Raw genomic sequence first — 72089 nt, 5'->3', positions numbered from 1 at the left:
CGGGTAATGCGGAGACAATTGAAAGTCTCGGCTACATCTTCAAGCAGGGTGGCGCGATCTCGAGATTTGACCACGAGATCGTTGATGTAGGCCTCGACGTTGCGGCCAACCTGCGAGTCAAGGGTAATACGCACAGCGCACTAGAAAGACGACCCAGGAATACGCAAACCGAACGGCATTAATACATAGCAATAAGTCCCCACCGGAGTGGTAAAAGAAGTTTTTTCTTCATCCTTTATGGCCATACGAATTTGGTGATAACCAGAGTTTGCATCTAGAAAACATAAAAGATCGCACCCCGCGGTTGCATCTACAATCTGATCTATGCGGGGTAAAGGAAAAGGATCTTTGGGCAAACCTTGTTTAGGTCGGTGTAGTCGACGCACATGCAGAGCTTACCGTTGGCCTTTGGGACGATGATTGGATTCGCCAGCCACTCGGGGTGGAGGACTTCTCGGATGAAGCCGACGTCAAGGAGCTTTCTTACTTACTCCCAGATGAACTCCTGGCGCTCGGGCGCCTGCCGCCGGACTTTCTGCTTCACCGGGCGTGCGTCCGGGCGCACAGCCAGGTGGTGCTCGATCACCTCCCTAGGGATCTCGGGCATATCGGACGGTTGCCATGCAAACAAGTCGACGTTAGCCCAGAGGAATGCGACGAGCGCGCTTTCCTATCTACTGCCCAGGTCACCACCGATTCGGACGACCTGGGAAGCGTCTTCGCCCACCACGACCTCCTTCGTAGGAACGGAGGCGTCGGCAGCGAGTTGGGGTTTGGATGAAGAGGGTCCCGGGCCCCCTGGACGACCTTCGACCTCGGCTCGAGCTGAGACCAAGGCCGAGTATTACTGCTCGGCACAGGAGATGGCGCTACTGGTCTCGATAGACACGGAGATAGGGCCTGCTGGGCCCGGCATCTTGACCATGAGGTACGCGTAGTGGGTGACCACCATTAACCGAGCGAGCGCCGGGCGGCCGAGGATGGCGTTGTAGGGGAGGGGGAGCTCCACGACGTCAAAGGTGACGTTCTCTGTTCGGAAGTTGTCCCGGCTCTTCGAATGTTACGGGCAGCTCGACCTGCCCGAGGGGCAGGGAGTGCCCGGGTGTCACCCCATTAAAGGGGAGCGACGGCTTTAGGCGCCTGGAGGGCACCTGCAGCTTCTCGGAGGCCTCCCGGGAAAGGAGGTTCAGGCTTGCGCCCACGTCGATCAGCACCCTGCTGACCTTCACATTGTAGATGGTGGGGGATACTACCAGGGGTAGTCGCCCCATGCGTGCAGTACTGGCGGGGTGGTCGGCCAGGCTGAACGTGATTGGGACGTCCGACCACTTCAGGGGCCTTGCGGCCTCTTCGCTCGGGGTCGTCGAGCACATATCACGCCGCATTGTCTTGACGCCGCGGCGGGAGGAGGGCGTGTATGTGCCTCCGTCGATGAAGGCGACGGTGTGCTCGGGCTCCTGGAAGCTGAGCTCTTGGTTGTCGGGGGTGGCTCTGTCATCGCCGCCTCTGCGGGGCTCCTCGCGGTCCCTCTGGCGCTGCTCGATGAGGCCTTTGACCGTGCGGCACTCCGTGAGGTCATGCCACTTGGTCTGGTGGATCTGGCACCACTTCCCCGGCTCGGGCCTCGCGGGAGCGGGGGCCCTTGCAAGAGCGGGAGCCGGAGCCCTAGGAGGGGCTCGGGCTAGAGCCCTCGCGGGCGCGGGCCGCCTGTCGGCGGCCGCCCGACGTGCTTGCCGGCGGTAGGGTTCCTGGACTGGCCCATGGGCGGGGCCCTGGGCTGGCTCGACAGGGACAGCCTCGCGCCTCCTTCTCTTTTTCTTTTCCCGCATGTCGGAGCAGGAAGGACCTGGCTGATCAGCGACGGGATGCTCAGGGCGCGGAACGTGCCATGCCCGAGCCTCCACCGCCTTGGCGCACTTGTCGGCCAGCACAAAAAGTTTCGCGGTGGTTTCGACCTTGTGCGTGCCCAACTTCTCGAGCATCCGCTCGTCGCGGACACCCTGCCGGAACGCGACAATGATAGCGTCGGGGGTTATCCGTAGGATGGTATTGTGGACCTAACTGAAGCGCTGTATGAAGCGCCGCAGCGTCTCCCCCTCCTGTTGTTTGATGGCATGGAGGTCGCACTCCAGGCCGAGGTGCGTGAATGTGCCCTGAAAGTTCGCCACAAACTGGTGGCAGAGATGATCCCAAGAGCCAATGGATCCTGGGGGTAAGTTCATAAGCCAAGAGCGGGCAGAGCCCCTCAAGGCAACATGGAAATAGTTGGCCATCACCTTTTCACTGCCGCCGACCGCTTGGACAGCGGTGGTGTAGATTTGGAGGAACTCGACGGGGTCGATGGACCCGTCGTACTTCTCCGGTAGTTCTGGCCAGAACTTGGTGGGCCATTTGACCCGGCGGAGCTCCCTGGTGAAGGCACGGCAGCCTGTGCCGTACCTTGCTGTGCAGGCGGCGCCCTTGGGCAGTGAACGCCGGCAAGCCGGGGAGCCCCGGCGATCATGGGCAGGCAAGGAGGAGGCTTGGTCCTCGGCCTCGGCCTCATGCCGGGTCTCCCGCCGGCGCTCGAGGGTAACGCGCGCGTCTTCGATGGCCCTCCGCTCGTTGAGGTGCAAGCGGAGGTCTTGAGCTCCGGTAGTGGCCAGGGGGTGCTACTCCGCTTGGAGGCCCCCCGACCAGTGCGACCGCCACCTGACGATGGGCTGGTCTTAGCTGCGCCGCGGTGGGAGGTAGCGCGAGAGCTCTCGGCCAGCACTTGGCGGTGAGCCGAGCTGACCAAGGTGGCCACCTCCTGGAGCCAGCGGCCTTCTGGGGTTTCCCCCGCCGCCTGGACTGGTGGGTGCCTGAGGAGAGCTTGCGCCGCAAGCAGTGCGCTCCCAGGACAGGGCTCGCCGAAGGCGAGCCTACGCCGCAACGGCGCCCTGCGCTGTCCAGACGTGGATCTGGCGGCAGGAGTTTCTGCCACCTGTTGAGGGTTAGACGGTGCGCCAGCGGTGGCGGCGGCAGCCCTGCTAGGCCCAGCGCCATGGTCCCCCTGAGAGGGGAACGCCGTGCGCGCGGATCATGGCTGCTGCTGGGAAGCAACAGCGACTGGGGCCTCCTGTGCGAGGGGCTCCATTTCCTCACTGGAGCTGGAGCCGGCGCTTTGGAGACGATGGCCACCAGCCATTTTTTCTGCAGGAAAAAACAAACAAACAAATTTAGGGATGCAACCCCCCTACCTGGCGCGCCAGCTTTCGGAGGGTTAACTCCTATCGCAAGGATCCTGAGGGACCCCTTTTTGAGATTCGGCCGGGGGGATGATTCTGAATATGTTTGCTGGAGAAATAAATGAGTATGAATGCAATGGCCGGTGGTGGTGGAATGATCTAATGCAGAATGCAGTAAATGCACTGGAGGGATTTTTAGACAGGTTCGGGCCGCACTGAGCGTAATACCCTACTCCTGTGTGGATGCTATAAATGCCCTGAGAATGTCTCTCAGGAATGTGCTGGTTACAAGAATGTCTGTCTATCCTAGAGCCTCGGGCTTCTTGTTCTTCAGCTTCTGTGCTCGTACGAAGATGTTTTTCGATCTCTGAGCAAGAGTCTGAGAGTTCTTCTGTTAGCTTCAACTTGTCTTGGATTTCACTTGGATATGCTTTGTCCGTGCCTGCTGGCTGCTTAAAATACCCGCTGGCGGTAGCGTGCCTGAAAGGGAGGGCACGAGTTCCAAGGCACCATAAATGGAAAGGGAGTCATCATGGCCTCTGCGCGAAGTGACGAGGGGTTGAAAACGCACCCCCTGCCCTTTCTTCGGTCGCCATAATGGCGCTGGCAATGGGCGCCGTGGAGAGGGCCCACCGGGCAGCCGCAGAGCGGCCCGGCGTGCCCGTTCTGTCTTGTACGCCTGCCACAGCAGGGCGGCAGACGGGGCACCTCGGGCCTTGCGATGCTATCCCGAGGCGAGCCGGATGATGCGGGATGGGTCCCGTGCATTAAATGTCCCCACACCCTTCTGCCAGAATGTGGCAGGGACTGACACCGAGCGTGGTGGGAGCAGGTGGAGATGACAGGCCATGCGCGCTCTTAAATGCGGCATCGGGCCTTTCACAGGCTGACACCTCATCGCTGGACCTCTGTGGGGGCCACCGACGAAGGACTTCTTGGGCTGTCGGGGAACCGAGTGCTCGGGGGTCATTGTTCACCTCCCCGAGCACTCTCTCCCGGAAACGCCCTCTCTTGGTCCTCGGGGAACGGAGTGCTTGGGGGCCACTGTTCACGGCCCCGAGCACTCTCTCCCGGACTTGACTGTATGGGTCCTCGGGGAACCGAGTGCTCGGGGGCCGCTGCTCGCAGCCCCGAGTACTCTCTCCCGGAACTACCTTCCTTGGGTCCTTGGGGTACTTGGGTTCCCGGGGGGCCACTGTTCGCAGCCCCGGGCACACCCTTCCCGGTACTCGGCTCTCCTGGTCATCAGGGGACTTGGGTGCTCGGGGGTCACTGTTCACCTCCCCGAGCACTCTCTTCTCGGTCACTTAGTCTTCGCAGATCATCGGGGAACCTGGGTACTCGGGGACCACTATTTGTGGCCCCGAGCGCCCTCTCCCGGGACTTAGTCTTTTCGCACCTCGCGGAGATGAACCCCGCGGGAAGGTGCCACATGGCAGATTGCTGGCCTGGCCTCGGGATTCGGGGATCCCTGGTTCCTGATTCACCTATAGAGCCCGATCTCGGCAAGAGTCCAGTCACCCGTCGCCGCAACCGAGCTGTCGTCGCCCTTTGGTCCATGGTGAGAGGATGAACTGAGTTCACGTTTCCCCAAGCTCAGATCTACACAAACCATTAGATCGAGATCCAACATCTAGATTGGATCTAACCTACTCCTATGCCCAGTCAACGCATGTGCCATGTCATCCTACCACCTCAGCAATCCCACTAACATGTTAACCCGTGTGTCAAGCCACATCAGTCAATCTGCCTAGTCAGTAATTCCTCTTTTCCAGTACAAAAATAATTTTGAAAATTCCAAAACATAGCTCTTTTGCAAATAATCCCCTGAACTCCCCTATTTTCACAAAAGAGCCCCCATCTTTTCACACTTTAGTCCCTGAACTTCTGCATAATTACAATTAGGTCCATCTATTTTTACAAAAAAGGTCCCTAAACTTTATGTTTTATTCAAAATAAGTCTTTTCCTTTTTTAGATGTAAATTCTAAACTTGTTTTTAGCGTATCTTTTCCGTCGTAGCTCTTTTTTCAGCGATTCTTGTACCATTAGATTCGTTTCTCTGAGCTTTATCTTTCTAGATAGGTTTTATCTTGTTTTTCTCTTGTTCTGTGTACTGTTCTTAGTATGTTTTGTCTGTGTGCTTTAACGGTAATTATGCGATTAGACGTCAACGCTCCGGATCAGTTTGAGGGACATCAAGATCAAGAGCTAGAGTACACTGAGTAGTAGTAAGGAGAAGGAAAGTGTCCTTGATCATATTGAACCTATGTTTTTAAATTGTTATGTTTACATACTTGCATGCAGTATCAATTTGATGGGTAGTTACCTATGTAGGGTTTACCTAGATATTTCCTTATCATTCCTTGAAGCCTAAGTGGTCTATGGTTAGATGTCTTTCATAGGTAGAAATGCTTAGCCATGCTGCTGAGGATATTGTGAAGTATCTTATACCTAACTAAAGAACTTACGCAACAAGGAAGGTTAAATTAGCTAATGGTATAGAAACATGGAACCTTAGGCCTTGAGCAAAGATTGTTGGTGATGATCATGGTTGTGTTGGTAGGTTAGTCTTTGCTCAAGTAACCTAAGTAAGGACCAGTTCATGGCGTGACAACCCAAGAAGTTATGTACAAACCCAGTGATGTGTGGGCCATATGGAGGTGTGGATGAGGGAAGATAATTCTCAGAAACCACAAGGCACAAGAGGGGGCTTCTGGGTAGGAGTTAGACTCACGTAAACCCTGACGGTGAAACCTGGAGTGATGGTGACACATACTAGGAGGATTCTTTGTAAAGGGTTCATAGTGATCTCCTGGAAACACACATCGGAAGTGTGTAAAAGTGCTTGGTCGGCACCGCAACATAGAGAATTTAGTCACCTACTTGTAGGTGATGAAATCATGACTCGTGGGAAAGTTGTACAACCTCTGCAGAGTATAAAATTTGATATATTAGCCATGCTCACAATCATGAGAGACTTGGATCCTCACTTGATTAGGTGATTTTGGTTATGGTTTGGTGATACTGGTGGTACTAAATAGTTATGGGTTACAAGGTGGTTAGCTTTTTATGGTGGTTATTGGGTCTTTTGGGTTACATTCATTTAATAACTGATTAATGTTTTTCAATCACAAATTGTTTCTTTACTCACATTTACGCAAATATACCATGTGTTGGTCTATTCCCATTGAAAGCCTATATTTCATTATTTTCTCACACTTGCTGAGTACTCCATGTGTTCACTCCTGCTATCTCCCACAATACATATGCTGCTCAGTTGAGGACTTTGAAGATTTTCAAGACGGTGACCTAGTGATCTAGGATTGTGTCTTCTAGGAGGTGCCTGTGGAGTTGCTTGGTCATCGAGGCTTTTGTTCCACTGCCATTGATTAGTTTGTTGTCGTTTAGATAACAAAGTTGTTTAGTTTAAGTCTTTAATCTAAAAGTTTAATGGTTGTAAGTTAAAGTATTGTTTTTGTTACTTCACATGTGATGTCCTTATGTGTGTTAAACTTTCTATGCACACATAAGTCGCACTTGGTTTTGTCCATTAAAACCTGGTGTGACAGGTTACACATCACTAAATGTAGCCTACTTATTAGTGACGGGTTGTTATTAGACCCGTTACTAATATTAAAGTAATTAGTGGCGGGTCGTGGTTCTTACCCATCACTAATTACTAACTCATTAGTGACGGGTGTCCTTTTCACCCGTCACTAATTTCTGCGCCAACCATCTGCTGCTCGACCACTCTTACCCACTCATTTCTCTCTCGACCACTCTCATCTCCGCTCATGTCCGCTCACCTCCTCCTCCCGATGCTGCCGCCGTTAGCAGCGCATCGTATATCTATGTTCTTGAATGTGAAGACAGTTGCCAAATCTTGACATTGCTTCAGGATGTCATCCATCGAAGTTATGTTCTATTTTGTTAAATAGGATCTGTTGAAGTACTCTCTGTTTGCATACATGCCTCTATTTTGAAAGTTGTAGAAGTCAATAGTGATGAGTCTTAGTTTTCACCCGTCACTAATGTGTCATGAAAGTCAATAGTGAAAGGTTTCCTTACAACCCGTCACTAATGTGAAGTCATTACTGACGGATATCCTTCTAACCCATCACTAATTATTGATGTTTACTATTATTTTCTGCGCGGAGCAGCACGACCGGACAGTGTCTACTTGCTGGCTGCTCAACAAAGGGGCTATTTTTTTGGCGATTCTGTTAAGGCCAAATCAAATCTCAGTGATTTGAAGTTGGGATTGTCCTTGGCCTTTGAAGGTTTTCCACCACCCTTTCCTCCTCCTCTTTCTCAAATATGCAAGGTGGATTCTAGGGTTTGAGTACTTGGAATCATCAATTTTTCTCCTTCTCCCCGATCTTGATATATGTGGATTGTCCCCCTTAGTATACATGCGTAACCTATGTCTCCCATTTGGAGAGTGTTTGATTATAAATATGACTTGACAACTTATCATATTTATAAAAAGATGCTCCCGAATTGTCCATGTACTTTGGACAATTCGATGATATGTGGCCCAAGTAGTAAGTTTTTGTGCTCTTATATGGTTATAGAGAGAATTTCAGTGGCATCTTTCTATTGTTTTCTAGATACACACCCTCTCGGCTCGTTGTCAAGACGTGTATTTGGAGAACAGCAGGTACGTGCTACCAAAATTTTCTCTAGAACCATACAAAAGCATGGAAACCTACTCATGCCACATATCCTCTAATGGGATTAGGACCTATCTTTGCCTGTTAGAAATTAGTCAAGATCCTTCGCCATAGATAACATGTATCATATTTGGATGTTAATTGTTAAGTTGAATATAACTAGAACAGTACACACACACTTAATTTAGTTAAATTGAGTTAGAATTTTTATACTTATTCTAGCTACTCTGTCATTTCTATTAAGAATGAATATACCTTGATTTGTAGATGGTGGACCGAAGTTGGATATACCTTGATTTCCGTACTAACAAGTACATGAGCGGGGTGAAGTCTTTCATGAGTGCTGCGGTGGCGGATATGGAAGGTCGGGGTAAAACGGCAATGTGGCGTCCATGCTGTGATTGAAAGAATGAGAAGTTTCCAAAACCTGACAATGTATATGATCACTTGTTAAGGCATGGATTCAAAGAGATATATCACATTTGGAACAAACATGACAAAGAAGGCCTTAACGAAGGGGAAATGGAACAGGTCCTCCTGGACAGCAGTACGGATCAAGGGCTCCCACCAATCTGTGATATGGATGATTATCTTAGGGACGCAGACATATTAGGATTCAATGATGACTATGTGGATTTTGTGGAGAATATGGACCAAATGGTGAGCGATGCTAAGGAGCACGATGAGTATAGTGATGGTGAGTTTGCCAAATTTTAGGAACTAGTGCGAGACTCGAGGACACTATTTTATCCTGGTTGTAAGGAGAAATACATGATGTTGTTTATGGGCTTACGCTTCTGCAATTGAAGGCAACCCCTCGTTAGTCTGATAGAAGTTTCAAAACATTGTTGCATCTGCTAAGGGACATGCTACCAGAGGGGATCAAGGTGCCTAAGACCATCTACGATGCGAAGACGATAATTTATCCTTTGGGATTGGAGGTAGAAAAAATACATACATGTAAGGAGGATTGTGTCCTGTTTCATGGAGAGTATGCAGGCCTGGATCAATGTCCTTTTTGTGAAACCCATTGATACAAGCGTAGAAATGATGGTGGTGACGTGGTGGAAGGTAGCAAGAGAAAAGTGCCTCCTAGGAATGTGATGTGGTATTTTCTTGTAATTCCCCATTTGAAGCGTTTGTTCTAGAACAAAAAGGAGTTCCAATTGCTATGGTGGCACAATGAGGGTCATCAGAACAACGTAATGATACGACACCCTGCAGATTCAGCTCAGTGGCGAATCATTGATTCCACATTTTGTTGGTTCACTGAAGAATTAAAAAATATTAGGTTAGTTATGAGCACATATGGCATGAATTCATTTGGTAACATGAGTACCTCACATAGAATTTGGCCTGTTGTACTGTCTATCTAGAACCTTCAACCTTGGCTTTGTAAAAAGCAAAAATACATTATGTTGTAGACCTCAATTCCTAGTCCGTGGCAACCCAGCAACAACATAAATGTGTACCTCAGACCTTTGGTGGATGATCTTAAAGCACTCTGGTCTGAAGGTACGTACCATGTTGTTCATCACCATCAATGATCTGCCAGCACTTTCTAACTTATCCAGGCAGAGTAAAAGAAAAGGTGAAGCTTGGCCCCAATGCTTAGATGACACTGAGAGTGTGGTTGAACGAGTCAAAGAAAACATTATACGTGTGGCATCGACGTTTCCTTCCAAGGAACCAAACGTACCGGAAAATGAAGTCTCAGTTTGACATCACAAGGGAGAAAGCGTCAACTCCAAGGCATTTTAGCGGCAAGATGTCTATGATAAGGTTAAGAATATCAATGTTGTCCTTGGCAAGTGAAAATGATCCTCCACGAGTGATAAAAATGGAATGTGGAACAAGAAATCAATTCTCTGGGAGCTTGATTATTGGAAATACTTAGACGTTCGTCGCTCTATTGACCTCATGCATGTAGAGAAAAATATATGCAATAGTCTCCTCGGTACAATTCTCAACATGAAGCGAAAAACAAAGGATCATGAAAATGCACGAGCTGACCTTAAAGAAATGGGCTTAAGGTCAGAGCTTCATGTCAAGGATACGATGAAGGGAAATTCCTACCCCCATCTTGCATCACCATATCCAAGAAGGAGAAAAAAGTATTTGTGAGTTCTTGCATGGTGTGGAAATTCCCTCTAGTCACTCATCCAACATTAGAAGACTTGTTTCCGTGAAAGAGCTGAAAATTGTTGGCGGCATGAAAACTCATGATTGTCATGTGATGTTATCGGAGGGTTAACTCCTGTCGCAAGGATCCTGAGGGACTCCTTTTTAGAGATTCGGCCGGGGGGATGATCTTGAATATGTTCGCCGGAGAAATAAATGGGTATGAATGCGATGGCCGGCGGGGTGGAATGATCTAGTGCGGAACGGAGTAAATGCACTGGTGTTTAGACAAGTTCGGGCCGCACGGAGGCGTAACACCCTACTCCTGTATGGATACGATAAATGCCCTGAGAATGTCCCTCAAGGATGTTGCTGGTTACAAGGATGTTTTTCTATCCTAGAGCCTGAGGCTCCTTGTTCTTCAGTCTGCGTGTATCTGTTAGCTTTCGGTGCTCTCGATCTTCTCTTCTCTTCGCTACTTACTTCCTCTAGGATGGCCCAGAGATTGTTTCGCGTCTGTTCCGATATTGAACCTTTCTAAGGTTGTCTACTTGTGAGCGATTGATTCACCTCAAAAGCTTTTCTTTGTCCGTGCTGCCGGCTGCTTTAAATACCCGCCGGCAGTAGCGTGCCCCGAACGGGAGGGCACGAGTTCCAAGGCACCATAAATGGAAAGGGCATCATCATAGCCTCTGTGCGAAGTGACCGGGGGTGAAAAATGCGCCCCACGCCCAGTCATCTGTCACCATAAATGCACTAGCAACGGGCGCCATAGAGAGGGCCCACCGGGTAGCCGCAGAGCGGCCCGGCATGCTTGCCCTATCTTGTTCTCCTGCCACAGCAGTGCGGCAGACGGAACGCCTCGGCCCTCATGACGTTATCCCGAGACGGGCCAGATGGCACGGGATGGGACCCATGCATTTAATGACCCCACGCCCTTCTGCCAGAATGTGGCAGGAACTGACACCGAGCGTGGCGGGAGCAGTTGGAGGTGACAGGCCATGCACGCTCTTAAATGCGGCTTTGGGCCTTTGACTGGCTGACACCTCATCAGTGGGCCCCTGCGGGGGCCACTGTCAGGGGGCTCTTTGAGTTGTCGGGGAACCGAGTGCTCGGGGGTCACTGTTCACCTTCCCCGAGCACTCTCTCCCGAGAATGCCCTTCCTTGGTCCTCGGGGAACCAAGTGCTCGGGGGCTACTGTTCACCTCCCCGAGCACTCTCTCCCGGGCACGCTTGTACGGACCTTCGGGGGACCGAGTGCTCGAGGGCCGCTGCACGCAGCATCGAGCACTCTCTCCCAGAACTTCCTTCAGTGGGTCCTCGGGGTACTTGGGTGCCCAGGGGGCCACCGCTCGCGGCCCCGGGCACACTTCTCCCGGTACTTAGCTTTCGTGGTCGTCGGGGGACTCGGGTGCTCGGGGGCCACCGTATACTTCCTCGAGCACTTTCTTCCTAGCACTTAGACTTCGCAGATCATCGGGGAACTTGGGTACTCGGGGACCACTGACTGTGGCCCCGAGCGCCCTCTCCCGGGACTTAATCTTTTTTACCTTGTGGAGGAGACACCGCGGGATGGCGCCACATGGCGGATTGCTGGCCTGGCCTCGGGGTTCAGGGACCCCCGGTTCCTGATTCACCGACAGATGTTGACACAGATAATTGCAGTTGCAATTAGAAACATGTTGCCAACTGGTGTTCGAGAGGCTATCATGAGCCTGTGCTTTTTTCAATGCAATTGGTCAGAAGGTACTCAAACCGGAAGTGCTAGCTGAGATAGAAAAAAGACACTTCGAGACTATATGTCTTCTTGAGATGTATTTCGTACCATCCTTTTTTGATATCATGGTCCATCTCACAGCTACCTTGTGAAGGAGATTAATTTTCTTGGTCATGCGTTCCTGCATCAGATATATCCATATGAACGATTTATTATTGTTCTCAAGTCGTACGTGAGGAATTGAGCTTTGCATGAGGGTTGCATCATGCAGGATTACTCTACAGAGGAGGTAGTGGAGTGGTGTGTTAATTACACGGATCCAGATAACCCAATTGGTGTGCCTCATTCTTACCACAACGGCAGGCTCGCAAGGCAAGGCATTCTAGAGAAACATGCAAATACTCCTGAGCCGAAGGCATATGACCAAGCTCATTTTCTCGTGTTGCAACAAATGAGCAAAGTGTCCCCATATATCGAAGAGCACAAGTAGTTGCTTCTTCAAGAGAATCCAGGGCGGACCGAAGCTTAGCTTGCGAAGCAACATATGTAAAGATTCAACACTTGGTTTCGAGATCGAACCAATGAATCAACTACTCCTATAAGTGATTTGATCAAGAAACTAGCGGCAAGCCCTATATACATAGGTACAATATAACAAGGGTACGATATGAACGGTTACACATTTTACATGGTTGCTGAAGATCAGAAAAGCACATACCAGAACAACGGTGTCCATATAGATGCTTATAATAACAACATGCACAGGAGCACATACTACGGTCAGATAGAGGAGATCTGGGAAATAGATTACTTGGGATTGAAGGTACCCCTGCTTCGGTGCTATTGGGTACACGAGACAAAGGGCATTACGAAAGACAAGTACGAAATCACTAGTGTTAATCTCAAACTTGTTGGATATAAGGACAACCCTTCTGTACTCGCTAAACAAGTTGCCCATGTGTTTTATGTGACTGACACGGCAAATAAGAAATTTCATGTTATTTTCGTCGGGAAAAGACAGATCGTCGGAGTTGAAAATGTGGTAGATGAGGACGAGTACAATCAATTGATGAAATCCCCCCTTTTGCTACTGCAATCATGTCACAGGTTGCACAGAACGAGAAGACTCTATACCTACATTCTGACCATAAGGAAGGGATCCATGTCAAGAAAGCACGGAAACGGAAAATACAGGCCAAATGATACATGAATCAATGTAACCTCAAATTTGTAATATTTGTAATATTCGGTTAAGTCTGAATTTCAATGTAACCTCAAATTTGTAATATTTGTAATATTTAGTTAAGATTTCATACCTACTTTCCGACCATAAGGAAGGGATACATGAATCAATGTAACCTCAAATGGTGCATATATATATGTTTCTTGGTGTGATATGTTTGCAGGAGAAGACGGCTGCAAATCCTGACTTTGCTTCAGGATGCAGCCAGTATACAGGTAAATCCCTTATAGGGATTAGCACATTAGTTATGGGTGATAACATCACGCGTCACTAAACAGGTCATTAGTGACAGGTGAATTTACCACCCGTTATTAATGATTGAGTCCAATGATGGAATCGTACATGCACCCATCACTGTGACCCATCACTAATTATCTCTTTATAAATAACAGGACCGGGAACCCTAAAGTCACACATCACTAAATATATCATTAGTGACGGGTGAATATACCACTCATCACTAATGACCAAATCCTAGTGACGGGGTGGTAAATCCACCCGTCATTGTGACCTAGTCATTAATGATGGGTGGTAAATTAACCCATCACTGATGACCTAATGATTAGTGACAGGTCATATATATGACATGTCACTAATCATGTGTGTATATAAAATGGGCCCAAGAACCCTAGCCTCCGATTTTTCCTAAGTCCCCACGCCTAAGCTCCCTCCTCAACGCCCGCAGTCCTCCTCCTCACCGCTGCACCCGCTGCCCACTCCTCCTCACCTCCTTTTCCCAGCCATCCCTAAGGCCACCGTCGTCTCCCTGCTGTCCTAATCCTCCTCCTTGACGCTGTCTTCACCTACGCCCTTGTCCTCGACTTCCCCGACACCGAGGAGCCCACGCCACCATTGCCAAGGACCACCACCCCGACGCTGAGCATCCCATCACCTCCTCCCTGACGAGCTCCCTAATGATGAGGAGTCCGTGTCACCGTGCTCTGCACCGCCACCGTCCACATCTGTCGAAATAGGCCTCCCACCGTCCCCTCCTCACTAACGCATGCCGCTGTCATCCTCATCCATCGAGGTAGGCCACCCGGCTCACTTACTGTGACCAATTATTTGTGTGAGGCCACACATATGTGCTCTTGATCACTCTAACTTCATTGATTTTTAGTGTTTAGTGTTATATTGAAGTATAGGAAGTTAACACCGTTTAGCAATCTGAGAGTGAAATCTTGTATACTGGGTCGAGGTGAATATGGTTCATGCTTAAGCGTATTATGTTCTTAACTTCTTACGCTGCTAGTTTATACATGATCTTGTGGACCATACTGTCTACTGATATTTATAAATTGTATTGGATCATTTTTCTCCTATGACATCTTGTTTTTATTAGCCGAAGATTAAGAGTACATCATGATGTCTTCCTATAGTTTATTTCTCCTTGTGATTTCTATTATACAAAGCTTACAGTTTTTGTTCCTTCCTTGTGACTGTCAGGATGGATTCTTTGTGACTGTTATTTCAAATTCTCTTATGCTGCTCTTTACTAGTTACTTTCAGTCATGCAAGATCATGTTATCAGAATGCTTTTGCTTTAATACACATGTTGTTACCCATTTTTGCTTTCATGATGATATTTATTAAAATTAAATTTGTAACAAAATCCCAAAAATGAATTTAGGTTGTGTAACCTATTATGTCGTCTCCCATTCGAGAGTGTTTGATTATAAATATGACTTGGCAACTCATCATATTTATAAGAAGATGTTCCTGAATTGTCCGCGTACTTTGGATAGTTCGAGGATATATAACCCGAGTAGTAGGTTTATGTGCTTTTGTATGGTTCTAGAGAGAATTTTGGTGGCGTCTCCCTGTTGTTCTCCAGATACACACCCTCTCGGCTTATTGTCGAGATGTGTATTTGGAGAATAGCGGGGAGGTGTTGCTAAAATTTTCTCTAGAACCGTACAAGAGCATGGAAACCTACTCAGGCCACATATCCTCAAATGGGTTAGGACCTATCTTTGCCTACTAGAAATTACCTAGGATCCTTTACTTTAGGTAAGAAATACATCCTATTTCATAAATTCATATAAAACTGAATATAGTTACTAATCCTGAATCAATTGTATTTGCATATTCGTATCTATTAGATGTATGCCAACCAGTCTTCATCAGGATGCTCTTACGAAGCACAAGCTCCAGCCATACGTCTGCACAACCAGGTCCCAGTGGAGCAATAGTACGAAGGCAAGGGCACAAGCAAAGTGACCAACAGACAAGATTACCGTCATAGAAATTGATGATAATAGCATACCTACGGAGAAGAAGGCCTTGCAGATGTTGCAGAAGCTCGCATGCCTTAATGCTCGGGAGAGGGTGCCATTGACCTTTTTGAAGTTCGATGACCTCACTCTGGATCAAAAGAATGCCTTGTTGAATGATGGTGTCAACACACTTCTAGAGTTCTTGAAGAACATGAAGGCGAAGGCTTGCAGGGCTGCTATGAAAATTATCGTCAAACTTTGGAGAAGCCACAAGAGCAAGCTTGTGAATGAGTATATGGCAAAAGCGTTGGAGCCTTTCAGCAAGTACTCATATATTAAAAGAGAGGATTGTGTATCTTTTGTGAGGGTGAAGAGCTCAGAAGCGTTCCAAATGGAGAGTTTAGCAAAGAAGCAGCTTCGGGCAAAGAACAAACAGAATCACAACCCGAGCACAATTGGGTAGGTGGGGAAAAAGGATAAATAGCAGGTAGAGCATGCAAAGTTAGCCAAAGATAACCTGGGCACGAAACCTTGGTTGCAATTACTAGGATGATCGCAATCATATTTGCGAGTGAGGGGTTCATTGTCAAATAGTGGAGAAATCACCTTCAAATCCAGCGAAACCGAGTTAGTCGCTGAAAAGGTGAAAGAAATAGTAGCCCACTCTAATGAAAGTTCATTCACCGGGGTCAGGGAATATGACATGCTCTCCACTACGCTGGGAAACCCTGAGCACCTAGATCACATTCGAGGCGTGTTCAATTCCCAAGGCTGGAAGTTAGGCTTCCCCAAACATGTCAAGATGTACAAGAAGAGGAAGAGATCAATCCCAATCAATGTGCAAGAATTGACCATATCAATTATGGAGAGCATTTATCAAGACGTCCTGCAAAGGTTTGCGGCATAGGGAGTTGTAATTCCTAGTGCACCAGCAAGTGAGAGCCCATTGCTGGAAACAAGAGTAGTCAAGCCTCCACGGAGGTTGAACAACATGTCTCTCCATCCATGGGGCTCAATACTATAGACCTTCTTGATGGGCCCACGCCATGCTCACTGGTCATAAGACCTGGTGGCTACTATATTGAGGTTGCAAAGGGCCAAGTGCATCCAGAGGTCCAGGTGTTACATACGGTCAGGATACGTCCTAGCTATGTCATGGTCTTCGTGGATTTTGTACATACCAATGCCATGGACACAGATTTGCTTGTCCTCCCCCCAATGATGACATCCAAAAACTGTGTCAAACTCATCTTGAAATGATCCAATAGAAGAGGGAGGACATTGTGGTGCACACGGAACCATCTAGGAGTGATCCGCCTGGACGTTCATGTGCACTGAGTTCCCTACCCCAACCTCAGCCTCGAGATGCGCTAGTTGTGTCGCATTTGCCCACTCCGCCATCTCCAGTTAAGCAACCTAAGGACAGGCTAGAGAAGAAGAAGAAGTCCAAGCCAGGGTCTAAGAAGCAGCTGCCGAAGAAATCCAATTCCTCTAGTAAGGACTCAATCGTCAAGAAGCACCAGACAGCGGCAGCTTGGACTGAGGGCAACCCAAAATTCAACCTTGGGAAGCCCTTGCTACCAGCAGATCCACTTCGGAGGGTGGGACAACCTTGTGTCCAGTTGCATAATTACTACTTGCAAGGTTGTAGAGAGAAGAAGATTTCCATTGTTGTCTATTACCAAAATCGTCACTTCTTGCAAGGGAACGACTACTTCCTCGTGGTCTTCAACGACTTATATGACCTCTTCAACCTCAATGGTCTGGACATGGGTTATTGTGACGCTTTATATTGTAAGCTCTTTCAAACTAGATGTTCATTAATTATTATCATTGATTCTCCAATCTAACTAATTCCTTATCTGTAGACACTTGATGCAAGAAACAAGGAAGAAGGAGCCCTTCGCATTCCTTGACGTCCAAATTATGATGATTTCTGTGATGGAACAACAAAGGGAATTCATTACAGCAAATGTGGATAATGCAATGAGCCAGTTTTCGAAGAGGGACTACATGATGGTTGCCCACAACACGGGTGGCCATTGGATCTTACTGTTCATTGCCCCTAAGTGGAACTTGGTCTGGTACCTCGATTCATCAAGACTAGTAGTAGGACCTAACGGTGAACTGGGAGTACGTTACTATACATTGGTTAAACAAATCCTCGACGAGTAAGTTCTTCATGACTTAGGTTACATATTGAACATTTCAAAGTTACACCAAATGTTGACTATTGGATCTCTCTTCGCATGTAGGGCTTTTGACATGTATATGCATTGTGATCCAAAGAAGCCTCGCACACTGACACATAAGACCGCCTTCACTGTAAGTGCCAACATACTTATTTGCAAACACTCTACTACACCTTTTTTTAAACTGACGATTTTTTCCCTCTCCAGTGCCACCAACAACCACTGAGCAACTCCTGCGGCTTCTTTATTGTGCGTCACATGTTGCTAACCTTGGCAGCCAAGGATATGAAATCCCCAGATGTAAGATAATTGTATAGTTTTTCATAACAGCTTTTATTCATTACTAATATCCGATGATAAAATGATTTTACTCACTCTAATTATATACTTTTTTCATAACTACTTTCATTCAGCAGAAATTTAGCTTACCGGACAGCAACATCGAGGAGTCTGCACTCACCAACATTCGAGAATGGATTGCCACTTTTATAATGACCAAAGTCATCTCTTCAGAAGGCGAGTTCTACTGTATGGACACGGTGTCCTGACTTATGTAATTTGTGGTTGCACTTTTGACTTATGTAATTTGTAGTTATCTTGATGTGGACTTGCATTGTTGTATGTTTTGATTATGTATAGTAAGCAAAAGTGAAAAAGTTGCATGCTTATATGACAAGTTATATGTATCAAGATGAATTTACGTGTTGATGAATCATTAATGGTGCTAGACAGATCTGAGATATATCTAATAACAGATTTCATTAATGCTTAATAACTTGATAAAAATATAATTAGAATTCTAATCGCACAAGATGCACATAATAATTTGTAGCAAGTATGATCCAGCATAGTGATAAAGTTAGGCTCATTAATTGGAAGTTTGTATTCCTGTTCATTTAGAAAGTTAAACACCTGGGAATATTCTTGTCGCAACGGTTACTTTGTAATAACACTTTGATGCCAATTCGAGCTGAGAACATTGGGCCATGTATAAGGGCGATTTATGATCCTACTAATGGAGCCTATTCTATAGATTTTGGTTACCTTCTGCTGTTCGTTGTTAGATGAGCAAATGATGAAAGAAGATAATTATCTCCATAATCTGATGCAAATGCTGCTAGGTTTCTAGATTTTACATTAATATTGAGTTGTTATACACCGTATTTAGGTAAATGCTCTCTACGAAGAAGCAAACATTTCTTTTGAAATACAATAAAATAGTGGCGATGATGATATGGTTCGAGATCGTATTTTTTTCTTACTTTTAGGACTTTACTACTGATTACCTACTCGGAGAGAAAGGGCATCCATCTCATCTTTAGAGAAGCTGCTCTCTGAACAAGTAGGACTGGCACATAAATGCTAACTTGAGAAGAATGCTTTCTCTCTAAATAGGTAATCAGTACTGAAATCCTAAAAAGGCCATTTGCTAGAGTCACTGTGCCTAATAGTTTTTTGCAAGAACATTCTTTGGTGTTAGTGTGGTTTGTAGTATATCATTTTTGCATATTTTCTGAAATTTAGGACTGCTATAACATGGTATGTTGTTCATCGTGGTCGGTGAAGTGGGTGTTCTCTAGTTGGGAAGAATGCCATGCACAAGTTAATGGATTCAAAGGAGCATGTTACAAAGGATACGAGTCTAAACATGAAGCTGTTGAGGCACACAACAGTCAAGTTATCCAAGCTGAGCTAAAATTGGTTAACTTCGAAAATAAGAAGAAGTGTAATTCCACGTGTAAAGATGTCATAATCCTAGTTCTGGTTGGAATCATCATTATTTTGCTATGTAAGATTATGTGACTTGTAGGATCAATGTGTCAACTGTTAGTACCTTTATGCCTATTTTGCTATGTAAGATGTGACTTTTTTTTGTTAAATGTGGTCGTAACGTACTCATTTACAATATTATATGTGTATGCATTCTACCTATCGACTCCTTCATGGTTATCTCACTCTTTCGACAACCTCCATCCCTCCCTCATTGGCTGTATCTCTATCTCCCTCCTTCCTCTGCTCTTTATATGTAGAATGTTCGATCGCTCATTGTCATCGTATATAGAACTCCCAGGAAGGGATGGCATCACCAACCGCCGATCCAGCCTAGGTGCTAGAAGGAGATGTAGTGTCACCGTCTAACATTGAAGAAGGTAACTCGAGCCACTACCTCAACCTGGACCAAACAGATGCCCATGGAGGCGATGAGGTAATTCATAAGTAGATGAATGCATCTATTCTACATATTATCATATATATTCCTAATAGTTTTTTCACTTATGCGTAGATGCTTAATGCTCCAGAGGGTCACGACAATGAGCAATCCCAAGAGTAGCATCGTGTCCGAGGTCCCTCGAAGATGCCTACGGGACATTTTGTGATCACGGATTTCTCACGAGTAGGGGAGCCAACTGCACCAGAGAGAGTTCTGGGACCATACAAGTCAATCTATGGCATTGCTGTTAAGGATCATGTGCCCATCAGCTACAGATTGTGGACTGACGAATGAGGTGATCTGCACGTGGTTCCTGATTCAATCAAGAATGACATCTTGTGGTCCAAGATATTAGAGAAGTTCAACTTCCCTAAAGAGACAAATATGGAAGTAGTTAAGCGTAAGATGCTAATGATCATGGGTCTTTCATTTAAGAACTAGAAGGGGACACTGAATAGAACGTATATGCAAAAAGGTACAACACCAGATTTCTGCAAATGGCCGCAACTGGAAGATCATTGGTAAGCCTTTGTAGAGTACAAGTTGTCACAAGAAGCACAGAGGTTAAGTGAGGTGAACAAAGCAAACTCAAAGAAGAACCTATACCCTCACAAAGTTGACAGTCGTGGGTGCGTGAGGAAAGAAAGGCAGTGGCAACAACAGCTAGATGAACTATGAGAGAGAGGTGTCACGCCAGAGACAGGGGGCTAGAGCGAACAATCGACACACTTACTTCTTGGGAGGGATGCTTCTTACTCGTCTGATAGAAACTTGTCCTTTACGACCTCTAAAGACCCAGAAGCGATGCAGATCTTGCAAAAAAGCTTGCGGAAGCCCACGAGCAGTCTGCATAAGGCTCTTCCAAGCCAGACAGGGATTGGGATGAGTTCACCTTGGCCCTGGGAAACAAGGAGCACGGTGGTCGCACACGAGGTGTTGGGGTGATGGGTTAAAAATATGGATTCTTAGGCGACATCGACGGTTACAAGAGTCAAAAGAGATCCCAAGAGGAGCGAAATGCGAAACGAGAGGCATAACAAGCTAGGATGATGAAAATGCTTGAACAAGCGCTAAAAAAGGAGAGGGAACATACAAAAGAAAAAATAGCACAAGTAGTACGACAAGCCCTCATGTGTGAGCGGGGTGCCATTATGAGCAAACAGGAATGGTCAGCAACGTCTCCTAATGTTACGCACTTCAACTCTGGTGGTCGTCGAAGTAACTGTGCGTTCATAGGAGTTATGGGAGCTAACTCCATCACTTATGCCATGGACCTCATCACAACATGGACACCATGTAAACTACACATTGGTGCTAGGAACATTACCATCAAGGTGGCTTCTGGCATACCTTATCCCTGAGGCTCCCATGAGTATTTGCACGGATGTCCAATACTGGAGGGCTACGTCGTGGTCAAAGTAGATGAGGCAGTTAGCCAGTACCACTATGTTGAGGTGGACTACCCAACAGAGAAGGGGGCGAACACTATAGGAGAAAACGAGCACACATTCATCGTATGGGAGAAGGTCTACATAGTGTTTCTACCAGGGACACCTCTTGAGAATCTCTACTCTCCACTACACCCTGGGTCACCGTCTCCTCGAAGATCTTCTTCTCCTCATCCATCTCACAAAAGAAGTCTACCTCCTCAGCCATCACCTCAAACAAGTCCATTGCTTAAGAAGCTAAGACCATCAAGAAGCCAGCCATCAGCTCGGAAAACAAGATCAGGTTCTGCAACATCCAAGCAGACGACATCATCTAAGAAGTCAGTGGCATCTAAGAAGTTGGCGGAACCCAAGGATGTCCATTCACTCACTGTTGAGAAAACCAAAAAGATTATGGATGCTAGTGTCACGTCTCATTTCTATCCTCCACCACCGCCACCGAAGCTTATTGTGCCTGAAGATGTCTTGAAATTTTTTATGAAAATGGCCAAAGCTAAACAGATAGGGGTGCTTCAAGTAAGCTGCCGACTGACTATGAACGCATCAGCAAGAAGTAGGCCAAGAGCAAACTAGGCCCAATCATTAAGAATGCTCCAAGCATTGCAGCCTTCCTAACTGATTCAAGAATAACAACACAGGAACTAGCATGGCTTACTGTGGGAGTGGATATATCAAATTTGGATTTTACATAGCCGTTTGAGTTGAGCAAACATTTGGTCAAACCAAATATAGAAAGAAACCTTATAACTCAAATGTGTCGATTACATCAGTGATACTTGGAGCAGTCTAGGCAGGGTTTCCAGGCATTCCTCGTAAGATACAGAGATTAATATTTCCTCAACGGGGACGGCTTCTTCTGGTTGGAATTCTTGCACTTGTATGAACTGTACAAGGAAGATGTCATCGGTTTGGCTATAGTCAGAGTGTGGACTCTATAAGTGACTTATGTATATAATTCACGTTACACGATCTTGTACCTTGAAATTGCATAGCTAACTTCTCCCTTTCGTAGAATGGAGATCCAAGCATACGAACAAGACTTAGATAAGAAAGTAGGATTCATTGATCCTAGGCTTGTGAACCAGAAACGCTTACAGAATCACTGTCGGCCAAAGGCTTCAGTCGGTAGTGATTTCAGCGAATCACTGTCAACCAAGTGATACCCAAGGCATCACTGCCGGCCGGCAGTGATGCCTTGGGTATCGCTGCCGACCAAATCTTTCAGCGGGCAGTGATGACCCCTATTATTGTCGTTCCACCGAGCCGGCAATGATAGTCCTTGACTATTACTCCCCGTTGCCCACTGTCGACTCCAAAACTAGCAATGAAGGGGGCTTCTGTAGTAGTGTACCTAGTTGAAACTTGGCTAGCACTCCTTCTCATTCATCTCTTCTTGTTTGGTATTGGGATGAAGCTTTTCTTACTGCTTACTACCTCAATAACCGTATGCCTAGCCAAGTTCTTCATCGTGCCACTCCCATTGGTCGTCTCCTACATATCACACCTGATTACTCATTTCTTCACATGTTTGGGTAAGCATGCTGGCCAAGCTTTCACAAGTACAACTCCTAGAAACTTGAGTCTACTGTGGCAACTTACTGTCACCTTCCCCGTTAAGGATCTTGGTCGCGTTGGCTATTTTCTTGGTATTGAATCCACCTACAATTTAGGTGGAATGGTCTTGTCTCAACGTAAATATGCTATTGACTTATTCCATCATGCTCATATGGAGAATTGCAAGGCAGTTTCAACTCCCATGTCAGTCACTGATAAACTAGCATATGATCTTGGAACTCCGCTTGGAGAAGATGATGTGTTCCGATATCGCAGCATGGTGGGCAGCCTTCAATACCTCACTTTGACTCATCCAGATATCTCCTTTGAATTAACAAGGTGTGCCAATAGTTGTCTAACCTGCTACACTGGGAGGCGGTCAAGCGCATTTTGCCATATATTAAGGGTACCTTGACTATTGGTTTAAAAATTTGTTAGTCTAAGTCAACACTTCTTAGTGTTTTCGCTGATTCTGATTGGGCTGGTTGTGTTGATGACTGACAATCTACTAGAGGCTTTGTAGTTTTTCACAGACCTAACCTAATCTCATGGAGCTCTCACAAACAACCCATAGTCCCTCGCTCAAGCATGGAAGTGGAATATAAAGCTCTATTAAATGGTATAGGTGAAGTTGTCTGGATACAATCCCTACTCAAGGAATTAGGGGTTTCTCAACCATGTGCACTAGCGTTGTGGTGTGATAATCTTTGTGCCACTATTTGATAGCAAACCCAGTGTTTCATGCCCAGACAAAACTCATTAACACTACTAGAGAATAGTACATCACTGCTGACAAAACTCAAGCTTGGAGAAGGAGATGACGATTTTTATATAGCTGAGACATCACTACCGGCTCATGTAACCAGCTGGCAATGATGCCTTGTTATCACTGACGGATAGTGGCTTAAGCCAATAGTGATGAGGGAACTGGGCATCACTGCCGGCTCAAGCTATCGGCTGGCAGTAATGACCCTTATCACTGTAAGTTTATAAGCCACGATAACTGATTCTTCCTGTGCGGCTTATGAATCGATAGTGATATCCCATCACTGCCAACATATTAGGAGCTGGCAGTGATGGATCAGTATAAAAGGCTAGTTCTGTAATAGTGTGAGGTGGATTTTTATTTTGTCCATGAAAAGGTTGCACTTAGTACACTTTAGTAGTGTGAGGTGGATTTTCATTTTATCCATGAAAAAGTTGTGCTTGGTACATTTTATGTTTGGTTTGTATCGACGAAGTAGCATATGCTTTCATCAAATCTGCTACTAACTTGATACCGGAGGGATTACGAAGCAATCTTAACCTCATAGTGACCGGTTGAGATTGAGAAGGAATATTAAAATATCTCTATAAGCAACTCATAATATAAGTTGTGGGATTTGTAGCAATCCTAATTTAATAGCTGCCGATTGATTGATTGCAGATTGATTTCTTGTAACACTGGTTATGTAAGACCAACTCCAGCAATGGAGTTATCCCGTGCTACAGTACTCCGCAAAAATACTGTACCACTGGAAATCGATCTCCATCCGCTACCTCATCCAGTGCTACAGTATCGAACAGTGACGCTACAGTGTTTTTGGAGAGAATGGGTGCCTGTTCTTTCGGTTAGCAGCGCGCATCACTGTAGCGTACTGTAGTAACTGTTCACAGTGCCGAAAGTGGGTTCGGTAGACAAACACGTCGGCGGTACTGTAGCAATATTGTAGCAATACTGTAGCTGTACTGTTGACAGAGGCTGATAGTGGGACCGGAGAGAGAAAAAAGGAGTAGAAGGTAGGAAATAGTGTAGCTGCTGGAGATGAAAAAATAAAGGATGCTGTAATAGTGACAGGGGATACTGTAATAGTATTTTTGAGGATAAAAATTTAAGTAACTGTTGGAGATGGTTTAAGCAATATGCTAATGTATAGAGAGAATGGACTACGTGTGAGCCGGCCTCCACTTTTCTTTGTTCTGTAAGCAATGGCTGATTGTACGATCCATGCTTTTCCCGATTGTCAAGAGCTGACGTGGCAACAGTGCCCGTCCAATCGGAGACAGACGACTTACAGCTTGCTAATTGCACGTGCAGTTGCACCGGCCAGATCGAGATCGCGCGCTGTTCCGCTGGTGACACGCGTTGCTTATAATTAGTTTCCTCCCCCGGGCTGGCCCAACCGAGTGGCACTCGCCGTCACGCAACCAACCAGCATTTAACAACGACCCCCTCCTCCTCAACGGCCACAGCACCTAACATGCACAGCTTTACTCGCCTAGCTGCTGATCACACCATCGCTGCAAGCTGAGAGAGAGACAAGGGAGAGAGAGAGAGGCGGTCATCGTCCATGGAGACGGTGGCGGGGAAGGCGGTGGTTGATAGGCTGGTGTTCGCCTTGAACGGGCTGCGGTACGAGGTGGCCGCTGGCGACGTGGACCCGTCGATGCCGCTGCTGGAGTTCATCCGCACCCGGACGCCGTTCAAGGGGCCCAAGCTCGGCTGCGGCGAAGGTACGTACGTACTGCGTGCCTGTGCATGCTGCTTGCTGTTCTAGCTTCCAATCCTAATGCGTGTATCAGATAATTTCTCCCACGATTACATCTTATACATCTGCTTCCGTGGATCCACGGTCTTACACTATAAAAAATTATTTTCCAAGATATCAGGATGTCTTTTAACAGACCACTCATATGATGAATCGTCTGAATAATTTACAACAAATTGTCTGAATAATTTACAGAGACGGGTAATATAAGAAGTTATCTGTGTAAAGATTATTTTTAAAAACGGCTTATTATATGAATCATCTCTGATAATATACGATTTCTATAGACGAACAACATGAGAAACTGTCTGTATATAAGATCATTTTCAAATACGGTTATGAATCACCTATGGTAATAAAATGATTACCATAAATGATTTATATGAGGAATCATCTGTGTAAAAAGTTATTTCTAGAGGCAGTTCTTTATATGAACCGTCTTTAGTAATGTGATAATTATTAGAGGCAGTTCACATAAGAAACTAATAATGTAAAAGGTTATTTTCAGATGCTTGATAATAGGATACTATTTCTAGAGGCGGTTCCGGGTAATAGATGATAGCTTATTTTAAAATATTTATAATTTTGTTATATAAAGTCATACGAGAACAAACCTTATATGAAAATTAGAGTTTTTGATGAGACCTATAACTTTTTAGTTAAAAACTTTTTTATTTAAAATCATTTAAATTTCTAAACAATTGTTTGAAGTTTTAGATATAAGAGTCAAAATGAATGTATATATTATTGTTACCATAAGTCCTATTAATACAAGCAACTCAAGAACAAATAGAAGAAAAAGAATGCTATCAACTCCAATATCTCTAGTAAGATTAACAAGAAGAAGATTAAAGGTCTCCACTATCTTTTAAATAAGAAGAAAAATAATAAGGTAATGTGTTGAAATATAAGATACGAAAGAGATCAACCATTTGAATGTCTATGGATTTTAGATAATATAAATGACTCTGTGAAGGTTTGATTCCTAAATAGACTTTGAGTTCAAAGGATAAGGAGGATTTGAAACTTAGCTTACAGAAATACTGTGATAACAATAACATATACACTATTTTTATCTCTTATATCTAAAACTTCAAACAATTATTTGAATATCTAAATGACTTTATATGAAAAAGTTTTCAACTACAACATTATAGATCTTATCGAAGCTATAATTTTTATATAAAGTTTTTCCATATCCGACTTCTTATAAAAAAGTTATTAATTTTTTAGTAACCTATCATCTATTAGCACAGACGGTTCCTTATGTGAACCGACTCTAATACTGAATAACAATTTATCTTAAAAAATTCATAACTTTTTTATATGAACTCGGATGAGAACAAATTTTATATAAAAATTGTAGCCCTTGATAAGATCTACAATTTTTTAGTTATAAAGTTTTTTAATTTTGAAGTCATTTAGATGTCCAAATGATCATCTAAATTTCAATAAATAAGAAACAAAACGAAAATATATCCCATTGCCATCCACAAGCACTTTATAGTGTGATGGTAAGGCAGCTTCATGCAAAGAGGCAGGTTCCGGGTTCAATTCTCAACAATAGCAAGGGGGCAAGTTTTGGCCTGGGTTCTCAGCCCTCAACGATACTCAAAAATCGTGTGACTTGTAATTTTTTTTTTCTTTTTTCAAGCAAAAAACATTGATTCGGGACCGATAACCATAAGCGGTCCGTTTAAGTAACCGTCTATAGAAATCAGTTTCTATAGATAGCCCGCTTAAGAAACTGCACTTAGTAATCAGTTTTCATAGACGGTTCGCTTGAAGAACCACCTGTAGAAATCGATTTTCACAGCCGGTTCGCTTAAGGAACCGTATCTAGTAATCGGTTTACACAGAAGGTCTCTTTTGTGCATATGAAAATCGTTTATTTTCATAGATCTTCAATCAGAGACAGATGACTAATCGCTTTTATAAATAGGTTACCCCGTGCTTCTGAAAACTATTTTTTTATGGTGTTACATACGGTTATCTGACTGTCAGTGGTTAGCATGTATTTCATTGGTTGCATCATTATTTTTTTTGCGCGTACTGATCTGATCGATCTGTGAGTGCAATTTAACTTTTTTTAGCGCAATATAACTCTGATCAGATATATATGTCCACTGCATGATCAGTGTAAACTATGACGGAGGTTTGTCTCCTAACATTCTTTGGCACCAACATACATTATGCACATGGTCCCGAAGTTCCAAAAAATCGTTGATAAAGAATAGACTAAAAGAACACAGACAGTACTACTTCATTTTCTTTTTACGCGTACACAGACACCACCAAACACACCCTGCACTCACATGCATATTCGCGAGTGTGTGTCACACGCCTGCAAAATAATACATCTAAAAGCACTTGAGTACGATGTAAACACTAGTATCTAAATCCGGTAAGTGGAGTTGTACCCTCGCTCTTTATCATCACAACAAGATGGAGTAGTTCCCGAGACCATCTTAACTATACAAATACCAATACAGTATATGGCGAATAAATCACACTAGAATATAGCGTGCCGTTGGTGTACCGTGTGACCCGTCGCTGAGCCAGAAGTATGTACTAAATGTATAATAATATTTTGAAAATGTCTAAATAACCCTTAAAACTATGGTGTTTAATTTACATATCTCAAATTTTCAGTTGGTTAGCTATAGATATGGCTTCAGATAATTACTACTTCACATAGCTCTAGATGTTACGATTGACAGTATAATTAATGCTACGCACAGTGGAAGCTACAAAATGTGACAACAACATTTTTTCTCTTGATGTTTTCTCTCTCTTTCCTTCTCTATCATATGTAGTAGATGTAGCAAAAGCATGAAAGTCAACAGAACCGAACTTACATCAAAACCACATATGCTACTTATGTGATTTAAAATTAGCATCAGACATGTTCTTCTTGATTTAAAGCATGTTGCATCAGCAATTTGAGTCTTCCATGTTCTCATCATCACACTTATGTTTTAAAGACTCAATCCCAACTAAAAACACAAGTTGACGTTGGTTAATTCATCATTTCCAGTGTTCTTGTCTATATCTATTACATCATGTCTATATCCCAGGAATAATTCGATTGCTGAAATCAATTGAACTTTGCAATGAAGACATGTTATTAATGTGCATTACAAACAATTGGTCATCCAACCTTTGTACAGGAAACATCACAAACAATTGGCATGCATCACAGTTGAAGCCAAATTAATCATCAAAAGAAGGGCGCGAATAGATGAGCTTCAAATAGATCTCCTTGCCATGCATAGATGGCTGCCATAGTCATTGTCCTACTCCTCCATAAACGGAGAATGCAAGGAGGGGAATAGGAAATAGTCAGCTGCCTTGCCCTGTTGCCCTCTGTCCCATATTGCCTTCAGTTGCCTCCAACACCCTAGCACCTCCGCTTAAAGTCGACGGTGCTAGTGCTGTTACCTCCCTGCTCCTCTGATCTCCTCAGATTCCGCCACGGGTGGCGTGCTGCTGAGATTACAAGCCAAGGGCAGCCTCCAAGGCGTATTGCTGTGACAGATCTGGCGTCATAGAGAGGAGAATAAAAATCGCCAATGGTAGAAAAAATCCATAACCTCAATGTTTCGTGTGTACTCGCAGAAGCAACAATCCATTTTTTTCTCGTGAACTCAGCAAATGATTGGAGGAGTTCACATGTAAAGCATACACTTGAAGTTTTCAACTTTAAAAGTGCAGCCATATATGCTTTTCCCTCTAGTACCCTGCAAACATCATTTCTATTCAATCACATGCTAAAGCTGCATCTTAATATTAGGTTATCTGAAAGTTCAACCGTTCAAACACAGAAACATAGCTTTTTTTTAGTGTTCTAAAAACAGAACAACTAGGCCTTACACAAGGAATGGGTGGTCCTATCTTTATCATATTATTACCACTTATGCCGCATATATAGTTAAACAGTTGGGACTTTGTAATCGCTATCAGCTTGGATGATCAAAAGAACACATGTATTGATTTTCATATCCTTGCTTTCATGCTAGTAGAAATACCGTCAAGTGCTTGGTGCATGAAACAACAAAGAGTGGACAACAAATAGCTTTTATGATAAAAATGTGTGCAGCCATATGGAAAGGAGAGCATGATGTCAACCACTTCTAATTTCAGCCATTAATCGCAAACGGGATATAAATGCATGTATGTACCAAGACAATTAGATCAGGGGCATAATTTACAATAACAAGAGTTTGGCAGCATGGCAAAGGTTGATGTATAGCACAAAGCTACTAAAACTATCTAAAAACTTGTGTGTAGGACAACTCCTCTTTCTCATTCACAACCTAAATGCCCAGCATAAAGTACTCCAAACTATTGTAAATCCAATCCAACTCAATATGCCCAAACATTTATAGAGAGAGATACGTAAAATCATTAAGTCTTTTGAGAAAACATATTGGCTCAGTAGCATGCGATATTCTTTAATTTCTCTTCATTCAACCTGTAAGATGGCATAAACATGCAAATGTAGGGCACCAGAGTTTAGTGAGAGTAGGTAAAAACGTATATTGCCCTTGTCAAAGTCTCCTCCTGAATCATGACATGGTGAAAACTGGATCCCTTGTACCTGAACCCTTTCTCTCCTGAATAAAGAAAACTTTGTCATGCTCCTCGTTTGGGCAAGGCAATCCTCAAAACATACGACGGCACATTTGCTTCCTCACGCTACTATGACTAATATGGAGGTACAAATATAGGGCCCCTTGAAGGTACTAGTGTCCAGTGGACTCCTAGTGTCTGGATAAGGAATCATTTTTATCACAAAGAAAGAGAAACATATGTCACCGATGATGAAGCTCGATTTGCAGTTTTGTTTACCAGGAATTGTAATACGTGACTTCAATTTCACATGCCTATCAAATTAAATTGAAGTTCTACATTTAGGGCAGATAGATGTCCATAACTATCTACATGGCCAAGATTGCAACTCAGCTTATAAAACAAAAATCTCCCCCGCAAAATGAAAAAAGCTGCAAACTTTACACCTTTCTATGAGGCGAGAGCTCTCCCCAACCCACAGCCCAGTAGCCACTCCATCTGTAGGTTAAAAAAGGAAATCAGGAGGTGGTAAAGATGGCACCTTGGACTCGGCGCTAGCGGAGGTGACGAAGCGCGTGAATTTGTGGGAGGGTGACGGTGCGGAGAAGGATACGGCCTAGGAGGGGAGGCGGGCATCGCGGAAGGAGATGAGCGGCGAGGCTATCTTGTTGAGGCGCGTGTATGCAACAGAGGCAGCATGGAGGCGCAGGCAAATGTCCTGCACTCGCCGCTGCATCCTCCTCCCGGTTGAGGTAGCGCAGCTCGGATCCGGTGGAGAAGAGACGGAGGGGCTGGGGCAGGCGGGCCTAGGCACCGGTCGAGCACCCTCATCTGGTAGCGGCGGCGAGAAGCGCAGGGAGGAGACGATAGCGATGGGGGAAGGGACGGAGAGAGTTCGGGAGCAATCGGGTGTCTCGAACTGGCGGTACAACTCTAATCTGACGGTCCTCAACTGTCGTCGCTCAGATCGGACGGTTTGGAACCAGGTGATGATATGGATAGTCTGAGAGGGTTGGAACGCGACTGCGTTTAAATTGTAAAGATAAAGAATACAGGAATTCACTAACACGGCATATAACAGTTCAAGACTATATAACAAAGTGAACATCTTGTATTTAATTGAATACGGTGTCACGGTATATATAGTCTATTGTACTATGAGACGCACAACGAAAATCATAGAGGCAGGGAAGGTACGGGCAGCTTGACATGCTCTTGTACAGCGCGACGTTGACTTGCCGTCGTCGTCTCATCACGATCGGATCCATGCTTGCCTACTAAGAAGAAAAGACAGATATCCTCGCGCAGGGGTATGTAGGAAAAATAAGTAGTACAAAAAGAAAATATCTCTTTATAGAAAATAATATTAAATAGTCGTTACCACTCTAGCGTGTATTCTTTTTACATCGTGTCCAGCGTGTTAGGTTTCATTGATGGTAGAATCATTCCGAAAGCTTGCCTACGGTGCCTTCTCCGTTTGATTGTTTGCAAGTACATTTTACCACTACATGTAGATGCAACGGTAGTGATGGACGCCACTTAGTAAAAAAATTTATTAGTGACACATAATAATCTTTAAGAATGATAGGTATTATATCTATTATTTTAAACACGTTACTCATATAAACTCACTAGTAATAGATCTAGATCCATCAGTAATGAAACATAATAGTGATAAGTCTAGATCTATCATCACTGATGATTGTATATCATTGATTAATCAGGTTCAAACCCGTCATTGATGACTATACATCATATCAGTGACGGGTCAGGTTTAGAACCGTCACTAATGACTCAAGCATCAGTGATGAGTTTGGATCTGATCCGTCAAGGATATACAATAATCACTATATATCAGTGACGCATGTGTTTAAAAAACAAAAATGGGAAATGTTTTTCACACTCGATGAAAGAACCCCATGATGTAAGGATCAATGATGTCCTAAGACCAGAGTGAATTAGGACATCTAAAACTAATCGGCTCTAAAATCTTTATAAGATAAATTTATATCAATTTCTATCTAAATATGCTCTAAGTTTATCTAGTGTATCTACTCTACTACTCAAAAGGGTTTGCAACCTATATCTAATTCTAGCAAACTACTCTAACAAGATAAACACGCAAAGGTAAGTTGCAAGTATGTAAATACGAAAACGTAAAGAAGGTAGCGAGAGAAAACTCGGCACAGAAGATTTTTATCTCGTGGTATCGATTGCATAAACACCACTCTTAGTCCACGTTGGAGTAGCAATCTAGACTATTGCTCCCAGACGGCATTCAGTCACGATCCTTGAGCCACCTAGGCTTCAAGTAGGTTAAACCATCAAACCATAAAGGCAAGACTCACCACACGCTTTTCTTCTAGTCACTTATCATCGTCTTCACTTCAGAGTTTGAGTCACAAAGGTAAGGGTCTCCGCATCCCCATATAAGTTTTTTGTTGTCGCTCCACATGAAGCTGAATGGTCGACAAGCTTGAGCCACTAATGTTCACGATGCTGGCGAGTCACCAAGACCCTAAGGTGTCAACGTATCACTTGGTACAAGGTAGGATCACTTTTTGGTTCTCTCTCTAAGCAGCAATACCTAGCAGCAACTCTTTCTAAGCCTAATAGCACTAATTACTCTCTAATCTTTTCCTAATTTTTATGGATGATCACTTTTAGTATTTTGGTGGTTTGGATATCTTCTCAAGTATATATGAGCTTCCTAGGACTTCAGCATACTCAAATGACCGAATGGGTGTATATATATAGCTTCAACCCCATGAACTAGTCGTTGCTCCAATGGCTCAAAAAGACTGTGAACGCTAGATGTTCTGACGTTAACAGTAGTACAGGTACCAGAACCTCTGGCGTATATAGAAGCAGTAACTAGCTATTGGACCCCACTCAATCTTATTGTGAACACTGGATATTCTGATGTTACATTGAACTCCATCACTAGACTATCCGGTGTGTAGACTTGAGCCAACTGAGCCAATTCCTTTCATTGTGCATTTGTCAGTGTGTAGATCTTCAATGTACCGGAACATCCAGCATGTACAACCATTACTCTAAGGTAAGCATCCGGTGTAAGCACCAAAATATCCGGTGTGTTGATCTTCAATCTTCAACAGTTGCAACCTCTTCTGAAAAATGCTTCGACGTAGCTAACTTTTCATCACCGGACCATCTGATATTTATGGCCTTTGAACCTTCTTTTGATAATACTCTGGCGTGTACAACCTCCACACCTTCGGACCATTCGGCATGTACAAAACAAAAGGGAAGAATGTTACGGTGTATACCAACGCCTCTGCGTCGGACCATCCAGCATGTACAATTTTCCTAAGACTTATTCAATTCAATCCAATCTTTATCCCGTTGGGATGACTTCTTCATGTATTGTATCTATGAGACCTACTAAAGTATATACTTGACAAACATGTTAGTCCCATTGACTGTTGTGATTACTCACCAAAATCACATACATGTCATAAAAGGGTCATGTTTGCTACAATCTCCCCCTTTTTTATGGTTAATGACAACACAATCAAAGTAAGTGACAAATAATAAATGATATTAATTGTAAAGTGCATTAATAATAAATGACAACAATTGTAAAGTGTCCAATTTCTTGGATGCATAGTAAGAACAACCAATGATACCAATTGTAAGGGAAAGATCCCATCTTTGTCATACATTATTCTTACCTTAACTTTGTCCCTCTTTTGTTATGACTGCCATGAAGATAATTCTCTTCATTTCTCCACTACCACTATTTCTTTTGATCGACCCATGCAAGAGTTCCTTGCTTTGCGTGCTTTTTAGCTTGATATCACTTGTAATCCTTTCGATACGTGCTCTTGCATCATGCTTATCTTTTTGTCAACAATCTTACATCTTGCTTTAGTCATCAATATTATCCTCTTTATTAACAATCTCAAAAAGGCTACAACCACGTGCTGGGAATAAGGGTTTGGCCCGAGTTGATTTCTTCTTTTCTATTTGTTTTTCTAATTTTCCTATTTCTAGTATTTCTACATGCATTGATGCATACATATATGTATATATTGGGATGAAAAAAAATGGTAATTATAGGTATTTCGAAGATCATTTTCAAACACTTTTTTTTATCATAGCAGTTGTAAACCTTGTAGAAATGATTTTGGCTTTTTCCGATAGTTTTCAAGTTCTTTCGTTTTAGGTTAGGAAGCACCGCTTGGAATTCCTATTTCTACTTCCTATGGTCCATCTGAACTCGGGCACGACCCACAGGCCAACAGGAAACATGCCTCCCAGGCTTCCACCTTCATAGCCCAGCCTCCCGTTGTCTATTCGCCCAATCTCGCATTGTAGGCTAGAGCTGGAATCCTATAAACACTTACTAAATACCTATCACTTAGCCCTTAGGATGCAACAAAAAAAGCTACGACTGAATTGCTTGTTGGACAACAATAACTTTTTTTACTCTTGTGTTTTAGAGCAGTAGCAAAATTCATCTATGAAGGAGGTAGTTTTGCAATAATGCCTCCAACTACGAACTCGTTGGGTAGCTGACACTTAAGGAGTTCAAGTTCTCTTACAATGCACTATATTTGTAAGCCTACTCAATTATAAACCGATTATTAACCATCTTGTAGTTATGATATTGCTCTATGATATACAATTCACTGCATGTATCTAACACACTGAATTTAGTATTTAGTGTATCTCACAACTCCTTTTGCATCCTTATGTGCATATACACATCATAGATATGATCGGCAAGAACACTAAGAATACATCCTACAAAGAGTATGTTGTCATCCTCAAACTTCTCCCCTTTAGAGGTATGAGTTCCTTTAGGTTTACCAAACAATCCAGTAGACATTCATAGCCATAAACCACATAAGTTGATTTGACCTATCATCTCATAAAGTGCACATCAGTAAACTTATCCAGTCACAATGCCTTAGCAAAACTAGCCATTATTAAATCAAAGTGTAGACAATAAGATTTTTAAATTGTTGGATAAATACACGCTTTTATAATTAATTTAATTCCTAGATAAATCATAAAAAAGAACTAATGTACCATCATTATTATGAAATAAATTATAACCTAGACACGCATGTAACAGAACTATACATATCTAATATACTCTAAAAATGAATAACAGAGTACTGCTCAGCATGATTAAAAGAAGATTAAATATAGTAAACATACCGATTGACAGCGAGAGATGTCGAAGCCCCCGTGATACCAATGCTGATGGCGACGACGAGCAGGAAGCAAATTGTGCAAGCAGTTGATGGCGATAAGAAAGCATATCACGAGCAGTCATGCGCAATCACTTCCAAAAACCTCATTTGTCCTCTCCTAATGTAGGACCACAAGGATGATAAGTTTTGAAGACATGCTCTCTCGATCGCCGGTGCACATCGACGAAGTAGACTACGTGTTGTGACGCAGAAGAGAGGAATAGGCAAAATCCTAATTACTTGTATTCTTTGTGGCGGCAGCCGGTAGAAGATTGCGTAGTTCAGACTTGCTACAATTGGACTCTTAACCAACACCATTTTCTGTATATAAGCGTGTTGGCTATTTTTTCACGCAACAAAAGGAATAAAATTAAAAAATAAGGCTACATCTGGGCCCTATTTCAACGGACTATTCACGCAGGTATCGTGCACCCACGTCCTTCGTCTCAGCCCTGACCATGTCCTGGTGAGATGAGGCTAGCGAACGAAGGTGTGTGTTTTTTTAGTCTTCTCATCCACATGTGCTAGTGGGATATCAATTCCTTTTAAATTAATCTCTCTTGACTTCCACTAACAATATTGGACTAAACAATTAATCTCTCTCGACCTTCACTAACAATATTGGACTAAACATCGTACCCCTCCTTTGCTTAATGGTTCGGTTGTGCCAAAGCAAGAATGATCTGTGGCCTTGTCGTTGCTGATACAAAGTTCTCCCCGTCCGGCGCCATCGTCCTGGGCGTCCACGTCGTGGTCCTCATACCACCTGGCGTCGTACGTCGTCCTTAGTTCGGCCCGCTAGCCGCCTCCTCGCCCACTTGGCGCCACTGTCCTTGCTTTGGCCCACCTCACTACAGCCAATGCACCACCTTCCTCATCCCGCCTGTCGGAGGGTGAACTCCTAAAGCAGGGATCCGGAGGGGCCTCCTTTAAGATTCGGCCGAGGGGATGATTCTGAATCTGTTTTGCGGGAGAAATAAATGGGCGTAAATGCGATGGCAGGTGGAATGGAATGATCGGATGCAGAATGCAGTAAATGCACTGGAGGGATTTTTAGACAGGTTCGGACCGCACTGAGCGTAATACCCTACTCTTGTGTGGATGCTATAAATGCACTGAGAATGTCTCTCAGGGATGTTGCTGGTTACAAGAATATTTGTCTATCCTAGAGCTTCGGGCTCTTTGTTGTTCGGTGATCTCAGCTTCTGTGCTTGTACTGGACCTTTGTCTTCTTCCTCGGCTTCCTCCTTGTCTGAGACTCAATCTAAGAGTGTTCTCTCTTCTATGTTTTGACTCAGATCCCCTTCTCTGTGTCGACCGGCCCTTCCTTAAATACTTCGCCGGCGGTAGCGTGCCCAGAAAGGGAGGGCACGAGCTCCAAGATGCCATAAATGGAAAGCAACCATCATGGGCTGCTGCGCGAAGTGAGGGGGGGTTGAAAACGCGCCCCCGTTCGGTCTCGTTCGCCATGATGTCGTTCTGCAACGGGCGCCGCAGAGAGGGCCCACCGGGCAGTCACTGAACGGCCCGGCGTGCCCGCTTGATCTTGTACGCCTGACACAGCAGGGCGGCAGGCGGGGCGCCTTGGGCCTCGCGATGTTATCCCGAGGCGCGCCGGATGACGCGGGATGGGACCCGTGCATTAAATATCCCCACGCTTCCCTGCCAGGTCGTGGCAGGGACTGACACCGAGCGTGGCAGGAGCAGTTGGAAGTGACAGGCCACACGCCCTCTTAAATGCGGCATCGGGCCTTTCACTGATTGACACCTCACCGCTGGATCTCTGTGGGGGCCATCGGCGTAGGACTTCTTAGGCCGTCGGGGAACCGAGTGCTCGGGGGTCACTGTTCACAGCCCCGAGCACTCTCTCCCGGATATGCCCTTTCTTGGTCCTCGAGGAACCGAGTGCTCGGGGGCCACTGTTCACGGTCCCGAACACTCTCTCCCGGAATTGACTGTTCAGGTCCTCGAGGAACCGAGTGCTCGGGGGCCGCTGTTCACGGCCCCGAGCACTCTCTCCCGGAACTAACTTCCTTGGGTCCTTGGGGTACTCGGGTGCTCAGGGGCCACTGTTCGCAGCCCCGAGCACACCCTTCCCAATACTCGGTTTTTCTGATCGTCAGGGGACTTGGGTGCTCGGGGGCCACTGTCCACGACCCCGAGCACTCTCTTCCCGGCACTTGGTCTTCTCGGATCATCGGAGAACTCGGGTACTCGGGGACCACTGTTCATGGCCCCGAGCACCCTCACCTAGGACTTAGTCTTCTTGTACCTCGCGGAGATGATCCCCGCGGGAGGGCGCCATGTGGCAAAATGGATCCACTTTTTACTTAAAAATCTGACAGCGGATACCGCCCTAATGGCAGTTCTAGCTAACAAACTTGATTGACGGAAGTGGCGCTAAGGGGAACCAAAATTTCAATTAGCGACACATGAGAAACATGGACTATTTTGGTGGCAAATCAAAGATTTTAAATTTTTTTCAGTGGCGTACAAGAAATTCTCTCAGTTAAATACAACCTGTAATTTGTTAAGACATACCCTTGGAAGGTAACAAAATTATATACTTACGGCAATATTTGTTAAGACAAATGCGCACATACGGCATGCAATTTTAATTTAACCATGCGCTAATCTCTCCTACATATGTGCGACGAGGCATCATCCATCTACATGCAACATGCTTTGCAGGCAAGTTCTACTATAAAGCTTCACGCTAGCACATCTTGCTAAGTAGAACCAGATCATGCCATTGCACTTGTACAATAGAAGAGGATTGTTTTTATTTGAAATAAGTTCATTGAACACCCTGAAATTCTGTTCAACCACCTAAAGGAATTGTCTAACACACTCAACTACTAAAATCCGGTTATTTTGAACCCCAAACTGGTGGCATCCAAAATCTGGCTTACCTATAAAGGAAAAATTTGCTACAGGTACAACTAATATGTGACTTTTGCCGTAAGACATGATTATATATATATGCTAATAGACACTTAGAATTTTGGGTATTTACCCGAAGACATCACGAGCATTAAAATATTAATATCCGCTCTGAAACAGGATCAAATGATATTTTACCCTTTGGCCCGCATGTCAGATTTATCTTCTACCTCCTATTCCCTTTTCTCTTCTCCTTTCCTCATCCCCTCCAAATGTTCTTCTCGCATGGCCGAGGGACGGTCGTCACCGAGCTCGAGCCAAACAGCCTCGGGCATTAGCATCCATAGAGTGTGGAGAGGCTCTTCTTGGCCACAACTCAATCAGGAATGGCTCAGAGTGGATGGTCGACGGCAAAGCTCACGATGGCCTTGGATTGATGGGGAGCTGAGCCATAGCTCAGCCAAAGGAGGGTAGTAGCGCGTCGAGCACACGAAGGCAAACTTAGCCAGGGGCAATTCGGCCGATAGGCTCTACTAGAGCACGGATGACGATGGTGAGGCTGCACGGCGGAGCGAGGTCGCATGACAGAGGGCCGGCTGTCGTCGAGCTCGAGCCAAATAGTCGTGGGCATTGACATCCATGGAGCGTGGGGAGGCTCTTCGCGGCCTTGGCTCGGTCGGGGATGGCTCAGAGCGGTCGGTCGACGGTGAGGCGGCTCACGATAGCCATGGAGGTTGACGGATAGAGAAATAGTCGGTGTGACTCGGAGGGCTGTAGATCCAGGAAGATGTAGAGTCAAGGGGATACACTAAGGGGTGAGAAGGATGTGGGAGAGAGGGATTAGATGATGGCTCACCGTGGAGGACGAATTGGGTGGCGGCGCACGTGGTGGCCGGAGGTGGAGAAGAAAGGCCGCAGTGTGGCAACTTCTAGTGGGTAGAGGGAAAATGAATGGTGGCCAAGGCTTCAAGGGCTCCTGACAATCTTCTTTGCAGTAGGTTGATAATGGAAGAGCCTTGGAAGACGGTGGCGAGCTCAGTCGGCGGAGAGGACGTGGGTGAGCACCTTGAGCGCGCAGAGGGAGTCAGCGTAGGCGATAGCTAGAACATAGCCCGGTCAGACAGCAATGTGACACAAAGCGATGTCAGGAACGACGTGACGCAGGCCTTTGGACAGACGCGCTTGGCAGCAACTGCAGGAACACGCACAACAAAGAGTGGCCACTGGGCGGCGGCACCACCTCAGCGTGACACAAGGCTCGGCCACTGGGCCGCAACCCGACCATAGGGCGGCGGGAGGACAGGCGGGCTGTAGCCTCTAGGATGGGCGTTAGTGTATCTTGCGAAGGGCGACGGTGGCTCACGCTCAAGGCGGCGATGGCTCTTAGGCAGGGGGCGGCGGCAACTCTTAGACAAGGCGGAGGTGGAGAGATGGCAATGGGGAAAGAGAGGGGGCACGTAGTGAGCCGGGGGTATCCAACGTTATTTACAAAAATTTCTCACACCCAAATCACATAATTTAGTATTTTAATGACTAGAGTGTGTTTCGATAAATAATCATATTTTAATAATATCCGATAATATACATTAAAAAATCATGTCCTATAATAAAAACCATATTTTAGTTGGGTGACCCTAAATTTCGGTTTCATCCCTAAAATTGCGCATGAAACTACCACCACCAAACAGAAACAGAACCCCGTGCAGCCGTTGAGGCGTTTCGTCGAACAGCTTCCGACCACTTTCTTGCTGTGGCCCCGTCGCCCGGTGCCGTTGCCCTTTCGAGCCCGCCATCGTCGACATCCTCCGTAGCTCTCCGGCGACCTTCGCCGCCACCATTCCTATGCCTTGCCTCGCACGGCGGCATGGGACTCTTCGCCGCTCCCCGTGCTCGCCAGTACCGAGCTCCGTCAGTGCGTTCATCCTTTGGGGGCGGCCCTTTGCTTGCGCTTCCCGTTGCATCCACCAGTGACAAGGTAACAAAATAATGTTCCGTAAGACCGTAATACCTACTGTAGTACGACTTTCCGATCAAGTGAGCTCTATATTTCTCGATTTCTGTAGGAATTTATGTAACGGAAACTACTAACATGTCAGCATTGTAGGAGTCGAATCTAGATAGGGAATTGCCTGCCCAACGCGAGATTGTTTTGGTGGGGATTTAGAAAGATGTAGGGCAAGTCCTTTGATACTGCACCGGATAGAAAATTATTTAGTTGAACTGCACTGCCTTGGCCCATCTAAAATATAATGTTCAAAGCATGTTACAGAATCTCTGTTTTGAACATAAACATGATTATTACATACTCTTCAGATTCAGTTTCCACGTTATGCTCAAGATATACCTATTGTAATGTTCATACAACCTGCAGCTTGTGTATGGGCATACAGGTACTTGCATGTGTATAATCATATTGCTCTTGACTTTTCAAGTAAGGTGATCTGTATCTAGCAGCTAGTTTTGTTTCTTAAATAAAAAGCGGAGAATTGAATAACTACTCATAGCATTTTACAACTGGTTATTTTGTGAATTGAATTAATTTGACATATATGTCAAACCTTTTATGTAGTTATCTTGGTTCTTTTGTTTAATTAAGGTTTTGAAATAAAAATCCGTATCAAATTGGAATAAAGAATATTTTAATAAATTTGATTATTTTAGTTCACTTAAGGTTATAATCTTTGAGTTCAGCCTATTCTTGCACACGTATGATGATTGATAGAATATAACATGTTGTCACTAATTCATTGCAGGCGGGTGTGGGGCTTGTGTGGTCCTTATAGCAAAGTATAACCCCACAACAAATGAAGTTACTGAATTTTCAGCAAGTTCATGCCTAACACTTCTTTACAGTATAAATTTCTGTTCAGTTATCACTACTGAGGGTCTGGGGAATACACAAGATGGTTTTCATGCTGTTCAGAAAAGGATGTCTGGATTTCATGCCTCTCAGTGTGGCTTTTGCACTCCTGGCATGTGCATGTCTATTTTCTCTTCCCTTATCAATGCTGACAAATCCAAGAGGCCTGAACCACTAAATGGCTTCTCAAAACTAACAGTATCAGAAGCAGAAAAGGCTTTCTCTGGCAACTTGTGTAGATGCACTGGTTACCGTCCAATTGTTGATGCCTGCAAAAGTTTTGCATCAGATGTTGACTTGGAGGATTTGGGCCTTAATATATTCTGGAAGAGAAGTGATAGGAACCCAGACGTTAGTAAATTGCCTAGTTACACTCTTGGTGGTGGAATCTGCACTTTCCCGGACTTTCTAAAATCTGAGATCAAATCTTCACTTAATCATCCGAATGATGCTTGTATTGCGGTCTCCAGGGAGGGCTGGTATCATCCGAGAAGTATCAAACAATATTATGAGTTAATAAATTCTGGTTTATTTGGTGAGTCCACCAAAGTGGTTGTTGGGAACACTAGTACTGGTGTATACAAGGATCAGGACCTCTATAGTAAGTATATTGACATTGGGGGCATTCCAGAACTTTCAAATATTGTAAGACGAGAAGCGGGCATTGAAATTGGAGCGGCTACAACAGTTTCTAGGACCATCGAGATACTTCAGCAAGGATGTGAATCCATATACTCTCCAAATGGGAGTGTGGTTTTCAGAAAACTTGCTGAGCACATGAGCAAAGTTGCTACACCATTTGTCCGTAACACAGCTAGCCTTGGAGGAAACTTAATTTTGGCACAGAAATACCCATTTCCCTCAGACATTGCAACCATACTTCTCGGTGCTGGTTCAACTGTTTGTCTTCAGGTTGTTGCAGAACGAAGACATATTACTTTGGAAGAGTTCCTACAGCAGCCTCCTTTGGATACCACCACTTTACTCCTGAACATATTTATTCCACATTGGGTTTCAGATTCTCAGACAGAAACAAGTTTGGTCTTTGAAACATACCGAGCAGCACCTCGTCCTCTCGGCAATGCTGTTTCATATGTAAATTCTGCTTTCTTGGGACATGTTTCGTTGGATGAACTGTCAGATACTCTTGTATTGAGTAATCTGCACTTGGCTTTTGGTGCATACGGAACAGAACATGCTATTAGAACAAGGAAGGTGGAGAAATTCCTAACTGGTAAATCACTCACTGCATCTATTGTACTTGGAGCAATTCAGTTACTCAGAGAGACAATTGTACCAATGGAGGGAACATCACATCCCGAATATAGAGTTAGTGCGGCTGTTGGTTTTCTCTTCAGTTTCCTGTCTCCACTTTCTAAAGGCATTACAGAGCCTGGAAAAACTCTGACCATGAGTTCTGCTAATTCGGCAGATACAGATGATGTCTGTAACCTGCCATTATCATCACGTCGAGAAGCAATTTCCAGTGATGAATATAAACCAGTTGGCGAGCCGATTAAGAAGTATGGTGTTGAAATTCAAGCTTCTGGTATGTGCTTATGTCATCAGAATTTTTCATGCAGTGGTGAAGATATTTTCCAAAATTTCCTTCTTGCAGGGCTAGATTTGAACTTTTTATTGTTTAATACAGGGGAGGCAGTATATGTGGATGATATTCCTGCTCCAAAGAATTGCCTCTATGGAGAATTTATTTACAGCACACAACCTTTTGCTTATGTCAAGAGTATTAAATTCAAGTCTTCTTTAGCATCAGAGAAGATCATTGCTGTTGTTTCTGCAAAGGATATTCCAAGTGGAGGACAAAACATTGGATCAACCTTCATGTTTGGGGATGAACCACTATTTGGTGATCCAATTGCCCAGTTTGCCGGACAAGCTCTTGCAGTTGTGGTACTCACCTTTTCATCTTTGTAGTACCCACTCCCAGGGATTACTGCTGACTTAAAACACTCTATAATAGATGAGAGTTATGAATATTACTGGCATTTACCATACTCAATATAGCTAAAACATTGCCTTTTACCTCAGATTGCAGAAACACAGAGATATGCTGACATGGCAGCAAAGCAGGCTGTTATTGAATATGACACTAAAGATTTGAGCCCACCAATCTTAACTGTGGAACAAGCAGTGGAAAACAATAGCTACTTCAAAGTTCCCCCGGAATTGTATCCCAAAGAAGTTGGTGATGTTCCCAAGGGCATGGCAGAAGCTGATCACAAGATCCCATCAGCTGAAGTAAGTTCAACAACCCTCCAGACCTTTTAATAATTTTGTTTCACTTGCATCCTTAGAAAATGAATGAAAATTGCAGTATGCATTTCTACTAGTCTATCCAGAATTTTAAATTTTGATCCAGTGTAGAGTTTATTTTGAACTATAGCATACATACTATTGCATTATATCAATACAGGAACAAAAATACCACATTTGAGAATTCAAAAGTTAAGTTAAACCAGTGAACAGAAAATAAACTACTTAATTCTCCTTTTAATTCCATTTTGTGCACCACACTTCTTTAAATATTTCCGTATCACTATATATATATATATATAATATTTTAAATCAATAACTAACTTTTGTGGTGTACCTACTGCGTTCCAGTTAAAATGTTTTATGCAACTTAGGCCATTACTTTTTATAACTTTACACTAGAATTTATAGAAAAATGTTTATTCTTAAGTATTTTTATAGACAAATCTAGTGATGTATTTTATATATAGATCCAACATTGTCAATTTTAAACATATAGATGTTCAAAATTTGGAATGTTTTGTCGCATGGATTATAAAAGCGTCACATACGGAGGGAGTAACAAATATGGAAGTTCAAAATTGAAGCAATGAAATTTTCTCTAAATCATATAATAAGACCTATCATTGTACCTTTCCAACCAATCCTACTTTTCTTTTCAGTGAGGCCAAAAGAGCATACCTCATCTCATGTGATTTCGATGACTGCAGGTAAAACTTGCCTCTGAGTACTACTTCTACATGGAAACACAGACAGCACTAGCCATTCCAGATGAAGATAACACCTTAGTAGTTTACAGTTCGTCGCAGTACCCTGAGCTTGCACAAAGTGTCATAGCTAAGTGCCTGGGAATTCCATTCAGCAATGTGCGTGTCATTACAAGAAGGGTTGGAGGTGGCTTCGGTGGAAAGGCATTCAGATCATTCCAAGTGAGAATCTGCAAAACTAGATCATTAGTTTAATAATTCAAATGTTCTTTTTCTGAAACTAAATAATTCAAAAGTTTTAATCTGAAAGAGAATTTATAGTACTTCTGTATCTTTTGGACTTGTGAGGTCTATGCATGTTTAGATTGGGGCTAGCGGTGTCAAAATGTTCTTGTGTGCATTTGTAAATCTATATTGGTCCTCATTTCGATGGCTTATTTCTTTAGACATTCAAAATGAAAAAGAGCATCCGAAATTTGCACGTGGTACAGCTGAAAATGTTATTATCTTCTTTCTATTTATACAGATTTATACTGAAATGCATTGTCAACTGCATTATTAGTTGTAATATATGTCTACCACTAACATGCGAACATAAGATCAACAGATCATTGGATACTAGATGTTCTATTGATAGTTTGTAGCAAATTGACATTATTCCATCCATGATAATTATATATGACAATCTAATAACGATCTCATTAAAGCATAAAGACCTAGTGTAAATTAGCAGCTGCTTCTCACTGATATGGTACATGCTTCTGTAGGTTGCGACAGCAGCTGCACTTTGTGCATACAAGTTACGTCGTCCTGTACGGATGTACCTTAATCGCAACACCGATATGGTTATGGTTGGCGGTAGGCACCCAGTGAAAGCTAATTACTCTGTTGGATTCAAATCTGATGGGAAAATTACGGCCTTGCACCTAGATCTACTAATTAATGCTGGGATATCGGAAGATGCAAGCCCTGCAATACCAGGCACTATTATATCAAGTGTGAAGAAGTACAACTGGGGTGCTCTGTCATTTGACATCAAGCTCTGCAAAACAAATAATACATCTAAATCTGTAATGCGTGCTCCTGGAGATACGCAAGGCTCTTTAATTGCTGATGCTATCATTGAGCATGTTGCTTCGGTGCTGTCAGTTGATGCTAACAGCGTGAGGGAAAAGAATTTTCACAGCTATGATAGTCTTCAGTTGTTCTACCCAGATAGTGCAGGCGAAGCTTCTACATACACATTACATTCCATTTTTGATAGATTGGTGTCTACTTCGAGCTACCTGGATCGAGCTGAATCCATCAAGCAGTTTAACAAGTGCAATAAGTGGCGGAAACGGGGCATCTCTTGTGTGCCCCTCATTTTCAAAGTTGAACCGAGGGCAGCTCCAGGAAGAGTTTCCGTGCTCAATGATGGCTCCATCGTGGTTGAGGTTGGAGGAATTGAAATTGGGCAAGGACTGTGGACGAAAGTACAGCAGATGACAGCTTTTGCTCTGGGACAGTTATGGCCAGAGGGGTGTGAAGGCCTTTTAGAGAGAGTGCGTGTTCTACAGGCTGATACCTTGAACTTAATACAAGGCGGACTTACTGCTGGTAGCACTTCATCTGAATCTAGTTGTGCAGCAACCCTTCAAGCGTGCAATATGCTGATTGATAGATTAAAGCCAGTCATGGATAGGCTGCAGCTGCAATCAGGAAATGTCTCATGGGATACTTTGATTTCTCAGGTGATTTATTCCCCTCTAATTTTTCCTCATGCTGTGTAGGATACCTAGTTTTTCCATGGAGATTATTATCTTTTTGTGTGAAATAATACAATATTAATTAATCTTGTAACGCGATGTCCCAAGCAGGCCTCTCAGGAAAATGTTAATTTGTCTGCAAGTGCTTACTGGATACCTGGCCAGTATTTTAATAAGTACCTGAATTATGGAGCTGGTATAAGTGAGGTGGACCAAATTTTCCTTCTAAAGGCTAATTTACAACTGTGCAGTTAAATTATTTTTTGGATGTCTTATAGGTGATACTCTTTCTGTTCAAAATCTAATGAAAAGTGCAGGTGGAGATTGATCTTCTTACAGGTGCAGTTACTTTACTAAGGGGTGATCTTGTGTATGACTGTGGGAAGAGCATGAACCCTGCAGTGGACTTAGGCCAGGTTTGCTGTTGATCCTTTTCCTGTTTTAATCAATTCTGGATTCTGAATGGATATAGTTCTTTCATTTATAGACCATATCATATCTTAAGTAAAAGACAGGATGAGGACAACACAACTAAGGACATGAGAAATATGAATCACATTATTTGTTCTTTGTTTGATATTGGTAGATGTTATGGTCAGGCAAACATACTAGCGTGGCAAAAGGCAACGTGATTGAGGTTTGCGTGGCAGCCGGATAAACATCAGAGACTCCAGTCGGTTAGGATAGAGATTTAATAAGTTAGATTGTTAGTTTGCTGTTAGGATCTTTTGGTTAGCTGGCCGGCTATAAGTACCACAACAATGTATTCCATCAGTTTAAGCAAGATCCAATAAAAGAGTCTCTTGCCTCACATCGTTCGCATACTCGCATCGCTGCCGAGCGCTGCCATGGCACCTACCCGCCGGGGGTCCAAGCCTTGCTCGTCGGTCTACCATCACTACTCCCTTCGTAGTCATCCAGGCTCTACCAATTTGGTATCAAAGATGCCGGGCTCCAAAGATGGGGATGGGTCTGCGGCGGCCACACTGGTGCAAGCCATGGACACCATGACTAAGATGATGGCCGACGTGCAGAAGCAGCTTGACATGGCGCTGCAGATGTCCAACATGTCCTCCCGCATCTCCACCATGGAGCAACGTTCCTTGGAGGCCGCATCTTTCGCCACGACCGAGCATAGCGCCCTTGCTGTCTCCACCACCCTTCCGCCGCCAGCTTCTGCACATACCTCCACCGGCTGCGGCGCCATTTCCACACACCACCTCCATACATCAAATCCAGTTTTCCCATCCCCCATCCTCACTGATCTACCATACCCATCCGCTCTTCTGTTCCACACCACCATCGATCCTGCACACCATCCAACGCCGCTGCTGGTCAATACGGAGTTCCCAGATTCCATAAGCTGGATTTTCCCACATTCGACGGGAAGGAGGATACACTTGGTTAAACTGGTGTGATCAATTCTTTCGCAGCCAACGAACGATTGAGGAAGACAAGGTCTAGCTTGCCTTGTACTACCTAACTGATGTCGCTCAGCATTGGTACCTCATGCTGGAACGCAACACGGGTACACCAAGCTGGGAGCTATCGCCTACGTTTTAGCCGACACTCCGTAGCAACAAACTCGATGAGCTCGCGCGCTTGCAATTCGACGGTACGGTTGATGATTATCAGTAGAAATTCTTGGCTCTTCTTTGCCGCGTAGGACAGCTCCGGCCGCTCCAACAAGTTCAGCTATTCACGGCCGGCCTACCCGAGCATGTTCGTATTGATGTCGAGCTCCACAATCCCCAGGACATTCAGCAGGCCATGAGTCTTGCGTGCGCTTATGAGCACCGGACTCAAGCCACCGATGGCACATCGCAGCTGTTGGAAATCCCGAGCCGAACACACGAGAACACGAGCATAATGTTTTTTGTGCTGCGCTGAACTGGGCAGCTTTTCTGGTTTTTCATTGCTTAGTTATACTGATATGTACACCTATGTAGCTACTAATGCCCGCACTAATGACCGATTAAATCTGATTAAAAACTAACCAACAATAACTACCATGCAGCTACTAATGCTCGCACTAATGCCTGATTAAAACTGACATGCATAGGCTAACTACAACATGCAGAAATGACTAATTAAAGAAGAAAAAACTGCCCCGGGATTAATAGTCATGCAACAAACTCCCCCTAATCCTGATGCAGTTCTTCGGTGTTGACAATGCCAATCTTCGCGTGGAGCTCCATGAACTTGACGCGCCCGAGAGGTTTTGTGAGAATGTCTGTCAGCTGCTCCTCACCGCTGACGGACTTGATGTTGATTTTGCTTTCCTCGATGCATTCTCGAATGAAATGATACCGACTATCAATGTGTTTGCTCATGTCATGAAACACCGGTTTCTTGCACAGAGAGATGGCTGCTTTGTTGTCCACATTCAACAGTGCGGCTTCGGGCTTGCCACCGATGCTCCGAGTTGGTGCACGGTTGAGGATGAAAGCGGCTGTGGAGACGGCCTCACCCCAGAATGTTCTGGGGAGGCCCTTTGCCTTCAGCATGCTTCGGGCCATGGCGACCACCGTCTGATTGCGGCGCTCAATGACTCCGTTTTGTTGCGGAGAATAGGGAGCCGTGAGCTGTCGTTGCATGCTGTGCTCGGCGTAGTATTTGTCGAATTCCACCGAAGTGAACTCGCCGTCGCGGTCGGTGCGGAGTACCTTTAGCTTCCTTCCGGACTCCACTTCTGCCATTGCCTGGAACCGCTTGATTGCCACTGGATCTTGGTCCTTGCTCGCGAGGAGACTGAGCCACATGTAGCGGCTCAAGTCATCCACCAGCAGCAGGAAGTAGCGGTTGTCGTTTGGCGTCATTGGCGTGATCAGCCCGCAGAGGTCACCGTGCACATGGTCGAGGACGTGCTCCGCACGATACTTCGCCAGCTTGGGGAAGGATGCTCGCCTCTGCTTCCCAGCGAAGCAGCCATAGCAGACTTGATCAATGTGATCAATTCGCGGCAGCCCTCGCACCATGGCCTTCTTGGAGAGCTTGCGCAGGGACCGGAAGCTGAGGTGCCCGTACCTCACGTGCCAGCGCCATGCCTCCTCTGAGCCTCTTGTCGACAGTCACACCGGTCGCGCAATGTCGAGGCTGAGCATGTACAGCCTGCTGGGGGAGCGCCTCACCCTCGCCAGCAATCGTCGATCTGTGTCCCAGATCTGCAGGGCGCTTGCCTAGCGGAGTCAGCCCTTAATGGGACGATAAACGGAACAGAAAGGAATGGAACGGATAACGAAGGGTCTTACCCCTGGCATTACTCGCCCGAACAACTAATGTGCGTAGCCAATACACCTGCCACTCTTTCAACTCGCCGCCTAACCAATTACGTTACGACCACTGAACAAACTTGCCACCGTCAACTAGCACCTGGCAGTTGTTCTCGTTAAGCTGGCCGATGATGATGATGTTGGTGGTGAGTCGAGGAATGAAGTACACTCCTGTGAGCGTGCAGTGCTTGACGGTCTTACAGGCGAACAAGATCGTGCCGCGCCCCTCGATGTCAATGATGGAACCGTCACCGAACTTGACGGTGCCTCGGATTCCGGAGTCAATCTCGGAGAAAGCAGCGCGCGACCCGGTCATGTGGTTTGTGGTACCGGTGTCGAGGTACCACATCCGATCGTCACGGTCCTCCTCTCGATCCAGCTGTGCGAATACCTTCGCCTCGACCAGCTGCGGAGTGGACGTGGCGGGTGATGTGACACAAGCCTTGGCCATCAAAAGCGTGGGCCTGTCGTCGTCGCCCTGTGTTAGGTGGGCCTCAGCCCGCTTCAGCTTGCTACGGCAATCCTTGGCCCAATGGCCAAATTTGCCACAGTTTCAACATTTGTCCCGACCACCTCTTGGACTAGATGTGATGGCGTTGCCGTCACGCGGCCCGTTGCCATGGCCGCGCCCACGGTTCTTGCCATGACGATGATAGGAGCCGTCATTGCCGCCGCTACTGTATTCTCCCTAGCCATCGTGCTTCTTCATGCGAGCTAGCCACTCCTCAGTGAGGAGTAGTTTCTGCCTACCATTGCCGCTCGAAGAGTCGAGGTTGTACCTCTGGTCCACAACACACAAGCGACATATCACCTCCTCGATCGAGATCATACCCAGATCAAGGAGGGTCTCGATGGAGATGGCGACCTGCTGGAGACTTTCTGGAACGACCTGCAGAAATTGTCGCACCACCTCAACATCAGTGACTTTGTCCCCCAGTACTCGGAGGTTGTTGGCGAGGCTCGTGATCCTCATGGTGAAGTCGTCGACAGACTCGCCATCTTTGAACTCGATCTCGTCGAGCTTGCGTCATAGCTTTTGTGCGTTCGCCTCTCTAACACGCTCGACGCCAACGCGCATCGTCTTGATCGCATCCCAGGAGTCCTTGGTGGTGTCCTTGACAGCGAGGGTGGATAGCATCTCTGACGATACAACGCGTAGAATGGCGGACAACGCCAGCCTATCGTCGCGGTAGTCACCGCCACCGAGTTCGATGAGCTATGGTAGCCTTGGCGCAGAGGAGTCCTCGACTGCGCGCCCATAGGAGCCCACGACAACATAGCTGCACTTGGATCGACAACTCAGGCTCTGGTACCAATTGTTCGAAATCCCGAGCCGAACACACGCGAGAACACGAGCAGATTTTTTTTTGTGCTGCGCTGAACTGGGCAGCTTTTTTGGTTTTTTCATTGCTTATTTGTACTGAAATGTACACCCATGCAGCTACTAATACCCGCACTAATGACCGATTAAATCTGATTAAAAACTGACCAACAATAACTACCATGCAGCTACTAATGCCCGCGCTAATGACTGATTACAACTAACATGCATAGGCTAACTACAACATGCAGAAATGGCTAATTAAATAAGAAAAAACTGCCTCGGGATTAATAGTCATGTAACAACAGCAATAGCCGGGGTGGCCTGCGCCTCGCCCCAGTGGCCGCGTGGCGACACCTATTCCGATGGCGCCCAAGCTCACCACCACAACCGCAACACCAACGACCACGCTAGCCCCACCGCCCCGTCCCTTCTGGCGGCTCACGTCGGTAGAGCTCAGGGAGAGGCGCAGGCAGGGCCTCTGTTATAATTGCGATGAGCAGTACATTCAAGGCCACCGCTACCAGCGCTTGTTCTACATCGAAGTATCTGACTACGACAACGATGGTGGTCTGGACGCCGTCCCAGAGTCCGACTCCAACATGCCAATGATGTCTCTTTATGCCCTCACCGGCATTCGCATGGAAGACACCATGCATGTCCGCGTCACCATCAATGGTCACGAGCTCGTGGCCTTCAACACCGGCTCCACGCACAACTTCATCAACGAGTCGGTAGCCCGGAGCTCCCACCTGCCCGTCTCGCCAAGCGCTAGCCTACATGTCGTGGTGGGAAACGGGGACCGAGTGGCGTGCTATGGGCTGTGTTAGGACATGCACGTGCGCATCGGCCTGGAGGATTTCATGATCAATTGCTATGCCATTTCCCTAGGGGGCTATGATCTTGTTCTCGGGGTACAGTACCTTTGCACGCTCAGGCCGACACTATGGGATTTCGACGACTTATGCATGGCGTTCTGGCGCGGCAACCGTCAGGTTTCTGGAAAGGCCTGGGATCCTCTCGTTGCGACATCGAACACAAGGCCATGCGCGCCATGCATGCTGAAGGTGCGCCTATGTTGGACTGACTCTTGAGCGTGTTCGATGGCTTGTTCGCGGAGCCAACCGGGTTACCACCTGCATGTTTCGGGGATCAAAGGATTCACCTCCTGCCGGGGACAGCGTCAATGTCCGTGCGGCCATACCGCTACCCTCAGCTGCAGAAGGATGAGCTCGAACGACAATGCGACGCCATGCTTGCCCAAGGCATCATCCGCCCTAGCACATTGGCTTTCTCGGCACCAGTACTATTGGTCAAGAAGCCGGACAACTCCTGGAGGTTTTGCATCGATTATCTTGTATGAATTGCACGGCGCCAAGTACTTCACCAAGCTCGACCTTCGCTCCGGCTACCACCAAGTTCGCGTGCACCCAGCCGATGTCGAGAAGATGGCATTCCGAACACATCACGGCCATTTGGAGTTCCTCGTGATGCTGTTCGGGTTAACCAACGCACCAACAACATTTCAAGGGCTAATGAACGATGTGTTGCGACCCTTTCTCCGTCGATCTATCCTTGTATTTTTTGATGACATCTTGATATATAGTCCATCCTGGTCAGAGCTCTTGCAGCATGTCAAGACTATCTTGGAGCTTCTACGGGCGCATTCTCCTTTCCTCAAATGCTCCAATTGCACGTTTGGCGCTGGCTAGGTCTCCTACCTCGGCCACATCATCTTGGTGGACGGAGTGTCAATGGACGGTGACAAAGTGCAGGCGGTAGCCTCCTGGCCAACACCGCGCTTAGCTTGGGGATTACGAGGATTCCTGGGTCTCGCCGGGAATTACCGTAAATTCATACAAGATTTTGGCATCATTGCCACGCCGCTCACCAAACTTCTCAAGGAGGCCTTTCACTGATCTCCGGAGGCAGACATGACATTCAAGGCCCTTAAGAATGCGCTATCCACGGCGCCCGTCCTCCAGCTCCCAACCTTCGACAAACCGTTCATAGTGGATTGTAATGCCTTTGGCACCGACTTAGGCGCGGTGCTGCACCAAGGAGCAGGTCCACTGGCCTTCTCCAGTCGCCCATTCATGGCGCGCCACGGCAAGCTAGCAGCTTATGAGCGTGAGCTCATCGGGCTACTCCAAGCGGTGCGCCATTGGCGGCCATACTTGTGGGGGAAGCGCTTCAGCATCCGCAGTGACCACTACAGCCTGAAGTTTATGTTGGATCAATGCCTCTCCACTATACCACAACACCAGTGGATTAGCAAGCTATTCAGCTTTGATTTTGCTGTTGAACATCGGCCAGGGTGCCTGAACACGGTAGCTGACGCCCTCTCATGCCCTGATGTGGACTAGGGCATGCTCCTTGCCGTCTCTAGCCCGATGTTCAAGCTCTACGACGACATCTGATGCGAAGTCGACGCCAACCTGGAGATGGTGGCTGTCCGCGACCAGATTCGAGCTGGTGACCGTGGTGAGCCATGGCGCCTGCAGGACTGTCTCATCTTGTATGGGCGTTGTTTCTTCCTAGCGGCGTCATCACCTCTGCTTCCAGGGCTGCTTGAATTAACACACGCGGCCATTCACGAGGGGATCCAGGAGACATTGCACAGGCTGCGCGCGATTTTCATGTGCCGCATCACCGTGGCCTTGTCCGTGATTTCGTGCATACCTGTACAACATGCCAACAAAACAAGATAGAAGCTCTCCACCCCGCTGGCCTTCTCTAGCCTTTCACCATGTCGTCTCAAGTCTGGGCAGATATCTTGATGGACTTCGTCGAGGGCCTTCCCAAGGTCCATGGCAAGTCCGTTATCCTCACCGTGGTCGATAGGTTCTCCAAGTACACGCACTTCATTGCGCTAGGCCATCTGTACACGGCGTCTTTGGTCGCTCGCACCTTCTTCGACGGAATTGTGCGGCTACATGGGTTTCCCAACTCCATCGTGAGCGATCGAGACCCCATCTTAACCAGCAATCTATGGCGCGATCTGTTCAAGATAGCGGGTGTTCGCCTCCACATGAGCACAACATTCCACCCGTAGTCCGATGGGCAGTCTGAGGCTGTGAACAAAGCCATATCCATGTATCTACGCTGCATCACCGGCGATCACCCACACTCTTGGTTGGAGTGGCTGTCATGGGCGGAATTTTGCTACAACACATCGTTTCACTCGGCTCTCCGCACAACACCCTTTGAGGTTGTCTATGGCCGTGAGCCGCGGGCACTGATCCCATTCACACCCGGCACGGCCCGGACGACGACAGCCGAAGAGATGATGCTCGATCGCGATGCCTTCCTGGAGGACGTATGGGAGCGACTCCTTCAAGCCCAGCAGTACGCCAAGAAGTACTACAATGAGAACCACCCCAAGCTGCAATTCAACGTCGGGGACTGGTTATGGCTTCGCCTTCTCCATCGCCAAGCCGTTCCATGGTGCGCCTCCAGCAACCTTGCCGGCTCTACCACCCATGGAGAACGGCCGAGCGCTGCCAATGCTAGATCGAGTCCTCCGAGCTAGCCTACGCCGAGGGATTTGGCACGTCCTGGTTCAATGGAGTAGCATGGTTGAAGCCGATGCAATGTTGGAGCTGGTGGACACGTTTCGGACGTCTTTCCCAAATTATCAGCTCGAGGACAAGCTGTTTCTCGGGGACATGAGAGATGTTATGATCGGGCAAACATACCAGTGTAGCAAAAGGCAACGCGGTTGTGGTTTACGCGGCAGCCGAATAAACATCAGAGACTCCGGTTGGTTAGGTTAGAGATTTGATTAGTTAGATTGTTAGTTTGCTGTTAGGATCTTTTGGTTAGCCAGCCAGTTATAAGTACCACAGCAATGTATTCCATCAGTTCAAGCAAGATCCAATAAAAGAGTCTCTTGCCTCATATCGTTCGCATACTCACATCACTGTCGGGCGTTGCCACGGCACCTGAACGCCGAGGGTCCAAGTCCCGCCCACCGGTCTACCACCACTACTTCCTCCATTGTCGAAGGTCAGGAGCTAGAGGATGGGCGCTGTGGACAAAGCGTTCTTAAGGGCCTGAAATGCTGTGTCCGCCTCCGGAGACCAGTGAAAGGCCTCCTTGAGCAATTTGGTGAGTTGCGCAGTGATGATGCCAAAATCTTGTATGAACTTGCGGTAATACCCTGCGAGACCTAGGAATCCTCGTAATCCCCGAGCTGAGCGCGGTGTTGGCCAGGAGGCTACTGCCTGCACTTTGTTGCCGTCCATTGACACTCTATCCACCGAGATGATGTGGCCGATGTAGGAGACCGAGCCGGCGCCGAACGTGCACTTGGAGCATTTGAGGAAAAGAGAGTGCCCCCGTAGAAGCTCCAAGATAGTCTTGACATGCTGCAAGTGCTCTGACCAGGATGAACTATATATCGTGATGTCATCAAAAAATACAAGGACAAATGAATGGAGAAAGGGTCGCAACGATGAATGTTGCTGGTGCGTTGGTTAACCCGAATGGTATCACAAGGAACTTGAATTGGCCGTGATTTGTTCGAAACGCCACTTCTTGACATCGGCTGGGTGCACGCAAACTTGTTGGTAGCTGGAGCGATGGTCAAGCTTGGTGAAGTACTTGGCGCCGTGCAATTTATTGAGTAATTTGTCGACCACCGGGATGGGGTATTTGTTCTTCACGGTCTTCTCGTTGATCGCTCGGTAATCAACGCAAAACCTTCATGAGTTGTCCTGCTTCTTGACCAATAGTACTGGTGCCGAGAAAGCCGATGTGCTGAGACGGATGATGCCTTGGGCGAGCATGGCGTCACATTGTCGTTTGAGCTTGTCCTTCTGCAACCGAGGGTAGTGGTATGGCCGCACGGACACCGGCGCTGTCCCCGGCAGGAGGTGAACCTTGTGATCCTGGGAACGCGCAGGTGGTAACCAGGTTGGCTCCGCAAATAGGCCATCAAACACGCTCAAGAGTCGGTCCAACATAGGCACGCCTTCAGCACACATGGCGCGCACGGCCATGTGTTCGATGTCACGACGAGAGGATCCCAGGCCTTTCAAGAAAACGCGATGGTCACCCCGCCAGAATGCCATGCATAAGTTGCCGAAATCCCATAGTATTGGCCCGAGCATGCGAAGGTACTATACCTCGAGGATAAGATCATAGCCCCCAGGGAAATGGCTTAGCAATTGATCATGAAATCCTCCAGACCAATGTGCACGTGCATGTCCCGGCATAGCCCATCGCACGCCACTCGGTCCCCATTTGCCACCACAACTTGCAGGCCAGCGCTTGGCGAGACAGGCAGGTGGGCGCTCCGGGCCACTGACTTGTTGATGAAATTATGCATGGAGCTGGTGTCGAGGTGGGCCACAAGCTTGTGACCATTGATGGTGACATGGACCTGCATGGTGTCTTTCGTGCGGATGCCGCTGAGGGCATGAAGAGACCTTGGCGTGTTGGAGTCGGACTTTGGGATCGCGTCCAGACTACCGTCGTCATCATAGTCGAATACTTCAATGTAGAACAAACATTGGTAGCGGTGGCCTCGAACGTATTGCTCATCGCAGTCATAGCAAAGGCCCTGTTTGTGCCTCTCCGTGAGCTCTGTCGGCCTGAGCTGCCGGAAGGGATGGGGGCGGTGGGGCTGGCGTGGTTGTTTGTGTTGCCGTTGTGGTTGTGGGCTTGGGTGTTGACACGTGGCCACTGGGGCGAGGCGCGGGTTGTTGCTGTTGCTGCGACGTGCCGTTGGTGGCTTGAGTCCGGCGGTCATAAGTGCATGCAAGACTCATGGCCTGCTAAATGTCCTGGGGATTGTGGAGCTCGACATCGATACAAACATGCTTGGGTAGGCCAGCTGTGAACAACTGAACTTGTTGGAGCGACCCAAACTATCCTGCGTGGCAAAGAAGAGCCAAGAATTTCTCCTGATAATCATCAACTGTACCATGGAATTGCAGGTGCATGAGCTCGCCGAGTTTGTTGCTATGGAGTGATGGGCTGAAACGTAGGTGGCAACTCCTTGAAGCGATCCCAGCTCGGCATACCCGTGTCGTGTTCTAGCATGAGGTACCATGCTGAGCGATGCCGGTTAGGTGGTACGAGGCAAGCCAGACCTTGTCTTCCTCAATTGTCCGTTGGCCACAGAACAATTGATCACACTGGTTTAGCCAACCAAGTGGATCCTCCCTCCTGTCGAATCTGGAAAAATCCAGCTTATGGAATCTGGGAACTCCATATTGGCTGGCAGCGCGCGGTGGTGGGTGGTGTGCATGATCGATGGTGGTGTGCAACAGAGGAGCGGATGGGTATGGAAGATCTGTGGGGATGGGGTATGGGGAGTGAGGAAACTGAATTTGATGTATGGCGGTGGTGTGTGGAAATGGCGCCGTGGCCACTGGAGGAAAGGTGGAGGTATGTGAAGAAGCTGGCGGCAGAAGGGTGGTGGAGGCAGTAGGGGCACTGTGCTCGGCCTTGGTGGAAGATGCGACCTCCAAGGAACGTTGCTCCATGGTGGAGATGCGAGAGGATATGTTGGACATCTAAAGCACCGCCGAGCTGCTTCTGCACGTCGGCCATCATCTTAATCATCGCGTCCATGGCTTGCACCTGTGCGGCCGCCGCAGACCCATCCCCATCTTTGGAGCCCAACATCTTTGATACCAGATTGGTAGAGCCTGGATGACTACGGAGGGAGTAGTGGTGGTAGACCGGCGGGCGGGGCTTGGACCCCTGGTGTTCAGGTGACGTGGTAGCGCCCAGCCGCGATGCGAGTATGCAAACGATATGAGGCAAGAAACTCTTCTATTAGATCTTAGTTGAATTGATGGAATACATTGCCGTGGTATTTATAGCTGGCCGGCTAACAAAAAATCCTAACAGCAAACTAACAATCTAACTAATTAAATCTCTATCCTAATCGACTGGAGTCTCTCATGTTTATCCGGCTGCCGCGCAAACCTTAACCACGTTGCCTTTTGCTACGCTGGTTTGTTTGCCTGATCATAACAGATATACTGTTAGAGAGTTAACTTGTTCAGTTTGGAGAACAATGCTCCATCTGACCAGGGGCAGCATTATCTTCGAGAGCTGCCATGAGTGGGGTACATATTTAAAAAGGTCCTTAGTGCATGATATGAGTTCTCTGAAAGAATCTTTCCAATGAATAGCTACATATATTCTTATAAATTGAGACAAAGATAACTTGGTCCGGCAGAAGTTTAAACAGTAACATTTTAAAATGTCAACTAAGGGGATCTCCAGTGCTTCTCCTCATCCATGTCTAATTTTGGGCCACATCAAATTTTGGCTTTGGTGCATGCGAGAGTGTGTTTTTTACTCATGGTAGAAATGATATCTTCATGTGAAAAAACAGGCTAAATACAGCTTGGTATTCGATGGAGTGAAATATGCCCCTGATATAGGATAAACATCTGTCATAGGGGGGTTGGACGGTGACGACTTGAAACAGAGAGTGCTAGTTGAAGTAGGGTGCTTAACGGAGGAGAGTATTCTGGAGATAGAGACAAACTAGAAGGGTACTTGATTATTCATCCTTGCCTAACCTTCAGAAAGGCGGCGTCTCCTTTAAATAGAGGCCCCAACAAGCGTTGAAGTAGGGTGCTTAACGGAGGAGAGTATTCTGGAGATAGAGACAAACTAGAAGGGTACTTGATTATTCATACTTGCTTAACCTTCAGAAAGCCGGCGTCTCCTTTAAATAGAGGCCCCAACAAGCTGGACTAATGGGACCTTATGAACCTGACTAGATAAGATATGCAACGAACATGCTCACAATAACTGATAGAATCTACATTGAGCTATTTGGCCATCTCCCTTGTCGAGAGTTTGCTCTTGCCTGTTGCGCGCCATGCTGATCCTTCACCCATGTGTGCGGGTAGTTGGCACTGACTTAGTATGCTGTAAAGCTGATGCTGTGCGTTGGTCAGTTGGCCAGGCCAGGCCACGTCCACAATAGCGCTTCTCACCTTGTGTAAATTAACTGCAAAAGATAAATGTTTGTTGGGTAACTTAAGAGATAATGCATTGGACTGGTTGTGTTAAGGTGAAACATGTCACACATACACACAACTTAATACACAATAGATTGGAGAGATGCTTGTGAATCAAATAGGGAATGAAACGTGACAAAGATACAGAGACATGTGAAGTTGTGAAGTAAGTGCAGCCAACACAAGCTAGGGGTTATTAGCAGTTAAGTGCTTGATCATTATTCTCACAGTTGGCTAAAACTATCAATGAGATATTTAACCCATTTTCACTCGTCAACAACAGGCGAACAGCAACCTTCCCTTATGTTCCACTATGCTGTACACTATGTTCCCGTGATATGCCACTATGTTCTACATTATTTCTGAAACAAACATGGACATCTGTTTTGAAAATATATATTCAGTTCACTATCCTACTTTGCAATGATCACATACAACTAAATACTTGCATCGGTTTTGCAACATACTTATTGAGCTCTAGTAGATTCTTACAAAGGAACCATATCTGATCTATGTCATCTAACTTGCAGATTGAAGGTTCCTTTATACAGGGAATTGGTTTCTTCATATATGAAGAATACCTCACGAACAGTGATGGCCTGATGATTAGCAATAGCACATGGGACTACAAGATCCCAAGCGTCGACACCATCCCAAAGCAGTTCAATGCCGAGGTGCTGAACACTGGAATCCACAAGAACCGTGTGCTTTCTTCAAAAGGTAGACACTTTTGTGATTTCCTCAATTCAGTAAGTTGTTTTTTTTTTCAGATTGAAATGAACTTGGCTCATATCAATTAGCTACTGCTTCTGCCAGCTTCTGGTGAACCTGCCTTGGTTCTTGCATCATCCGTCCATTGTGCATTGAGAGAAGCTATCCGAGCAGCTAGAAAGGAGTTTGCAAACAGCAATGGATCTGGAAGCTCACCACTGCCATTCCAGATGGATGTCCCTGCACCAATGACAGTGGTGAAGGAACTATGCGGTTTCGATATTGTGGATAAGTACTTAGAAAGCCTATCTACCCATGAACTTGGAACTGGGGCATAATCTACAGTCCTCTTGTCTCATCCAAAGGAGCAGTATGATCCTATCGTGTGTTGTTTACAATAAAGGGGAATGGTCAAATAGGCACAAATGTTTGAATCGTTTAAACATTGTATGGCTGTGCCTCCACGCCACCCGAAAATCAAAACATAAATGGTTTGTATTGATAAATCCTATTTAAACCTAAATGAAGTGGTTGTGTTTAATGTTTATATGACTTATTTGTTATGAAATTCAGGTGCTGGTTTTACAGAACACTCTCTCCTGCTAACATAGTTAAACAAAATGCAAGGCAGAAATTTGAACCGTTTTGTTTGAACGAACATTTTATGACTTAGGATCAATGCTATCTGTATAAAAAGGTTAAGTGTTCCCTTTACCTGTATTCTTTTTAGGATTGGTTTTCGACAGCATGAAAAAGCTTTGCATGGCTTTGTAATAGGAAGTAGCAAAGAAAAACAGAAAACAGGATTGCTGGGTGTTTGATTCGAGAAATCAACTTCTAATAGATAAGATGGTCCATCATGATTTTGGTGGAATAACACTATCCTTTTTATTTATACTATGCATGTTCTAATAAGAGATGATCAAAATATTGAAGGAGAAGATCACAATGTTGCATCAACCATAGCCGTTTTCTTTTAGGTATACCCTTCGGTATATGGTTAGTATTTCCAATTTATTTAGAGTTCTTCGCTGCAAGTTTATTTAGAGTGTATATATAGGGATCATAATATGGGAGATGTATCAACGCACTAGCTTGACCTTGAACTAGTGCGGAATTTGTAGCTTCGTTCAGGACTAATGCTAAATAAAGATCCTTATACGTGTGTGAATGTCGAATGTATCCTGAACAGAATTGTACTTTTTTATCTGTATGTATCTCTAGAGGGCTGCGCTAGCCTTTTTTCCCGGCTATGGGTAGGAGCCTCGAGAGCCAGAAGGGGTGACAGGTCTCTTAATATTTTTTAACTATTATAAGAGTAAATTGCACTTTGCACTAGGTAAGGTGCACAGTGTTTCATTTCACCAGTGCGATAAGACTTTTTTTGTTTTCTTTTCAGCCCTGAAAATATAGAATTTAGGGATCGATTATTAGTGTCGGTTCATGACATAAACAGGCAGCGATAATCGAAGATTATCAGTACCGAATTCACAGTGCTTTGACATGGTTACTCCATCGTTTGCTGTCAACGGTCGATGAGACGTACATGCCTCGGCATATCGGGTCAAGTATAGACCGGGTAGCACTGACGTGATGGCCGGTCAATCGATGGAAGTGCATGCGACGGTTTAGAGTCAGGTATCACATAGGTTACCATCAGGGTGTTGGGTGTACACTCGTCGCTCGGACGTGAAAAAAAAAAGATGAGGTCCCTTTGTACAATTCCGGTGTTGATCCTCTTAACATGCGAATTCACTATTACAGAAATTATTTTTAGAGATAATTTGTAATCAGTTTTTATAGGTGCTTAGCGTAACCGCTTGTGATCGAAGGTCTGTGAAAATGAACGATTTTTACAGGCTCAAAATAGATCACCTGTGGAAATTTATTTTCACAGATAGTTTATTTAAGTAACCATCTGTGGAAATATATTTTCACAGTTGGTTTCTTAGGACAACCGTCTGCGGAAATAGATTTACATAGGTGATTGTCTTAAGTAACCGACTATGAAAAATCAATACCACAGATGGTTACTTAAGTGAACCACATGTAGAAATATATTTTTACAAGCAGCACACTTTAGCGTCTGCCAATAGATAGATAGATTTCTACAGACGGGTGACATAAGGACCCGTATGTGATATGTATTTCATTTAAAATTAATAATGAGCATATATTTTATTTCCTCCAGATTTGAACACATTTTCAATATCACAGATTTTAATAACATTTGAATCGACACAAGTCCAATATTTAACACAAATACAATAATATTCACAAGTACAATATATTTACATTACAAGTCAATTTACATCACAAGCCAAATATTCAACACAAGTATTCTTTCATCTCCCACTCACAAAGCCTCAGATGGCTAGCTAATTTACTTCCGAGCTCAAAGAACCTACTACTCTTATGAATGACTTCATGCATAATGGATCGACACATGTCACGTTGAATATTTTGGATATCTTTGTCTTTGAGTAAGGTACAGGTACATTCGGTCATCTATGCTAAAATAAAAACACAACTAAAAAAGCTAAAACACTACTGATAACGAAAACATAACCAAATAAGAATATGCAAGCGTATTGATGACTTACGTCCTCGGGGTTCGTTGTGTACCTCCCGTTTACCCTAAGAAACTGGCAAACATAATATCCACAAAGAACGGTGTCAAAACCTTGTTTGTGGCACTTCAAATAAAAAAACAACATATTCGTTAGTTTAATAATACTCTTAGTTATAAATAGTGATATACAAGTATTAGAAGTGTGTTATTATCAGAAAGTATGTACGGCCCATCATTGCATCTGGCTTGGTCGTATCGTGTATCCCACCTTTCGTTACGTACCACTTGTAGGACCTATTCGAATGCCAATAAGTAATTATCAATTCATAAATGATTTAGAAAATTTTTCTATATATGAATTTTCTTTACCTCTGTATAATATTGATGAAATCTTGGTAAGATTTTTGGGGGAGATCGGCTGCGTCAAGGACTACAAGTCTACTCGACTTCGACATCAACATTATGGAGAACCCTGCACGACATGCCCTCATGTACCATTCGTGGAATCTCTTCGTCTCCCATGGACCTTCTTGGAGTTGAAACTATGGCACAAATGGCTTTCTATTCTCATATTTCTCAGAAACATCTAGTGTAGGCAAGAAATCCAATTGATGGGTACTTAATGTTTTGCCGGTCTCTTTCGCAAGATTGCCCTTCACTGGAGATTTCGAAGCGGATGATGCCTTTGCTTTCGAGGATAGAAACCACCTCTTCAACGGAGATGTTAGAGTTTTTTCGTATGGGGTAACCATGATAGGGAATCTTCGATGCTCAGGTGAAGGTGCTGGAGGCACAAACGCTGGAGGCGGAGATGCTAGAGTCGTAGATGCTGGAGGCGGAGGTGCCAGAGTCACAGACGGTGAAGCACAATACGAAGATGCTGAGGCGGAGATAATAGGCATGGGGGCGAAGGTGTCTGAGGCAGAGATAATGGGTGCGGGGGCGAAGGTGCATGAGGCGGAGAGACTTGGCTCTTGGGCAGAGGCGCCTGAGGCGGAGAGACTTGACTCTGTGGCGGAGGTGCCTGAGGCAGAGATGCTGGGCGCGGGGGTGGCCGTGACGCTGATGATTGTGACTTCTGACGGCTGAAGATGATATCCCGTCTGGGTCACAGAATGAAGTTGCCAACGGCCTCATCGAGAATCTCGATACTCTCAGGTGTGCTGATATCTAGCTTGTACTTCATGAAAAGTGGTTGTACCGAGTCCACTTGTACCTTGGCGTAACTGATTGGAATGTCTTGATTGTGAAACATACGACCTGGAATGGCATGGCCCATGCCAGCCTCAATAGTGAAGTTTATCATGCCAACCAGCACATGTAGCATGCAAGGGGTAGCCTCTGTGATATAATCCACATGATATCTAGTTATCGACTTGCATAGATCCGACGCTGCTCTGAAAGCCTGGGTTGGTTGGTTACTCTATCATCACTAATGCTGCCCTTTCCTTCTCCTTTCCATTCCATATTTTCATGAACTGGACCCTAACCTGTTCTTGTATCTCTTCCACTAGGGTCTTCTTATATCTATTATGGGTCTTATACTGGCTCGTGGCATCTGGGAACCCATGCTTCCAGCCCACTTTTGATTCGATGCCTCGAGTGTGACCCGGATGTTCCTTGTTCCCCAGTGCCTTGGTAGGCAAATCATTTTCCCTGTCGGACTCTAGAGACCCTTCGTTAGTAATCCCTTAAATGGTCTGGGTCACTTCCATGGTCTTTGACTTTTGAAGGCTAAGTCCCCAGACTAGATTTGTTCTGACTGAGCGTAGACATAGTTCCTGCTTCGCTCGTCACAATTTTCCAAAGGGTTGGGTTTCCTAGCCTAGGTAGCCCCTTCTTCTTGTCTCCTTCATTCAGAAATTTTTGGGGCGTACCCATACATACCCAAGTGATGGTGGTACTTGTTCTTCTTCGCAAAATGTACGAACAAGCAAAATTTAGTACAATCACAGGCTGTAGATAAGTCAAATAAAATGTAGATAGCGAAAGCAATTATTAAACAACAGAATAAAAAGAAAACTAATACGAGAATTAAGGCATGGGACATCATGCAGTAAATATGCATCATCACACACAGCCCGAGGGCCACAGTTTGTCAAGCAACACATGAGCTGGATACATGAGGCTACAGAACACTGCAGCATTGTGTTCATAGAGCAACAGAATGAATACACGTGCTAGCATTGTGATCATGCGAGAATTGAAGCATTCTAACAGATGAACAAAGCTAATGCCCAACTAACAAAGCGTGGCATTCTTCAATACCAGGCAAAAATCTCACTCTAACCTTTGACTCCATTAACTAAAGAAACTACTTAAGAATTGAAGGCCTAACTAACTCATGCCCAATTCGGTGTAGCTAACTTTCATATTCTCCAACTCTTTGCTTCATTTTTGCATGATTTTAGCAAAAATATATGTGCTCAAATTGAGAGCCTTCAAAGTCTAACCACCTTTTTGCTTTCTCTCTGTGATGAATTGACGAGCTGGTGAATTAACATAAAAGCTAATGAGCCTCATCTATTCTTGCATCCAATCGGTGACATGTGGTGACCTGTACAACCCATGATGCGTTGCATCTGTAGAGGGAAGAAGATTCCCTTTGCATGAGTTGTAACCCTCATTAGCTCATTGACCTCACATTTGTTAAATTTGAATTTGGTGCAAGGGTGCACCATTACCAAACATTTGTATATATCACATATGAAATAATTAACAAGTTATTTTTTTGCAAGTTTAAAATATGTTGCTTTGCAGAAACCATGTGTTGGGACCGAAATACCAGACAATGTGGACCTTCGCTTACGAAAATGCCGAAGGGTCCTCACGGTGAAACGTGCTTAGGGTGGAACAGTTTTTCGACCGATTTTTCGGGTACAGTATAGCCCTATTTATAGCCTGTACTCGACGACTCCAGACGTGGTTTACAGGTCCTACCCCTTTACCTGCTACAATCTCGGAATATTCAGGGGTATTATGCTACAATTAAGCATATTTACATAATTACAATTCTGCCCCGAGCGACCAAAGTGGACCCCACTATCCAGTCGTGGTCTTCGGCTCCAAAGATCCGTCGAAGTCTTCTCCATTCCGTCGTCTGCGGGATGGCCTTCGGCTTCTAAGCGAAGACCGGCTGCTACCTTCGCCCGGCGTGGTCAATCAGGACCGCTGGCACAGACTTTGGCCTTCGGTCGAAGGCTCGCCCCGTCTTTGCCGGCATGGAAACCGAAACTACGGGTACGCCTACACCCTTCGACGGATGGAGCTTCGCAATCTTCGCAACCTTCAGATGCAGTTCCTGAAACGAACATGTGACAAGCATGTGGTCTTTCCAGTAGACTTCGAGCTATCCTCCGAAGAGGGGGGTGGGAGATCATCCCCAACACCATGATATGAAATTTGAGCACTACAAAGAAGTGTAGCAGTGCATGACTCATTCAGCAAGTGGCCTTTGCAAGATCAAAGAGGAGAGTATATACAGAGAGAGAGGAGGGGATGGCTACTGACCATGGCATGACGGGGACGGTGGCGCGGGCGACTCCTCCTCGGGGGTGGTGGCAGCACGGGTCGACTCCTCCGTGGGGGCGTCGGCGGCACGGGGTGTCCCCTCCTTGTTGAAGGCGACGGTGTTGCGGGGTGGCCCCACTCCTCGTCGGCCGTCGGCGTTAGATTCCAAGATGACGTCAGCGTCAGTCAGTGTCGGACTTCGGGACGTCGTCGTCGTCAGTGTCGGACAGTGGCAAAATGGTGGCTAGAGGGACAGGGCACGCTGCTCGGAGGAGGACTAGAGTTCAGCGTCGGAAGGAGCGTGATGCACTCCGGGACGGCGTCGGCGGTGGCGGACGATGGCGGAACAATGGCAGGAGGGAGAGGGCTTAGCGGCAAAACGGAGGACAAAGGGGCGCGGCGGTAGAACGAGGTAGCCTGATGGCGTGGGCGTGTGGCGATATGTTCATCAATGGGACTAGGGTTTCGGGGGCCTCGCACTGCTATATATATAGAATGCATTTCCACAGGCGGTTGACTCAATGAACCGCTTGTGAAAATCGTTTTAAATATGTTTTTTTAATTTTTCCTAGGTAAAATTACTCTAGATGAATATATTTAATACATATCCTTAATATAATCCCGTATATTAATTAAAGCATTTTAGTACTCCATACATGCCCTTGGTATTAAGTTACATAAGATGTATGTCATATTGGAAAAGAAATTTCATGACATGAAAATCACACTAGAAACTAAGTTACCTAACATGGCACTATTTGATTTGAACTGTTTTTCCTACTCTATCAAGGCACATATAGGGCATCACAGATCTATCGAGGGTTGCTTCTACAAGTTTGATCTTTTCTGGATCTCTGAAAGGTGGCACGTCATCGAACTACTTGTATTCTTCCTCATCCTCCACATTCTCAACTCCGACAATTCTTTGTTTTCCGTCAATAGCTATGTGCTTCTTTTCATTCACGGGATCGTTTATATAGAAAACCTGGGCGACATGATCAGCGAATATCCACGGGTCATCTTTGTGGCCTACAATGCTAAGGTCGATAGTTGTGAACCCGTAGTTATCCACCACCACGTTGTTTGGGTGTTTGACCCATTTGCACTGAAAGATGGGGATCTGCAGATTCACTCCATAGTTGAGTTCCCAAATTTCATCTATGAATCCATAGTAGGTGATCTTTTCCTCCCCTGCTGTGTTACAGGCTTCTATCTGAACGCCACTGTTTTTTTGGCCGTGCTCTTCTTGTCCTTTGCTTTGGTATAAAATGTGTACCCATTAATGTCATACGCTTGCCATGACGTAACGAAACTTGATGGGCCACAAGCCAACATTTTCACATTTTTTATCTACGGATTCACCATCTGAAAGGTTTTAGTTCTTGAACCATGTGTGAAGCGACGCTCGTGCTCTTTCAAAATCCAATCATACGAGCGGCCTTGATTTTATGTGTGAAGCTTATTCAGGTGTTGCTCGATGTACGATGCCACTATCTGGAGCTACTGCAAGATGGTGAAATGTGGTTCTTCCACTACATTGTAATCATGATCGATGAATCTTTTCCTTCCTTTGGTCCCTCTCCGAGATAACCTCCCCTCATGTCGAGATACAAGTACACCAATTGGTTTAGCATCTTTTATGTAATCGATGCAACACTCAACGACTTCTTTGGTACTGTAGCCCTCGATCATGGAACCCTCTGGGTGAGCACGATTTCGTACATAGCCCTTGAGAATGCCCATGTATAGCTCAAACACATATATATGATGTAAGAATACAGGGCCCAATGCAATTATCTCATTCACGATGTGAACCAAGTGGTGTACCATGACATCGAAAAAGGACGGAGGGAAGCACATCTCAAGTTGAAACAGAGTCTCTACCAAGTAACTATGTAGAGCACCCAATTTTTTAGCATCGATCACCTTCTGAGCAATTGCGTTAAAGAAGTGACACAACTATGTGATGATCACATTTATGTATCCTGGCTTGATACCCCTGATTGCAATAGGGAGCATCTACGTCATCATCACATAACAATCATAAGACTTCATGCTGATTAGCTTCAAATCTTTCATCGAGACTAGTTTCTTGATGTTGGATGAGTAACCAGTCAGGACTCTCACCCCACGTAAGCACTTACACATTGCCTTTTTCTCCTCAGGTGTCAGAGAGTAGCTAGCCAGGGAAGATAATGTTTCCCATTTGTTCTGTCTTTAGGGTGTAGCTCTGGTCTGATTCCAAAATGCATCAAGTCCTTACGTGACTTGATTCCATCATTTTTCTTACCCGGTATGTCCAGTAAGAGGCCAAGTATGCTATCACACACATTCTTCTCAATGTGCATGACATTGATGCTATGGCGAACGTTCAAGTCCTTCCATTAGGGCAAATACTTAAAGAAAATTGGCATCTTCTTCCACAACATGCCGGTTAGTGTCTCACTTTTCTTCCTCTTTTTACCCTTCGGTGGCTTCCCAAAAACAATCTTGATGCTCCTGACCATTTCAAACACTAGTGCCCTGCTACGAGGTTTTGGGCCAGAACCTTGCTCAATTGTGTTGTCAAAATATTTTTTCATCTTGCGGTATTTGTGAGTTTTGAGTAAGTACTGTCGATGTCACGTGTACACTACCTTCTATGAGTACGAAAGGTACACAGACATGGTTTCATCTGAGCACACTACACATCATTTCTCCCCTTGAATCTGTCCTGATAGGGAAAAAAGGGCGGGATAATCACTGATGGTAATGAAAATCATGGCTTTCAGCGTGAAGTGCTATCGCGGAACTAATCCCACACCCGGATCCCATCTTTCCATAGTTTTGCCATATCTTCCATCAGTGGTTCTAGAAACACATCTATATCGTTGCCAGGTTGTTTCGGTCCTTGGATAAGAATGGACAACATAAGGTACTTGCGCTTCATGCATAGCCATGGAGGAAGGATGTAGATGGCCAGGACCATTGGCCTGCTATGTGAGGTGCTCATGTCACCGAAAGAATTCATTCCGTCGATACTCAACGCGAACCTAACATTCCTTGGTAGTGTACATGTGCAGGAAGAATTTCGGTGCGGTCACTAAAGAGCTAGAGGAGCTACGCGCACATTTAGAGGAAATGAAAGCCTTGCCGGTCTGTCCAACTGCTGATGTTCGTCGAGTTACTGATCGAATGGATGAGCTCCTTTGTCGAGAAGAAATGATGTGGCTTCAATGCTCTCACATCCATTGGCTTAAGGAAGGGGATCGAAACACTAGTTATTTCCACCGGCAAGCTGTTTGGAGAGGTCGAAAGAGCAAGATTAGAAAGCTAAAGTCATCAGATGGACAAAGAGATGCAGGAAATGGATTTTTTTAATATTACATTTTTGTACGGATATTATAGAAATAGTACCGAAAACCAAGAAAGTTCAAAAGTAATACCTATTCCCCCTACCGTATGGCGAAATATTATTTTCGTCGTACCGTACGACAAAAATAGTATTGGCAGAGAAAGCGTAATGAATCTAACATTATGGAAAAAAAAAAGCCGTGACATACCTGGCGTGGGAATACACACAGGCGTGGCAAAACTAGAGCCTACTGCAAGCACGGGATGCAGAGGCTGAGGAGTATCATAGCCATACCCGGTCCAGCCAAGGCCCCCTGTGAACTGGGAGGCAGCCCATCTAGAGCCTCCTGCGAAGTGGGGGCCGGCATATCCAGATCCTCCTGTGAACTGGGGGGACAGCCCATCCAGAGCCTCCTGGGAACTACGGTGCGGCCCATCCAGAGCCTCCTGCCTGCAAAATTAGTAAAATCAACACCATATGGACCGTTACGCATTTAATCATTTGCATAGGAAACTATAAGATTTCTAGCATAAATGTGCAACAATATTACGAAGAAAAAACTACATACAAAATATTTAATTTTTAACGAAATAAAATATTCCCAAACTAAATAAAAAATTCTTATAGTAATAAAATTACTTGATCCGGGGGCGGAGGCTGAGGACTAGCATATTGCTGGTGGACAAAGGCGGAAGAAGGTCGTGGGGGCCGTTGAGTGGGACGCGCGGTCGAAGGGTCACGTACAACAATGTTGGGCTGCCGGCAAGATGTGCACTCCACGATACATCAGGCCTTCGTTGAAAGCTGTGAGAACGCTTCAATGATACCATCAATCGCCATTCCACATGTGCCTTGCTCGCGCAGCCTTGTAACTGAACTCGTCGCCTCCTCGTGAATCTCTCTCGCGACGTCGGACTGCGGTACATGACTAATCATTAGCAATAGCCGTAATGTGAATGTTGAAAGCTGTAAGGATTTGAAGATTTCATGTACCGCAATGTGTAGCACAACTCATGCGTGTCCTGGGTACAGGGCAGTAGTGCTAGCAGAGGAATGATAGGGGGGAGGGGTCCACGACATGAAGAAGATGTGTGTGAGTCCATGTAGTGTACCACAGCAGGTACTACTGGTAACTGTAGTCATCATAAGGGGCACCAAACTTGATCACGTCTGCAAGCGCATTGCCCCACTGCTGCACCCAGGGTTGCATCCTGATGGTCAGGTTAGCCATGCTCCTTGGTGGTCACTTAGTCGACAACTTACATTGGAGTGTCAATTAGAGGAAATCAATACACATAATAAAAAGAGGCATGTGACATTACAACTCATATGTGTACGGAAGCAGGAACATGGTCTCCCAGGGGGACCGGGACCTCCTGGCACCATCCAAATTGGCGCATCACGCAGTGCATGGCGTAGTCTTTGATGAATACATCGAACACCAATTTCTTCCTGGTCAGCCAAAACACTGAGTCCCTGAAGCACAATTCGGAGATCCCACGCCCAGCAGATCGCCATAGCACGAAGTCGGCGGTGTACGGCTCCCAAATGACCATATCAACACTCAGGTGGTCGAACTACTCAGTGAAAGCCTCATACGCTGAACGCACCTAAACTCCTGCTCACTGCGGCTGCAAAATTATAGTTCTTTTAAGTTAGGTTATCAATGTTACAACACTAAATTTTAAACAGTACTATAAAGGGCGTACCCGTCGGTGTGTCCATAGTGATCCCATCGTAGGCTTGTCGATGTCGTCGCCAGCATACATCTCTGAAGTGTAATGCATAAGCACCATGAGTGGTTGTCCTACCTGAAAGCGCTCGAACGACCACATCTGAAGTAGAAGAGGCATACCCGTCAAGTTGGATGTGTTGCGTGTCCTCACGCAGGCGTTGCATTGTGCGCGGTAGGTGATGCAAAGAACTGCCGAACTCTAAGACACCTGACGCACGTCAACGACTGCTGCGTCAGCAATAACTTGGGCATAGGCTATCTAACGTGTGTCCACAGTGTTGCCGTGGCTGGAGGTGAACATCACCAAACCGAACACCACAGTAGGTAAGCCTCTAGGTGTCGAGCAACCTAGTACTCCGTGGGATCCTCGGCCATCCTTTCCATCTGCATAATTTGATTGATTATTAATACCGATAATAAATGGACAAAGGATGTACAATATGAAATTAGAGAAGCAACAAAAAAAATTACTAACTCTAAACTGCTCCAACCACTTCTTCTTGGGGCAATGCTTCTGATGCTCCTCAATGGGCAACATGTTCAGTGGCTCTGGTAGAACTCCCTGAAACCTCTCAAACAAATCCTGCTGCCAACCAGCTGGAGTGACTAAGGGACCAATCGGTTCACCAGAAACTGGTAACCCGGTTAGCATGGAGACGTCCTACAACGTGACAGTCATCTCCCCAAACGGCATGTGGAATGTGTGTGTGTCCGGCCTCCATTGGTCCACCAAAGCCGAAATAAGAGAAAGGTAATACGGGAACTGACGTGACCGCTCCATCTAGCCCTCGTCGTCCTGACCCTCAGCCACCTGATAAGGACCCGCGCCCTCATCTGTGGCCTGAAGCATCAGTGCAAGAGGAAGAAGTCCTGCACGACCCAACCTGCAAATACGTGACCTGATTAATTATGACAAATTAAATCACCTATGTAAATTGAACCATATGTATGTATTGAACCATCTGTATAACCTGTCGAACCAGTTCGGGTGCAGTCACCAAGCTATCTTTGGCGCACGAATACGAAAAATAGGAATACTCGAAGCGTCACGCATGGCGTGTAAGAAGCCACGGTGACGTGCGTCCACAGAATGGTCGAGAAGCTCGTACGACGCCTCCATCTCTGCAAAAACAGACCAACATAAAACACATAATTATTGTAAACTGATAATCACAAAATTAAATGAAAACACTTAGTTTATAAATCATACACAAACTACTTTATAAGACAGAGAGAACATAAATAATACATAAATGAAAACACTTAGTTTTTACATCAAGAATATAACAGTTACCAAAATAAATAAAGAAACACATTGTTCCTAGATAGCATATCCGGCAAGGTCTGCCCCAGTCACATGCACTGCTTGTCCTCCACGTGCAACTCTCTCACATCTACTACCGGTGGATGGTCCTGCTCCAGCATCACCACGGTTAGAGTGTGGGCAATCCTTTGCCTTGTGACCACACTCATCACACTCACTGCGTCTCCGCACATGGCTTCCAACTTTAGTTTCATCCATATCGTTACGAATACACCTAGTCTGCGGCCGACCACCTTTTCCATTGGGATGTCTAAGCAGCATCATAGGGGTAGACATATTGGCATATCTCTATCATAATCTGTGAAGTCACCATGCGCACTGAATCCACAGAACTCTCCAATCCAAGTCAGCACCATATTTTCCTTCAAGTAAAATGGTGACACAAATACTGAGCTTCCCACACCCACTTATGATAATACAGCCATCAAATGAGAAAATGGGACATGTAACAGCTTCAGTTTGTTGCAGGAGCATTTGCACAATCCATTGAAAACTTGACCTATGTTCACCTCATGAGTGACAATTCTGGTATCGCTCCCCACTCCTCCTTTTTATCTCTGGGTGATCTCGAAGTGGTGATCATTGACTCCCATGCTACGAACCATATGTTGTACTCCCTTCGTATTCTTCTTTTAGAGGTACTCCATCATCTGTTGGGCATACGGTGTACACATTATTGTACAGTGCCTCACAACAGTTGCATGCATCTTCTGGCACTAACCAATAATACCGTACAACATTCCCTCAATGATAGCAACAATAGGGAGTCCACGCAGCCGTCTGATGACCCAATTGTAAACCTCTGCTATATTGGTAGTCATGACGCCATACCTATCAAATAACATCAAAATAGATAGGTATCAAGTTTCAAATATACTAGCTCATACTACACATATTTGATAAAGATGTGGCCCAGTACACGAACCTAGCAC

General features: G+C 45.5%; 1 protein-coding gene across 3 annotated transcripts; it reads left to right on the top strand.

Annotated features, from left to right (window-relative positions):
• The first annotated feature begins 24764 nt into the window (after nucleotides 1–24764).
• Nucleotides 24765–59229, top strand: LOC133890497 (putative aldehyde oxidase-like protein). Of its 3 annotated transcripts, none has more exons than XM_062330883.1 (10): nucleotides 24765–25080; nucleotides 40549–42204; nucleotides 42307–42566; nucleotides 42705–42914; nucleotides 43640–43858; nucleotides 44404–45369; nucleotides 45496–45591; nucleotides 45702–45800; nucleotides 58502–58691; nucleotides 58772–58931. In XM_062330883.1, the coding sequence occupies exons 1-10, from the start codon at nucleotides 24918–24920 to the stop codon at nucleotides 58795–58797; spliced, it is 3885 nt and encodes a 1294-aa protein (XP_062186867.1). In that variant the 5' UTR covers nucleotides 24765–24917; the 3' UTR covers nucleotides 58798–58931. The 3 variants fall into 3 exon arrangements, with proteins under 3 accessions (XP_062186867.1, XP_062186866.1, XP_062186868.1); XM_062330882.1 differs by having other exon boundaries at nucleotides 24767–25080; nucleotides 58788–59229; XM_062330884.1 differs by lacking the exon at nucleotides 24765–25080 and adding an exon at nucleotides 39456–39770 and having other exon boundaries at nucleotides 58788–59229.
• Nucleotides 59230–72089: the final 12860 nt, after the last annotated feature.

Source organism: Phragmites australis, chromosome 14 (genome assembly GCF_958298935.1).
Source record: "Phragmites australis chromosome 14, lpPhrAust1.1, whole genome shotgun sequence".
Classification (NCBI taxonomy): Eukaryota; Viridiplantae; Streptophyta; class Magnoliopsida; order Poales; family Poaceae; genus Phragmites; species Phragmites australis.
The sequence above is the reverse complement of the archived record's forward strand: the minus strand, read 5'-3'. Positions and strand labels throughout refer to the sequence as shown.

Coding starts and splice junctions, on each gene's coding strand:
- LOC133890497 (XM_062330882.1), top strand. CDS start 24,918: ATGGAGACGGTGGCGGGGAAGGCGGTGGTTGATAGGCTGGTGTTCGCC. Junction 42,567..42,704: donor GACAAGCTCTTGCAGTTGTG/GTACTCACCTTT, acceptor CTTTTACCTCAG/ATTGCAGAAACACAGAGATA. Junction 42,915..43,639: donor ACAAGATCCCATCAGCTGAA/GTAAGTTCAACA, acceptor CGATGACTGCAG/GTAAAACTTGCCTCTGAGTA.